The sequence below is a fragment of the Euleptes europaea genome, unplaced genomic scaffold, assembly GCF_029931775.1.
Source record: "Euleptes europaea isolate rEulEur1 unplaced genomic scaffold, rEulEur1.hap1 scaffold_85, whole genome shotgun sequence".
Lineage (NCBI taxonomy): Eukaryota > Metazoa > Chordata > Lepidosauria > Squamata > Sphaerodactylidae > Euleptes > Euleptes europaea.
Window position 1 is genome coordinate 1 of NW_026612605.1, and position 70,869 is coordinate 70,869.

The following is a 70,869-nucleotide window of genomic DNA, read 5'->3' on the forward strand; positions in this document are numbered from 1 at the left end:
GGAAGTGCCTAAAAGTACCAAGGGCCAGAGATTCATACTCCTTAAGGAGGGGTGAAGATAAAAGTTGGTTCTGCCTGGCTTCTGAAGTATGTCTTTGTTACCTTGATTCCAGCTATACTATTTGCCATGTGTTCCTCACATGAACTTGCTGTAGGATTTTTAAATATAATTTAAATATAGTTTAAAAATCTGTGGGTTGGATTTTCTGTCACCCTTTTGCTAAGTGAGAAGTTTTGCTCCATAGGAAAAGAGTCTTCACTTGCAGTTAGATCCTATGCATACAATTTTTCATTGTCTTAATTCTCTGAAGTTATGAAAGCAATTACTTTGTCAGATACAGAGTTTGTATACTCTTATCCCAATCACTTTTACTTAAATGCTGTTCCTTGATTCATCTAATCATGAAAAGGTGTGTCCCAGTTAATGGTCCAGATTTTGTGAGGGACTTTGACAGTAGTCTCCCATTCACCCATGCCTGTACACAGAAACATTTCCTGGAACAGTGTGAAGAAATTGCTTTGTTTTATTTCACTTTGTTTAAGTAACTTTTTATAACCATAAAGTTTTCGAGGTAGTGGTCCTGTCCAAAACTGCCCGAGAACTGGCCCATGGTGTGGTTGTTAAGGATTTAGCTGCCTATGAGAGAGCCATTATTGCTTTGGTCATAGTCAGGTCAACTAAGCTAACTTGCATGGGATAATTTTTCTACTAGAGAAACACTTTTTGCATTGTTCAAATTCTGTTTGATTGATTAAAGTCCCTTGTTTCTCTATTGCAGGCACCACCATTGCACTTCTTGTTCTAGCTTTGGGATTTTTGCTGTCAGCTCAGGTTTCACCACAAGTCACTCTTAATCCTGAAGGCCCTTCAGGACAGAACTCTAGCTGCACAAAATACAGGTGAGCGGCCATGATTTTCTCTTGAAAACTTCTTATTTTCCTCTGATTCTTCTAGGCCTGCGTACAGTAAACTTAGTCAAGTCCTTCTGGCCATTGCTGACTAGTTTTGTTTCAAGTTTGAACAGAGGAGACGCAGTTGGGATCATACTATTTTTAAGCAACAACTCTGGTCAACTGTACCTAGTACACATTAGAGATGTGCTGAAGATGGGTGGTAGTGGTATGCCAAATGCGTATATCATATGAAGCAACTAGGGCCAGAATAAGCTGAGTTGCTGTGGGTTTTGTGCTTGACCAGACTGGCTCTATAAATACTACCAGTATCTGAGCTAGTCAGTTTAACAACTATTCCTTCTATCTCTGTCATCTGCAGTTCATGGAAAGCCAGTAATTGTTGGTCTAGACCAGGGGTTATAAGGGCCGGATATGACATGAATGACAATTGGTGGGGCCAGGCCATGCCCCGCCAGCTCAGATTGAGAGTTGGGGGGGGGGGAAGTGGCTGCCTTGGCTGGCTCGCGGACCAGATGAGAGCTCTTAAGGGGCCAGATCCAGCCCTTGGGCCTGATGTTTGACATCCCTGGTCTAGATTTTAAAATATGAACTCAAATAATGTCATTATTGGTTGGATCCAGACTACATTGGCAGTTTTCACCTATTTCCCCCTTTGCGCTGCAGCTTCCCCTCATGTAAGTCCTTAGGGTTCCCTATCCCTGTGCCATGCAAAATAGTCTATCATGCCACCTTTTGGCATAAGTGTTGCAGTTGCCTGCCCCCTAGTATATTACCTTTGTGAGTATTAAACATATTTTGGGGTCATTCTCTAAGAGATACAGTGTAAAATGGACATTTTGTCACAAGTCTTGGTCAAGATCTAATTATTCCTCTCAAGGGGTCTACTGTGTATAAAGAAATATTACAGGATATACTTAATCAGTCATATTTTCAGGTGGGTAGCTATGTTAGTCTCCAGTACAACAGCAAGATTTGAGTCCAGTAGCACCTTAAATACCAACTAGATTTCCTGGGTATAAGCTTTTGAGAGGAGGGAGCTTTGACTCTCAAAAGCGTATACCCTGGAAATCTAGTTGGTCTTTAAGATGCTACTGGACTCAGATCTTGCTGTTTGGCCAATCATATTATTATAAACTGTAAAGATTCCTTCAACATACCCAAAGTTTGTGAATAATCCCAGTTATTGGTCTAATGGAAACACACAGGGCCTATGTCTGGAATGGCTTTGGCTAGAGTCTGGGAAATGATGTTCATGCACAAGGTTACTGTATGTCTTGACCTCAGAAGCTGAGACTGATGTAAGGTCAGTAAATTAAGAGAATTCAGTAAAAACATACCTAAACTGGTACCTATGTCCCATCTCTTGTCCCATAGATATTCTTGGAATCTTTCCTGTTCTATTCTAACCCACATTTTGCCAGTATGAAAGCAAAAAGAAAAATCAGTATCCATTTTAAATGTCTGTACCACCATAACCATTTTAAATGTCTGTACCACCATAACCACCATAACAGTAGACACTTTCCGGGAGGAATGAACTCTGCATGGCTACTATCTCAGTAAAACAGATTGGTTAAAGGTCTCATTCTTATGTAAGAACTTAAAAAGTGAAGTCTTAAAAGTCATTGGAAAATAAAACATTGTAGGGTTCTTGGTGAGTTCAGTTTGTGGCTACTCCAGAGTGCTGGTGGAGGGGGCCACTAATATTATTACACCTGTAAAGCTGGGATCTTGCAAAGCAATTCCGCTTGACTGCGCCTATCAAATATATAATTACTCAAAATATAGTAATGGCATATCAGAATAGTAACATACATTTCTCTATACATATGAACTATCAGAGAAAAGTAATACCACAGATACTGCCTCTTTATAAACAAGTTTCCATATTTGTCTGGGCGACTCAGTGAAGTTTCTCCAAAGTAGTTCAGTGTGACTTTCTCATTTCTGTGCTGATTGTGTGTTGATTGACTACATCTCCTTTCACCAGTACATGATTTCATCTCCATTACAGAGCAAGATTGAAAACAGGAGCAAAGCTAGATGATAACAGTGGAATTGCTTTCAGAGCTTACAAAAGCAATTTAAGTGCACATACATCTTTCTTCAAAGTGTAGGGTATTTGAGGGGCAAATAGCACACAATGGGAAAGTTCTGTTGAAATTCAGAAGAAATTAATATAGGACCTCTTTAAATATTATGAACATCAATTATGGTATATATCAGTGGAGAAACGACGTTAGCATATTGGCAGTAATTGAAATCATGACAACTTGTATATGCTTTCAGCACACCTTTTCTAATCACAAATGTTGTTGGGGGAAAAAGCAGAAACAGTTCATATCAGGTTGGCAACTCTCCACTGGATGGGATTAAGAGTACCCCATACCAGTACTATAATATGATTGTAATGGTATTCTACTACTGAGTTTAAAAGGTCTGTAGACACTAATAGAGCTGTTAAAAATACTTTGTTGGATTGTGTGTAATATTTATGCTGGTGTGCTGTCCAGCCTTAAGGTGCTACTCCTGGCATCCCACCTGCAGAGGTGAGAAGATCAGAGACTTGGGGGGCGGGGGTTTCCCAGTGGTGGTGCCCTGCTTGTAGGATGTCCTTCCCCTTGAAACTCACTTGATGCCTACATTACTGGCTTTTAGGCACTCAGCCAAAACATTTGTTCACCCAAGCTTTTTAAAATAATAATAATAATAATTTTTTATTTTTTATTAATTTGACACGTTAACATATAAAACAATTTCCAATACTAACAATACTAAAAAAAAACATTTAAAATTTCTAAATTAACCATAAATTGACTCCCCCCTCTCCCTGTTCCGTCCAAAAATAAACTGTATAAACTTTTGCTAACGGGGCTAATCCCTTTACTATTTTAATTGACATACTCTTATCCTATCTAACATCTTTAAATCAATGCTTAACCTAAAGTTAATAAAAGGTATAAGTAAGGGATTTCAAAAACCATTCTCAAAATGGTCCTATTGATAACAATTAAAGTTTTCAATAAAACTAAGAACAAATAGGAACCAATAAAAAGTATTTGTATATCGTCAAGAAAAAACTAAAGAAATTATTAACTTCCCCTACACCTCCCTCCTCATTAAAAAATTAATTGCTTTGTTAAATTTTCCATTTCACCCTAGCTTTTCGTTTCAGTAAATCATAATCATATATAATGCCGATTCCATTAAGGTCAATCGTTTTAAGCAGTTCATTTTGATCATGTCCACAAAAGGAATCAAACTTTTATAAATTCAAACATACTTCTGATACATCTATATCAAATGTTGTTATATTTCCGTTTAAACCAGTCCTTTTAATCAGTTCCTTTTAATCATATCAGCAAGAAAGACCAAACTCTTTTAAATTAGTCCCTTTGCCCGGAATTTCCAGCATCTCTTTCTTTTCTCCATTAGCAGTAAGCATCGGAAGTTATCCTTGGAGGTTGTTAATAAAGTCCCTTCTGCAAATAGATGTTCTTCATAGTAAATCCACTTTGCAGTTTGTTCCATCCCAACTTCAAAAAAGAGAATCCTTTCAACTCCAGTTTTCTTGTTCTTTAAATCCTCCAAGCAAACATTGAAAAGTTCATCATGCAGGTTGAAGAAACATAGATCAAAGCCACCCATATTCAAATCTCCTGTTGTTAGCTGGATTGTTGCACGTTGCTTGTTGAAATTTCCCAATTCCTCTACAGAGATCTTCTGTTCTTCATGTATCTTGTCATGTAGAGGCACCAGGTCTTTAAGGTCTTCCTCGTTCATTATTTGAGTAGTTGACTGGGTAAAGGTGTTCATCATATTCATCATCCGTTCCATCTGTTTTATCATCTGCTCCTGTTGTTTTAACAGCTGTTTATGCTGTCTTACTGATGTCTCACTTTGCTGAGCAAACAAATCTTGAAATATTTTTTCCATAATTGCTTGCGAGGGTTCAACAGGTTAAGGATGTTTTTGATGTTTAATTTCGGCGAATTTGTCAAGTCTTCAAAGGTATTTTTCCAAAATGTGGGTAGATTAGTAGTTCATGCTGAACTTAATCGCTTAAATATTCCCCTAAAAATCCTCAAAGAACAGCGGAAAAACAAGTTTTTAAATTTGAGGTACCATCGAGTTGTTTTAGACACTCTAGGTCGACAAGTACAGGAAGCAGGAAGCCGGCTGGAAACTGTGTAGCTGCGGACCTTCCGTCATCCCCTTTTTGTAGTTTTAGATAGAGAACCTTTTAGTTGGTGCACCAAGGGAATTCACTTCCTGTCCTGCGTGCTTCTGTACTTCTCCCCGTTGCCGGCAGACGTCCTGTAATACGATGTACTGTTTCCTAGAGGTCTTCCGGTACTTCAAAATGGATCTTAAGTGCATGGCTGGAGGACTTTGCCTGCCCAAGAAAGGTAGCATGACCAAGGGGAGGGAGGGTTTTATTTCTCCCTTCCCCTCAAATGTCACGGAATCTGATTGGTACTTACCACGTCTGTCAAAGAGTTTAGTTGTTTAGTCTACCCCCAGATCAACTTGATAGAGTCCTTGCCTCCTTAATTGATGTCTTATCTTAACAGAAACGTTTTTATAGAATGGGGGGGAGAGGTGCGGATTTCCCAGTTGATTCTGCCAATCAGTTCAACCTTCCCGGTAAGATCAAAAGAATTCTTGTTACTCACTTAGATTTCGGAGGGTGAGGTTTTTCTTCATTGAAATAGTTCATAAGATGGTTATAGGTAATGGAGGTCCAAGCCTAATGCCAAAGAAAATGCTTGCGGCGATGCAATCTCCTCTCAATGCCAGCGGGGACAAACATCCACACCTCCTGGGGGCTTAAAAAAGTTCCCTCGGAGAGTATGGGAGTCACACCGCTTTCTTCGGGCTGCAGAGCAATTCCTGCGTCCCAGTCCACTATTTAGGACCGGGTTGGTGTGTTAAAAGCACACCAATTCAAAGCGTATCTTGGATTCCCTTGGGAGCTCTCCCTAGGGACAACTGCTTGGGACTAGCTCGTTACCAGAAGTCTCTTCACCCAGGCTTTTGACTCAGATTATATCTCCTGTTCTTTTGCCATGTATGTTGTTTCCTTTCATGCTGATTTTATACTGCTGGTCACTTTTTAAAAAATATTGATGCTGGATTTTACAGTTGATGTTTTAGTATATTGAATTATTTCAGTTGCTATTTTTAAATTTTCAATTGTATTGTTTTTGTTTTGTGTTGGCTACCTTGTGAAGATTCTGGAGAGTGCAGGATATACATATTTTAAGCAAATGATTTGAATTGCCATGGAAATAACCTTAAGCAGTTGTATTGATCAGTTAGGTTTCATTCCTTAGCACACTCACTTACCTTGGAGTAAGTCCTGTTGAGCTCAGTAGAATTTACTTATTCATATTAATTTTATTTATAGGGTGGCTTTCTCACAGATTCAAGGCACCAAAATTAAAAATGAGCAATACAATAAATATAAGCAATAAAATTTTCATAGCCATTTAAACTGCAACAGTATTCCCTTTATAAAAATATCCCTCTTGAACAGTTATGTTTTGCACATTTCATGGAATTGTGGTGATACAAGCATTCTTGAACTGACCGGGCAAGCCATTACACCTGGTGGTACCTACAATAGAGAGTGATTGGGTGTGGGTAGCTATTGATCTTTCTTGTTTACAACACGGCACCTTCAGAAGGCCTTGCTCAAATGAGCAATGCTGTTCCATGTTAGGAGAGATGATCCTGCAGGTATGTTTGTCCCATGCCAGGAAGGATTTTATAGGTAATATCAAACACTTTAATTGAACTGACATGAATCAGATTACTTTGAAGCAACAAAATAAATTCAGAAGGTGCTTACTTCATATTAAGCTATAACTTCTGTAGATTGCTTTCTTTTTATAGATGCTACTTCAGTGTTGGTTTTTAGAGCTTTATTGAATTTTGAAACTACCATTATTCCATGAAAAGCAGAACAAGTGATAAAAAATTATTAGAAAAGCAATTAGAAACAATTACCCAGATTCTGTAAATGTCATTCTATATGATCTAAACAAGGATATTAATAAGTTATGAGTGCTGGGAGCTCTCTCAGTAATCCCCCCCCCAACAGAAACTTGCAAAATCTGTCATCTATATTTAAAACTGTTAATTTGATGGGGTCATAATGACTCTTATACTCTGTATTTTTTTTCTTATTCCAGTTAAGGTTCTTACACAGCCACCCATGTTGTATTGTTTTATTCATCACAAGCTGGGTGACAGCTCTTAATACACAGCCTTCCTCCAGCCACCTTCTTTTTAACATGCCATGTGGGCCAAATTAGGGCTTGAACATTGGTTATGCTGACCCCACTCCCCACATCGCATAGCTGGCCAAATGGAGGCAGACTGCAGAAAGCAGTGTGTTATCTACCTGGCAGAGTAAATGCTGGGCAAAATTGCCCAGGGTGTCCTCCTTTCCCCCCTTCCTCCACCCCACCACAAATAATTGGTCCACTTTACGGCTGTGAACTGATCTTTTAAGCTGGCTGACTTTTAGAATCCTGGTTTGTGTTTTTATGGGAGAGTTTCCCATGGCACTCACATTCAGAAGTCACAGCGAATTGGAGCTTTAACAAACTGGGGAGTTGTCAGTTAAGCACAAAAGGAGGAGGGAGGTGGTGGGAGATGCAGAACATGTGAGCATGACAAGAAGTTGTAGTCAAGCTCTGTTGCATTTAATTGCAGACTTTTTTGATCCTTAACAACAGCCCAAGCATGTAGCAGTTAAACCAATATCAAGGGGAGACCTTTAAGCCTATTTCCAAGGAGATTCAGGTGTAGGCCATAAACATGTGTTCCACCAGAGAGACTCCTGACAATTCGCTTACCCCCTAGGGCCGTGTTGGCGAACCTATGGCACGTGTGCTACTTCCGGTTGCCTCTTTTCCCCATTTTTTTTTTCAAATGACATCTTTTTATCCTGCTTGCATGGTTTCTCTGGCCCCTGAAATTCCTTCAAGCTCTGACCATGAGAACTAATGACACCTTTGAAGTAAAAAGAAACTTCTGGATAAATCTCTAGACTTGTATAAGACCAAAGTCTGTTCCATATTTAAAATTCCATTATTAAATTGAATTATTAAATTGTGTGATTGTCTTTCTGTTTAATTTTGGCCAGGAAAGGTATTTAAAGGAGTAAAAATACCCTGTATAAAGCCTGCTTTTTAAACCTGACAATCTGTGTGGGTAAAGCAGAATTTGGATCTCCTGTTATAGCTCTGTAATCCTTCAAAAATAAATTACCATATATGCTGATATAAATAACTCTACTTTGAATATATTTACAACTAGAAAACAAGTAACTGTGTTTTCAGCTACGAGTCATTGCCAGAGATTCTACTGTTCTTTAACTCTTACGATTTTTTATGTAAACATAAAATGTGGATTTGTGTTCATGAAATTATTTTCAGAATTTATTGATGAGCCAAAATAGATAATTCAGAAACTGTATTCTAGTTAGTATAGCTCTGATGCAGATCTTTGATGGAGTAGCATCTCTTAGCAGGTCCTTGTCCAGACAAACTTCTAATGCTGGCTGTGTACAAGTTCATGTGAGGTAATGAAGCCAGTCCGGTGCATCCAGCATGCATCCTTTGTGATGTTCACCAAGGACTGAGTCATCCTCACAACATTAAACTTGTAGACTTCATCATAACAGTACCCATTGCTGACTAAAATAAAGGCACTGATGCTTGGTAGTATTATGAACACATGAAACTGCCTTATACTGAATCAGACCCTTGATCCATCAGAGTCAGTATTGTCTACTCAGACCAGCAGCGGCTCTCCAGGGTCTCAGGCAGGGGTCTTTCACATCACCTCCTTGCCTAGTCCCTTTAACTAGAGATGTCGGGGACCGAACCTGGGACCTTATGCATGCCAAGCAGATGCTCTACCACTGAGCCATGGTCCCCTCTGTAATCAGTATTGTATCAGTAATGTTAAAAAGAAGAAGAGTTGGCTTTTATATGCCAATTTCTCTACCGCTTAAGGGAGTATCAAACCATCTTACAATCACATTCCCTTCCCCACCCCACAACAGACACCCTGTGAGGTAGGTAGGGCTGAGAGAGCTCTAAGAGAGCTGTGACTAGCCCAAGGTCACCCAGCCGGCTTCATGTGTATACAAGTGAGGAAACCAACCCTGTTAACCAGATTAGCGTCTTCTGCTCATGTGGAGGAGTGGGTAATCAAATCCAGTTCTCCAGATTAAAGTCCACCACTCCAAACCACTGCTGTTAACCACTACACCATGCTGGCTCTTCAGCTAAATAGATGGGAAAATATTAATTATTATGTATTGAGCAATGGAGTAGTATTTGTATATGGTGTTTGTAGTGAAATGTTAAATATGAAGGGATGTATTTCAATAAATATTTAAAGCCCTGTATTTAAATAATGTATAAACAAGTATTTATATTTACCTGCATTCCTGTCAGTGTTTTAGAACTCTTTCACTTGTGCAATTTCCTCTGATCTCTCCATCCATCTGGGCCGTTTTAAGCCATAGGATTATCTTTACCATTGACTTGCATGACTTCTGCTATCACAGAAGGCCAAGGCATTCATATGTCCAGCAGCTGCATTTTAAGTAGCTTGCAGAATTGAAATTACATAGTCCACTAGCAATTTTTTATTTAACTTAAGTATTGCCTAGAGGAAATGCTATTAGCTTTCAAATGAAACTTTACTGGTGATTTTAGCTGGTACAGTTAGGGTTTGCACTAAGTAAAATACTCTAAAGAAGGCATTGCTGGCTAATTCAGTTTCATACTTTAGATCAGGGCTTCCTAAACTTTTTCCAATCATGACCCCTTTTCACCTGAGAAAGTTTTACGTGACCCTGGGTATATAGGTATATAAAATAGGTATACAAATCAAAAATTTACTGATAATAAATCATAAAGAAATTTATTTTAAAACAATTCTTTGCTATACATACAATTTTACCATTTACTGTTTCCAAATTTTTCGTGACCCCCACATTCAGTTACACGACCCCATATGGGGTTACAACCCACAGTTTAAGAAGCTTTACTTTAGATCAGACTGACCTTTGTTTTTTTTGAGTGGGTTACTGTATTTTTTTGTTCTGTGGGCCACTGGATAATACAGTGCAAGTCTGCATATTCAGGCAATCTTAACCGTTAAAACCCAAGATTCACTTAGTTCACATCTTTGGAAGAATCTCAGCAATATCTAGGTGATGGTCCAGTGGTCCACTGTCTATTTGTTGTTGCTTTCAAGATAGGGTTGTCAGGCTGAGCCTGGCAACTGGTGGAGGGCTTGGGGGCAGAACATGGGCAGTGTGTTTAACGTTGGCTGTGTCCCTGTGCCACTTCTGGGGAAAACCCAGGAGTGGCATAGGGTAGTTAGAGTTTCCAGCGATTCCTAGAGCTACCCAATGTCACTTCCAGATTCTTCCCAGAAGTAACCTAGGGATGCAGACTACCTCACCTTTAAAAAAAAAAAAAATCTCCCCACCACATCTTCAAGCAGCAGCGGTCAAAGGAACCTAGAGGTTGGGAATCCCCCGCCCCAACTGAAGGTCTGGCAAGCCTGTCCCAAGAATAAACTGTATCTTTATTGGAGTGATTTTAAAAGTGATTACTCATTCCAATTTCTGTCCTTTAGAACATAATTTATATTTTGTTCAAATATTGAAGGGAAGTGTAACTGAAAAATTAGAATGGTAATTTCCATGCAAAATTCAGAAGAGCTGAATCCTACAGTGAAGTGCAGATGCATGTTCAGATCACTTTTTTTGAGCTCTAATCAAAATGTAATTAAAATTCTATTGCAAGCTCATGCTGTAGAGCTGAAGGATGACCTTATAATAAATCCTGAAATTGGCTAACTAATCAAAGCTGTTCTCAGGTGCTCGTATTTAACCTTTCTTCAGCATGTTCCTCTCTCTATCCAATGTCCTAATTTAATTTAAAAACCAGAGGGTAAATGGATATATTTCAGTATAAAAGTCCAATCGTCTGTCATTTTGGTAATACAACGTATAAGGCAAGAGATTTTATTTTTGTGCTTGGAATGTTATGTTTATAAAAGGATTAAAAATCAATGGTTTGTCTTAGATCACACAAAAGAATAGGTGATGAGGTACTAAAGGTGTGCCTGGTTCAAGTCTCCAAATTGCCATAGTGTTTGCAGTGGGTTCTAGAGAGAGGAGAAAGGTGATGAAGGGTCTTTCGCCAGCAGGTGAAGACTATTTTGTTTCGTGGTTACTGGCCCTCCTAGTGTTTTTATGTGTTTTAATTGAATTATACTATGAGTTTTAACTGTATCTTTAATTGCTTGAATGTTTTAATGTTTTTTTACGTTTGCTGCCTTGTAGACCCTGATAGGGTAGAAAGGTAGCATAAAAATCTTTTAAATAAAATAAACTAGGTTCTAACCAAAAGGATAGGATGTGATGGCAACAAAGTAGAGCCATGTTGGTTAGGCAGTACTTAGTAGGCTGATATACTCTTCCTGTGTGGAAACTTGAGCTTGCACATGAGAAGTAGTGTATCTAAGCATTTCCAGTCCACCCCCCCCCCCCACACACACTGCTATATTCTGGAATTCTGTGAAAGCTTTCTAGCATGCTATTCGTCCCCCATCAATCACATGTATTGTTCCTGTGTATAAAAGAGAATGCAAGTGACAGTAGTAAAGACGTGGTAGTGTAGTCTTCTGATGAGTCCTATTGATATACGATAATCTCTCTCTCTTTGTCTCATTATTTCACTGACAAGAATTTTAGCAATGTCCTTTCAGTCCGTTTTATCAGCTTGCATGGCGTATGGTTTTGAAACAGGTTCTGTTCTTCTGTTTATATTCTATACTTTTTAACCAGTGCAAGCTCTCAGGTGGCTTACAAGCCACAGATGTATACAATAAGCTTACAAATATACATTCAAAAATCAATGAATAATATCATCTTCAACTACCATGCAAATTCGCTGAAATTCCTGGGTATTCACCTAGTGAAGGAAGCTTAACAAATTCAGTACCAGGTGGGTAAATGAGGGGAGGAAATTCCATAATCTGGGTGCCAGGCCCAGTGTCTTGTTACTGGTCATCTCATCTCAGCTAGTGGAAGAAAACAGATCTTAATTGATAGGCAGATGTGGTACCATCTGGGTTCTCTTTAAGATGCCAGGCTAAAACATTCTCCCCCACCCCCTGGGCTTTTAGCTAGGCATTGGTCATTCAAATTGTTTTACAGTCTGCTCTAGCCTGTTTTATGAGATTCTTTCTAAGCTGTGTTTACCATCTAGCTTAATTTTTACTGCTAGTTTTTAGTGCTGTATTAATAGTTTGTTCATTTTTAACTAATTGTGACTGTTGGTGTTTATCATGTTTTATTTTCAAGCTGCTTAGAACAGATTTCCAAGATAATACAAAAATCTACAACCAACAAGTTAAAATCCATATGATACAACATATACATATGAATGGTATACTGTCCATAGCTTTTTTATTCCTGTATGCAATGAACAATTAACCACCTTTCAACAAATTTATCTACAAGCATTTTTGTCTGCAATAATACATTAATTTCATTAATAAAGCAATTTCTATAGTTGATTAAGCCACACTGTAAAAACTGGTATTTCTACTTCTGTTTGGCAGTGATAGACATTCTAGCTACAGTTAATAAAGTCACAAGGTTCTAAAACTGTTTGTTCTACTATGCCCCTTGGACAGTATAACAGAATTGTTTTTGGGTCATATGAAATTTCATAACCCAAAATTCCTCTGACAACTTTAACTACATGAGATTGAAGTGAATGAATTTTTGGAAAGGTCCAGAAAACATACAATATGCTTTTAGAGGAAGCTTAACTCTGCCAGCAGATATCCAGTAGATTTTAAGTATATATATGAGACACTTTGTGGGTGTAAAATGGCAAGAAAGATATAACTTTTTAAAAATACCTCTTTAAACTAGTGGAAATTATTCTTGACAAAGAATGAGATAATATCCAAGTCAGAACTTATAATTATATTATTGGTTCTACTTTATAACATATGCCAATTTGTTTTTTCCAAATCTGATAACGTATAAATAACAGAAATTACAACTTTGGACCACCTCTCAGAATCATTTCACAAGTTGTTTTTTATCCTAAGGGTACCATGATTTTCCAATAAGTAATTTTAAATAGTTCTTCTTTGAAAATATTGGAAAAGTAGAGGGGTTTCATTGTTGTTTTTACTAACTAGATTTACCAGTGGAAAAATCCTGGCTATTCTCTAAAAAACACTTCTATTGAATCCAAAGTGTGTTTTCTCCACAATTTAAAATCTGCAATAAATATTATATTTGAGTTTTTAAGTGGGAGTGCAAACATCACTGCTGAGTTCCCTTAAAGTATATACCCTAGATACTGCTGTGCCAAAAATTCTGTTCCCTCGTACTTATCAGTCATGACTAATTTGTTGCAGCCAGGTATGATACCTACCACATGCTTTCTTTCTTAATTCCAAAAATATACAAGAATACTTTGTGCTACAAGTTACTGTTCCTCAAGGTACACTGTTCTGGTTCCTAAAGTGCCTTTTCAGTAGCAGAAGTTTCCCAAGGCTCTTTTACTTCAGCTTTGCACATCACAGTTGGATGCCTGGGAGTTATCCCTGGAAGTGATTGACTGTGCAGCCCACTGTGCAGATTCTAGGCAAGAAAAGGATGTGAGCTGAATCACCCCGCTGCATGTGTTCTGCAAGAACGGACTGTTGAGCCCGACATGCTCTTAACAACTGAAACACCACCACCCCGCTTTCTGTGTTTACTTTTACAGTTTATCTTGCTACAAATGCTCATTTGTTGTAATGTACAGTAACATTTTGAAACAGTGGCAATAGTACGCACAGCCAAAGAATTCACTGCAAGAAGCTGCTTGTAACTCAGCCTTTTGCAAGGGGACTTGTCTCTCTGTTGTCATAAGACATTCCTCTTTTTATAAACACTCGGTACACCAAGGAATACACGATGTTCTGAGTTTCAATCATTTCTGCTGTTCTTGAAGTTCAATTGTAAATTACTTTTGAAAGGGCTGAAGTATTTTGCGAGTTTTTCTTTGGTAGACTGATCATAATTCTTAGAAGCATGATGAAATCCTAGTGGTTTATGGTAATTTCCACAAAAGGGAAAAAATGGATAATAATGAGCTGGAGGTTGGTTATGTGAAATCCCTTATCTTAGTTTGTGTGGAGTTTTTCCCCAGTTCAGAAATAGCTGCTTTGGATAGCAGAATGTTCAACTCTGTCACTGTTCTTTTACTTTTTTTACTGTAAATATCTGCCAAAGTCTGCCTTAATCACCCACTTCTTGACTTCCTTACACAATATAAAATTGTACAGATGGCTTGCAGTAGGTGAAGGAAAGGAAGAATGCCAGTAGTAAAAATCACTTCAAAGCCTTACTGGCTATGATGGTCTGAGGGCACGCCCCTAGCTAAATCTTAGTTTGATCTGTTTCTGTGACACACAAACTTTTCTGTGTGCTGTTTTGTACTAGATTACATAAAAGATTTTGATGCGCTGTGATGACAGACTTGGTTTTGCACCCTGAGCAGCATGTTCCAAGGGCTTGAAGGGCATATTTTGAATATGAACTTGTGTGTTGTTGTTTTTTAAGTATAAAAGCTTTTGGGTCAAACCCTATGACAGACATTACTGTTATGGTTTTAGCGTTAGGTTTTCAAGTGAGTTTTTAATCTTAAATCCGAATAGCGAAGTCGGCCAGATCTTTGGGTGATGGGAGCTGTGAATGGGCAAAACAGATCTTTCTACAAACTTGAAAAGGGCCCTAGGTTTGCAGGAAAATGTGAAATCTTACCCCCCCCCAAAAAAAAACCACATTGGGTTTTTTTTAAAAAATCCAAAAATGATAAAAGGAGCACCTGTAGCTTTAAGCAATGGATTCCCTCAGTGGCTGTTGCTAGGCAACCACTGCGTTCCAAGTCTTGGTTCTGTTAGTAAAAGCAAAGAGGAGGGGGCAAGGCCCTTTCCAGGCCTATTTTGAGGGAGGGGTACCCTGGGGCCAGGCCTGACAAGGGTTTAGGGTTGCAGTTCTGGGTTGGGCAATACCTGGAGATTTTTTTTTGGGGGGGGGGAGCCTGGACAGGGTGGGGTTTGGGGGGGAGGGACCTCAGGAGTGTATAATGCTGTAGAGCTCACCCTCCAAAGCAGCCATTTGCTCCAGGGGAACTCTACTAGGGTTGCCAGCTCCAGATTGGGAAATTCCTGGAGATTTTGTGGTGGAGTCTAAGGAGAGCAGGGATTGGGGGTGGAAGAGGCCTCAGTTGAATATAATGCCATAGAGTCTAACCTTAAACCAGTTACTTTCTCCAGGGAGATAGATCTCTATCATCTGGAGTTCAGTAGTAATTCTGCGAGATCTCAAGGTCCCACCTGGAGGTTGGCAATCCTAGGACTGGAAGCAACTGGGTGACTTGATACCACCCAACTTTCATGACTTGATTAGGCCTGGCTGCTCTCTACTGTTCAACAGCAGCCACCCTATGGAAGCCAGGGTAGTGTAGCCCTTAGAGCTTCAGAGTAGGATCTGGGAAACCCAGGTTTGATTTACCACATTACTGTGGAAACTCACTGGTGATTTTGGGCCTATCACATACTTTCAGCCTAACCTTCCTCACAGGGTTGTTGTGTGGATGGAAAGGAGAATAATGTAAATTGCTTTGGTCCCCATTGTGGAGAAAAGTGGTGTATAAATTAAGTAAATAAATAGTAAATATAGCTGAAGATGGGAGGTTGGTGAATGGCTGAGAAGAAGGAGAGAATGGGGAAAAGGGGAGAGGATATGGGGGTTACCAGGAAAGATAGAAGGAGGAAATACTATGGGGAGCAGAATACAAGGGAAAGTGAGGTGCCACCCTACATGTCCTCTGATGCGAGTGGGCCTGGCCTAATATCTGGCACCACACAACTGTGCCATAGTTTTCATAGGAAGAGGCTGCTGGTGGGAGTGAGAAGCTGAAGACAGAGGGGCAGATAAAGGTAGGTTGACTGTTGGGTGGGAAGGAGAGAGGGTTGCAACATCAGGTTAGGAAATACCTGGAGATTTGGGGGTGTAAAGCCTGGGGAGGGTGGGGTTTGAGGAGGGGAGGGACCTCACAGAGGTCATAGACTCCAAAGCAGCCATTTCCTCCAGGGGAACTAGGGTTGCCAACCTCCCAGAGGGATAATTCACAGTGGGTAGCCGTGTTAGTCTGTTTGCAGTAGTCAAAAAGGGCAAGAGTCCAGTAGCACCTTAAAGACTAACAAAAATATTTTCTGGTAGGGTATGAGCTTTCGTGAGCCACAGCTCACTTCTTCAGATACAGCTAGAATGTGAATCCATTGGTCTTTAAGTAGAGGAACAGTATGTAAATGTGAACAGCAGGCTTGATTGGATTAGGTGTGATATGCAAAAGAGTCTGTGATGTCCAGGGGAGAGATGGGTGTGGAGAAATCAGCATTGGTAATGGGCCGTGAATGCAAGGTCTTTATTCAGCCCAGGTAAATGCATTGACTTTAGTTTGAATATCAACTGTAATTCAGCAGTTTCTCTTTCCAATCTCCCTTTAAAATTCCTTTGTAAGAGAACTGCTACTCTTAAATCTGCAACAGAATGTCCTGGAAGGTTGAAATGTTCACCCACTGGTTTTTGAATATTGTGGTTTCTGATGTCAGACTTATGTCCATTTAATCTTTGTCTAAGAGACTGACCTGTTTGTCCAATGTAGATTGTGGAAGGGCATTACTGGCATGTGATGGCATAAATCACATTAGAAGATGAGCAGGAATATGAACCTGAGATAGTATGGCTGACATTGGTGGGTCCAGAGATGGTGTTCCTAGAATCTATATGAGGGCAAAGTTGGCACCTTGGTTTGTTGCAGGCCTTGGTGCCAGAGTCCATGTTCTTGTTAAGTAGTTTATCATCATGGGTGAGAAGTTGTTTTAGGTTAGCCGGCTGTCTGTAAGCAAGAAAGGGACATCCCCCCAGTGCTTCAGCGAGGGAAGTGTCACAATCCAGCATTGGTTGTAGGTCCTTAATAATACGTTGGACTGGTTTTAGTTGGGAGCTATAAGTCACTCACATTTACATACTGTTCCTCTACTTAAAGACCAATGGATTCACATTCTAGCTGTATCTGAAGAAGTGAGCTGTGGCTCACGAAAGCTCATACCCTACCAGAAAATATTTTTGTTAGTCTTTAAGGTGCTACTGGACTCTTGCCCTTTTTGACTCCCAGAGGGAGTTGAAGATCACCCAGAATTATAACTGCTCTCCAGATGGCAGAAATCAGTTCCCCTGGAGAAAATGGCTGCTTTGGAGGGTGGAATGTATGGCATTATACCATGCTGAGGTCGCTTCCCTTCACAAATCTCACCTTCCCAAGGCTCCACCCCCAAATCTCCAGGAATTTTCTAACCTGGAGCTGGCAGCCCTAAGGGGGAACTAATCTCTGTAGTTGGGAGAACTACTAATCCCTGTAGTGATTCCAGGAGATCTCCTGGCTCCACCTGGAGGTTGGCAACCCTATAAGGAGAGAAGGAAGCAGGAAAAAGGGAAAGGCCATGAGGATTTTCAGGAAAAGGAATGAGGAAATAGTAGGGGAGGGGGAAATGAGATTCCTCTCGCAAGTCCTTGGGGGTTCTCACTTGTGTTCGTCTAATTATGTCACAGAGTTTTGCAGTTGAATATGGTATAAAGAAAGCTAACACAAGTTTTGGATGTAAAACAGTCCACAACTTTATTAAGTACAAGGGATCTGCAGCAGGCAAATTAATTCACTATACAACAAATGCAGGGTGGGTGATAACTAAGCAGGGTGTGAAGGAGTCAGGCCTCCTGTATCAGCATTCCTGAACATCTAAGTGAGTCTACCCTGGCTCCAAACAATCTCCAGAACTGCTCTGACTCCTCCTTGCCATGAAGTTACAGGTGTTTGAGGAAAACAAGTCATATTTCCCTAGCCAAGAGATTTTTGGATCAAAGATCATGATTGCCCCAAGGAGTATCTGTCCCAGTTACCTCAGCCAAAGATGCCTTGAAATTCTGGTCTGAGTAATATCCCTTTCACCTTTGAATTAATGCTTTAGGGTGGTCCCCAAAGTACCCAGTGCTTTCAGAATAACTGAATTTCCCATTCTGTAACCACCATTTACGACCAAGGATTTCTACCAATACCATCCAATCCAATTAGGGCCCTAGCGAGTCCCCTCCCTGAACTGCAGTGATGTTGGTGGGGGGGGGGACGATCAAATTCCATAAGATTCATGAGGTAAAATAATCATGCATGGACCCAAAAGGTGACTGGCTCTAGCCCACTCAGTTAGGGAGGAAAGGTGGTTGCTACACAGTGTCTGGGAAAACAGCTAGAGGCAGGGCTATACAGGCTCCTCCAGATTTTCCCTATTGGCCAAAAATGAGGGTTGTTTTCTCCATGGGCCATCTTACGAAGTCTACCCCCACACCCAACCCTTTACAGGGAGGGGCAGGAGTGGAATTCAGTACTGCAAGCTTCAATACTACAACCTACCATAAAGAATAGCTCCTCCCCCTTTTGCAAATACAGACTTCAACAACTTTCTTTAAAATTCAGTGCATTATCATTAGAAAAAAGCTGTTGCTTTCTCCTGTTATATGGCCATGATGTTTATTCTAACAAAAAAGAAACTGGGTACATTCTTCTCCCTGTTGAACTGGGGTGAGTGAGCAGAAAGGGAGGCTGAATCAATTTCTTTAAATAATCTATGTAAACATGTCCATTTTAACAGTGTTGTCTTTAACTGTAACTTGTTTTTAGGAATAACTACTGTTTTTCTAATACAATACAAATTGATAGAAGTTTTGAAATCGCTGGTCCACTTACACATCGATAGCACATTAGAAGACAAACCATAACATTTGAGAGTGTTAGTGTTGCTTGCATTTGGGCCTCCATTGGAAAAAAAAATCAGCACAAGCTGCAAAATGTTTCCTACAACCAAATCTATGTGTGGAACATTTTATTCATCCTAGTTAGGATTAAATCCCAATGTTAGAGGATCTTGTATTTTGCATCTGTAGTAGTTTAGCTCAATAAGCACTTTTTAATCAAACCATATATCATATTTCAGATTATATTGGACATAAATCTTTTCCCATAAAAACTCGAATGAGTCTTTAATGTCAAGATTAAGTATCAGTGCATAAACTAGGGGGAAACATCTTTTTTCCTTTAATTATTGACAATAAAGATCTCCCAAGGTGAGAACTGCAAACTAAATTGAGAACCTAATTCTAGTTGTTGTTGTTGTTTTTTAAAGGATTGTAAGCTCCTTAGAGCAATGTCCTGTCATCTTGGATTCTAGAAAGTACCATTTGTATTAATAGTGTTGGAACAAAAATGGAATTCATTCTTTGAATGCATTTAGAAATGTATTTTTTTAACCAGAGAGATCTCCAGATATACTGTCTAAATTGAATTCAAGGATTTTTAGCACTAAATCTCGAGGAGAGATAGGTGAACTTGTTTCTGAATTTATCAAATTTAGGGACATAATTGGGGAAAGAAAATTACAGATACTAATAAGGTTTTTGGAAGCCGTACTGTTCTCTGGTGACTGGTAAGCATACTTTAACAGAATAGTAATTGTCTTGGATATTTATGAAGGTTACAGTTCATTTACAGCTAAATTAATATCAGTATTTTTTGCCAGTATTTGGTGCAGCCTTTGAGATACTTCTATATAGGTCAATTTAAGCAGGTTATGTATATTGGATTTATATTTCATTTGGAATCTTGTGCATATATAAACAGTTTTCACTGATGACCAAACCTGCCTTAATGACCATTGCTAAAACTTAATGAATCTCTAATGCAATTGTATCTTAATTCTTTCCTGTCTGTAATTGGTAATTGTAGGGATATTTTTATAATCAGTTTTCTCATGGGAAGATTGAAAGAGGAAATATTTACTGCTACTGGATGAGAACGTATCTTTCAAATTGGGATTTTGCCTGCCGTCATCTTGCATGTATGTAAGAGCTGGCCAGCTTTGGGGCAGAAAAATCATTGGCCAGGGCTGATCCTGTTATTAGAATTCATGACTGGAAAGCTATTCTGTGTATGTAAGGATCAGAAGAGAGGTTCAAATCATCTGGTTGTATCGTTGCCACTGTAGAAGGAGTCCAGTCATTTCCTGTCTCATGAAAATTCTTGTGGGATAGCTGTGCTAGTCTGTTGTAGGAAAACAAAACAGGCCAGTGGCACCTTAAAGACTAACAACATTTATTCTGGCATGAGCTTTTATGAGAGAGAGGTCACTTCTTCACATACCTTTGTTCTTGGATCATTTATTTTCAAGAAGGGGCACATCTCCTGAACCATCCAAAGCTGGTAAAATGTCCTGTTGTTCACTTGGCCAGGCAGGCGGCTGAGCTGGAGCTGTCTGCCAATTCAGAATCTAGAGAAAAAGACAGAGAGATCCAGAAGGAGGCATGCAAGGGACTGGAGAACTGGAAACTGTCTCAGCAGGGAGCTGTCCAACTTGATACACAGGTTGTTTTGTGGAAGGTGTTCAACCAGCAGTTATAATTCCTAACTGAGTCTTTATATGGAAAAATGATGATCCCACCCTTTCCTGAAGCCAAAGTAGGATCCCTGGTCCTCCAAAGATCTTGAGAGCCATTCTCTCCTTCTGAGCTGGACAGGAAAGTGGGATGCCTGGTCTACCAGGCAGGTGCTCCACTGCCCAGTCCAGGCTTTGACTCATGGCTCTCTTTCTCCTTTCCTGTGGAGTCCTAGGAGAGATGGGGGGATGATACAAGCAGATTGATGTATTCAGGCAGTTCCTGACCCCCTTGTTCCACCACATCTTGAATGGAACCCTGCTGTGATATAGTGGGCGGGGGATCTCCCCATGGAGATCCAAACACCATGGTGGGGGGACTCCTCTCCCCATTAGGGGTCTTCACATGAAGAGTTTTTCTTCCAACTCACGGCTGGACCAGGATAGATCCTGACATAAAACATGTTTGGGCATCACTCCCCAGGACATTGAAATCCAGCATTGTGTCCCACTGCTGTAACACAACGGCTGCAAACCTTGGTCTTAAGGGATAGAGTAAGTGTGGCAATAGTATGGGGCAACCTGCGTTTGACAATCAAAAGTATTACCATCGTGTCCCCATTAAGTTTCACTTGTTTGCTTTCATCCAGTCCATTTCAGATTCAGAATTTTTACTGCCTCTCCAGAAGCAGAAGAGAGAGCTTGGTAACATCTACATATCAATGCTGCTGTATTCCAAATCTTGGGCAATCTTCCCTAGTAGTTTTATGTAGATGTTAAACTGAGTGAGAGATGAGATGGAATCATGTTGTTCACTGTCAGTCAGATGTCATGGAACTGAAACACAGTCTTCCATCTTCCACCTAAACCTTACCAATTCTTAATTAATGTTTTGCTCCAAAAAGATTGCACTTACACTGCTGTGCTTTTTTTTATTCTTTCTTTCAGCTATTGTAATGGGTGCATGCTGGATCCAATTTGTGGCTTTTGTTACAAGCTAAACAAGTCAAGTGTTGTGGAGTCCTCCTGTGTTCCTGTTAATAAGAAATCTGCAATAGAGGCTGCTTGGGGCAGGTATGTTTCTTTTGCTGTTCCTTAATTTTATCAGAGTGACTCAGTAATTTAAATACTAGTTCCCCATGAGAGCCTATCGTTTATATTAAAAATTATGGCTGTTACATCAGTCTTCAAAATAGCATTTGTCATCATCATCATCATCATAACGTTCACCAGGGGTTTTCAATTGTCAAAAATTCTTTCCTTTGGCTTTTATTTTGCCCCCCCTGCCTCTCTAGGAAAATAAAATAAAAACACTCTTCAGTGGAATCAATTTTGTCTGCCCATTTAAAGGTCACATTACATCTCCCCACCCCCGAACATCAGTGGCAAAGAAAAAAAAACAAGTCTTAATAGCCACTGTGCCAAGACTCAGCCGTGACTTCTGAACAAATGTGGTGGTCATAAAGCTAGTGAAGTGACAGAAGGAGGCACAAGTAATGAGAATTAATAGAGAATGGCAAACGGTACACGCGTATACTTCTAATTCTAGGCCTGTGCTCATGCGAAGTGTTGAGAAAAGCCACCATGCACAGAGGAGGAGTGACTGCACTGGGTCCACCCCCACCTGTGTATATTCATCACACATGAGCATAATGCTGTGTACGTAGAGTTTGTACATGCTGTGTCTACGTGGGGACAACAGCCAGTGCATTTGCTTCCCCTATATGTGCATTGGCTCATCGCTAGATATAGATTGTGCATAATTTCCTGTTTACATATGGGAATGTGTGGCAAACTCAAAGCAACTGAAGGTGTGTTCCATTTTCTCCCCACTTCAGGTATGTACATCACAGAAGTAGTGTTGCATCTGAAATCTTTATTGTTTCTTTGAATAATGTTTTAAAACCATGACCCATAACATAAAGCTTATGTATTCATGGGCTCAGCTAAACAAGTCCAGAATGCTAGCAAGGTTGCTTGGGTAATATATATATATTTGCTTTCTAATTTTATCTTTGGCTAATGCTTGTAATAATAAAGCAGTACTTTTTGGCATATAATCAAGGTGGGCACACTCAAATGAACACAGAGCTGCTGGTGAAAAAGAACGCGACATGATTAAACAGGTCGCAGGGTTGTGGACCTACTTGGGCCGGCTGCAGGGAAAAGGGAGGCGGTCCTCCATCAACGAGCTGCCGAGCTCATGGTCGATCGGGTGGAGGCGCGGGAGAATGACATCGGAGCGGCCACCTGACCCGGGGCCCTCCCCACGCCTATTTAAGTCCGGAAACCATTCTGTTTGCATGCGGGACGGGGGTCTGATCCAAGATGGGAAGAGGTGCCTTTCCTTCCTGTTTGTGGGGACCCCCATAAGGGGTCTTGGGATGGAGTACAACAGTGTTGCCCAGCTCGGGGGCTTGGGTTGGGTGCTCCAATCCCAGGTGGCGCTGGCTCCACACAGAGATTCCCGTCCTGGTGGGCCACCTAAGAGCTACTCCGGTGCTGTCCCAACAGGCAGTTGGGCCGTTTATCGATGTTTTCGATACATCGGATGACAGGGTGGATCCGCCCTCATGGTTTTCCGCCAATGCTCCATTCTGTTGTGATCAATAAAAAGCTGTGGCCATTTATTTCCCAAAACGTACGGTGTATGTGTGTTTATTTGCTGTTTATCCCCCTTTCCCCCCCTTTTCCGTGGAACCGTTTGCCTATGGGACCACAATGACCTTCTGTAATGTCTTCTGTAATGTCTTGCTCAATGTACCCCTTTTCCTGCACAATAGAAATGGCTATCCAGTGTGAGGGCTCGTTCTTATTAATCTTTTTTATTTTGCTGTCAAGTCACAGATGACCTATGGCGACCCTTGGTGGGCTTTCAAGGCAAGAGACGTTCAGAAGTGGTTTGCCATTGCCTGCCTCTGTGTCACCCTTGTATTCTCCACTGAGGCAAGGGCATCCTGAGCTGTGGGTTGTTTTCCTCTCCATCCGGGTAGGCAGGACTAAAATTTCTGATTTCTTGTATCCCTTGGCTGGAAACAGCCTGAGGAAGCCAGTTTCCGTCCTGCCTATCCAGGTAGAGCAGGCAACCTCGCACAGCTCCATGCCAAAGGCTCTATTAGGATTAGTTAGAACTCTCCAATTCTTTTGTCGTCTGCGTATTGTGAGTCCTTTCTTTCCCTTCGTATTCCGATCCAAGCTTCAGCCCTCTCCTCCCTCCTCACTACCCACCTTTGTCTCCCTCCTCCGTGAAAGGGACCTAGGATAGGTTCTCTTCAAAATGGCCGATGCCATTTTAGTACGAGAAGGACTACCAAAGGGGGCTGGTGCAAACCGCTCCCAAGGGCTCCGGATCTCCCAACGGCCGTTCAGGCGGACCATTAGGGAGCTTATTAGAACCGGGAGAGACCCTGGCTGCCGAACCGCCCACGGTTCTAGTTAAGACCAAAAAGGCGTGAAAAGCCGCGCCGCCGCAACTGGGCGGTAGGAAGAGGAGGTGCGCCAGCAAGGTTGGCGCTGGGCTGAAAGCCGGGCGCAAAACACCCGACTCTTCACCGAAAGCCTCAACTTTAGCCTCTAGCGTACAGGCATTGTTGGAGGCGGCGGCAGCGGCGAATACATTCTTCCTCGCCGGGAACTGGCAACCCTGCGGCAATGGGAGGCGGGCGGCCATTTTCTATCTTGGCAAAACACCGACGAGCTAATTAACTATGCACTGCAGCGCCAATGGCAGGCTTTCCAATCCTTTCAGGTTCGTCTTCCCCCACCCATGGGATCGGGCCCCTATGGGACTCCCCCCAATCTTTCTAATCAAACCAGTACTACAGCTGAGGAGGACTCCGGTCCTAGTTCTTCCACTAACCTGAGACATAATGCATGGCCCACAAAAGCAGCCATGAAGGCTAAGTTTCCTGAGTCAAGAGAAGCTCACACTGAGAACTCAAAATCTCCTAACTCCTCTGTAGAATATGAAGAGGAGGAAAAAGAGGAGGGTGAATTTGTTTCGGATGATGAGCCACCTCAGGAGACAGACCAACATAATAGGCTGTTCTCTGGGGAGGATTATCAGGCTCTCTTGGCCAAGGCTATACTTGCTCTTGACCTTAATGAGGAAACAGACCAATCTGATGAACCTAAGTCTAAATGGAAAAAGGGAGTCAAGGAATGTTTTCCTAGACCAAAATCCCTCACTAATTCAGTTCCATTCCCAGAGTTCTTCATCAATGCGGTTAGAGAGGAGTGGGAACATCCAGTCCCTAATAGACAACTTCCCATTAACATCAGGAAATTATACAATCTGGCACCGAATGCCATGGCAATGCTCAAGGTTCCCCTGGTAGACGCCCCAGTTTTGGACCTACAGTCGCCGGGATTGGTCCCAGAGGATGGAGTCGGTTCCTTGAGGGACCAACTCGACAGAAACGCAGACTACCTAGCTAGAAAGGCGCATGAGGCTTTGGCCATGGCTATTCAGGCCAGCGCCACTACCTCTATTTTTGCTAGGGCCTCCTACTTATGGATAAAAAAGATTATTCAATTGGTACCTGAGGACAATCTCAGGGTCATAGGGGGACTCAAGAGAGTTCAAAGTGCCATAACCTTAATGGCTGATGCCTCTCTTGATACCATGTCTTCAGTGGCAAGGTCAATGGCGTCGGTCACCTCCATCAGAAGGGGACTCTGGCTTAGGGCTTGGCCAGCCGACTTGAAGGCCAAAACCACCCTGTTAAGGAGCGTCATTTATTCGGTGAGAAGCTGGACAGCATAGTGATAGAAACAAAAGATAAAAAAACAGGTCCTCCCTATGCAAATTAAAAAGGACCATCGCCCTTCCTCATATCCTTCCTTTCGTCCCCCAAAGTTCTCACCCAGATTCAGAACCGAATATAGGAGAGGCTCCTGGGGATCAACCAGAGGATCCTGGGGCAACACCAGATCCTTTCACAGGGTGGGGGGGAGGTTCTCCAGACCACAAGGGTTCCAGCCCAGATCGGAAAAAGGAGACCGTTTCACAAAAAATAACCCTCAGTGACGCCAGTCACATTCAAGTGGGGGGACGGTTGCAGGAGTTCTCGGCAAGGTGGGCCCTGTCCAAACCGGACAATTGGGTCTCACAGATCCTAACAAACGGTTACCTCCTGGACTTTGCTTCCTAACCACGGGACCGTTTCCTACATTCCCCAATATCGTTCAAGAAAGGAAAACATTCCAGAACCCTAGCAGCTATTCAGCATCTGGCCCACATCAAGGCTATCGAGCCAGTACCCAACCAACAGAAGGGCCGGGGAGTGTACTCCATTTTCTTCACCGTCACAAAGAAAAACGGGGACTGGAGGGCCATCCTCGACTTAAAGTACATCAACAAGAGGATGGCCCACAGACATTTCCGTATGGAAACAGTCAAGTCAGTCGTGGAGTCGCTACTCCCTGGCACCTTCATGACGGCGGTGGACCTCACAGAGGCCTACCTCCATGTTCCTATCCACCCCCTGCACAGACCCTTCCTAAGATTTGCTTATGGACAAAACCTTGTCTTTCTCAATGTACCCCTTTTCCTGCACAATTGAAATGGCTATCCAGTGTGAGGGCTCATTCTTATTAATCTTTTTTATTTTGCTGTCAAGTCATAGATGACTTATGGCAACCCTTGGTGGGCTTTCAAGGCAAGAGACGTTCAGAAGTGGTTTGCCATTGCCTGCCTCTGTGTCACCCTTGTATTCCTTGGAGGTCTGCCATCCAAATACTTGCCAGGGTTGAGGCTGAGAGTCTGTGGCTGGCCCAAGGTCACCCAGCAGGTTTCCATGGCAGAGTGGGGATTCAAACCTGGGTCTCCCAGATTCTAGTCCGACACTTAACCACTAAACCACACTGGCTCTCTATGAATACTTTATTCTAGTTTTATTTTAAAAGTGTGTTGCTGATAACAATGTTTAGGAATCACACCTAAACAGGTCCCAGGAAAGTGTTTTTAGGATTGCAGTCTTAGCCAGGCAGTGTAAAGCCTTTGTTTCACATTCTTTTTTTAAAAAAAGATGGTATATGTTGATCGTGGATGAGTAAAGGTAGTATCCAGATATATGAATCTATGTGGATTTTTTTGTCAGTTCTGGTTTCTTTTATACAATCGCAACAGATTCCCCACTGGAAGCTTTTTGCCATCAGTTCAAGCAGAAATAAATATATTTTGATCTGTCAAGAATGGTGTTTCATCTTTCTATGAGAGATCCTAGATTTCCATTTCTCAGCTGCAATACTACATGTCAGGTGAATAATTCCAATTCAGAATTTGACAGCATTTTCCAAATTGCAGTTGTCAGTTACAGTAGAGGGAATAGGGGAGATGTCATTACCTTATGGTTACCAAGATGGCTGTTTGCGTTATAGAGGCTGCTGTGGAAAACTAAAAGAACAAGCGTGTGTCAAAATGATGGGGAGCAAAGTTTACAGGAGCAGTGCCGTTGTCTCTTCATTTCATTGTAAAGGAACGTGTGGCAGGAGGAGCAGGGAGGATGTGCCACAAGGAGTATCTAAAAATAATAAAAGAAAGCACTGTTTAAGTTGCTCTCTTAAGAAAGGTTTAGCCAAGATGACTGATTCAGGTCAAAGCAGTATTTTATCTACCACTTCTGGCTAGGACCCAGCAGAATCTGTCTCTGAGCATGACAGAAATTATGTTTTAAAATGCACTGAAGTTGTGGATCCTCCCCCCTCCCCGCATAAGTATTGTTAAAGAAAAAGTCAGGCTTACATGAACTCCAAGAATCTACATATCTCATGCCTCCATCCCCCCTCTACTTTTTCCTCCCCCCCCGCAGTTCTTGCAGCCTCTCCTCTTCTCTCCTACCCACCTACCTATCTGCCCTTTCCTGTTTCTCCTCACAGCCTCTGTTCCCACTCAAGGAAGCACTATTTTCTGTTCCTCTCCCCCATATTTACCTTTTCTTTTTTACCTTTTCTGCTCTTAATCTCTCCAGCTTTGCCTTCCCTGCCTTTTATCTCCCTCCCCCCCCCCCGTTTAAATCTCGCTCCTGTTTAAATCCCTTCCCTTGCATCTTTCAGTGTAATTTCAGTGGCAAATATTTCTTAAGGAAGCAGACATTGCTTCTATCCTTTTAAAACCCCAAATGCATTTTTGTTTATACTGCATATTTTTTGCAAATCTGGTGTTTTCCCCAAGGTTGTAGAATATCCTGTCTGTCCCTGGCTTCATTGTGTGTTTAATTTCAGCTCTATGGCCTGAGTCAGAATTAGATATAATGATATGGGGAAGCCCTGGCTGTCATCACCACAACATAACGCTAAATTCTAACCCCAACCAAACTTTCCCCCAATCTCTCATAATTCCATTATTTCTTTTCAGAGATTTATTTAATTGGATATTGAAATCAATATAGAAAGCAATTGGTTAAGAAATGACTTTATCCACCACTAATCAATTGTGTAAAATTAAGTTTACATATGAACAAGAAGTGACAAGAACTTCATGCACAGTTACCTTTATCATACAGCAAAATGTTTTGGAGCAAAAAAATAAGCTTTGTACTTCCGTTGAGAGTTGCCAAGAGACATTACAATGAAATTAGCTTAGTTTCTACTTCCAGAGAGGTTAACTAGGCGTAATAAACTGTCATTTCTACAAGTAGACCTTAAAATTTTTTTGTAACAGATAAGGAATCAGCCCCTCCCCCCCCCAAAAAAAACCTTATTTACTAAACTGAAGCTGTTTTTAAATTGATGGTTGCATTTTCATAACGTGAATCATAAGTACAGTTTGTAAGAGAGGTCAAATGACATAATTATTTTTCCGTGTTGATTAACAATGAAAGCAGAACTTAAAAATTGCATATCCACATTTGTTACATTTAAACAGGACTAGCTTTAAGCCATTTAAAGCTCTGGTTAAGAAGCCAGACGTTGCAAAAGACCTTTTCTCTGCCTGAGTTGTGGCCCTTCGGCCAGCCGGAAAAGGCAATACTGATCTAAGTGGACCATGATTTATGCATGGGAGTTTTACCCACACTTGGACCCATACTTTCCTGTTAAGAATCTATACACCAGCAGTCTCCAAAACTCAAATCAAGTCCCTCCCCTTTAAATGCTGCTTTGTAATTGGCTTACTTTGCGGTGCTCACTGTGAGAGAAAATCCTCCCCCCCAAAACCCAATTATCACATAAAAAAGCATTTTAAGAACAAAAAATGGAAAAATCTGAAGGGGGGGGGGGAAATCCAAGCCTCAGTTTTAAAAACCCTTTCTTTTGCTCAGAAAGAGCTCAGAGGAAGCAGGAAGCATTTGAATGCCTTTCTCTTTACATGCTGCTTTGTGATCGGCTGTGAGAGTGCTTTGCCTTCTGCAAATAGGTTTCAGCTGGGTAGAGGGAAGAATTGGGTTAACAGAGGAATGGGAAGACCTGGACATTGCGAGGGCTGGCAGCAAGGTTATTTCTAATGGTTGGAAAACTCATGCAGAACTCCAAGGAACAACCGAGTCAGACGGGGTGAACGTGAGTCCAAGTATCCATGCGTAAATGACCCAAGAGTATGAAGTTGTGTTTATTAGGGATCCTTGGGTTCATTTCTCTGATTGCATGCTGGTTTGCAGAAACCTTGAAAACATAACTTGTCTAGTCACGCCTGCCTTGTATGAGAAGCAAAGCCCATATCTGCCAGCAGAAGTACTCAAATTACATCTTACTAACAAAAGATGAGAAAGGTGGAAGGAAATCAGTGCGGAGTGCAACACATCAGCAAATGTTGCCTTGGAGTAATAAAAGGCTACAGTAATTTATATGCAAAGTATTTCACGTTAATTGAATACGGTATGAACCATATGTTCGATTTTGTCATGTATTTGCATTTTCTTCCCAGACTCAGTTTTCCCATGTGGGTTGTGATGTTTTACGTCCCAAAAACTTTTTAATTTTTAATTTGCTCTGCTGCTGAGACATTAAGAGGAAATAAAACTACAAAGAGTAACCTCTGTGGAGCACATGTTCACAGTTGCATATCAAATACAGAATTGCTGTATTAGCTTTTCCTCAATACCTCCAAAATTACGTATAGCGACAATTGGCTCATAGGGATGTGGAAAGCCAATATATAGTCTCCCTTGCCCCTGCTGTCAGCAGATAACGAGTGTATTTGAGCACATGAAATATCAACATAATAGATGTTCAGTATGTAAGCTTTAATTGTGATGAATTTATTAATAACCATGAATGCTGGTTCATTAAATATGCAAATAGACTTCGTCTTTGACTCTTCTAACCACTGTCCTAAATGTCAAAGGCTGGATGGGTGTAAATTTGTTTGACCACTAACATTAGGCAATATACTGGGGGCTTCAACTTTATAGAGCTTCAGTTTAGAGTGCTCCTTTCTATACTAGGGTTGTGAACTGCCAGACGGAGCCTAGATATCTCCCAGAATTACAGCTATCTTCCAGACTACAGAGATTAGTTCCCCTGAAGAAAATAGCTCCTTTGGAAGGTAGACTTGATAGAATTATACCCCTTAGGGAGGTGCTTCCCTTTCCTAAACCCCCACCCTCAAATATCCAGGAATTTCCAAACTGGCAACCCTAACTGCCTCCCTTTCTCTGCACCCCTGGGGGGGTGTCCATTTCTGACTATGAACAAATGTTCTCTGTAAAAATATTAAAATATCCAGATGATCATTTCCTAATTTACCCAATATAACTTGTTGCGGTATTAGGCATTGAAATGGTTACTGATGCAGTGGCTCAAAAAGGAAAGGAGAAAATAAGGTGTGGGTAAGTTGTAAGTTTTTTTTAATTTTACAAACTTTTAAATAAAGACGTATTGTGTTAGTAGATATCTCTTCCACACACCCCAAACACCCCAAGTATATGATTTGGTTTTTCCCCTCCTACTTTCTAATTTGCTGTTCTTGCTATTTTGTTTCTAGAATGGACTTGGGATTTTAACTGTTTTATATATATTGCATTTACCTACTTTGGTGTGAACCACCTTGGGTGTGAATGTAAAGAGGCCACACATAAATATTTTAAAACAAATAAGTTGAAGAAAATATCCACTGAATTTCAGAGAGCAACTAGCGTATCCCAATATAAATATTTGTGCTGTCTTGTCACTCTTGCACTACAGTCCTATGTAGAAATATATAAGATAGCTGAAACCAATGGCTTACTGTAGCCCCTGCAATAGGATTGCATTGTTACAGCTCCACATGTCCCCTAAAGACTTCTAATCTATTGTTGTTGTTATGTATGCTTCAATATTTATTTAAAATTGTTTTACAAAGTGAAATATCCGCTCATATAAGTTTAAAATATAATATATAACACATTACTGTATGTATATCCTACTGACAATCAGATAGGCCACATACTTTTAATATTTCTGTGTAAGGCAAATTGCACAGCTGTCAGAATGACTGACTTAAGCTATGGTTGGGATGGTGGAAATATCACTGGAGTTCAGACAAATCTAGTCACAGTTGTCAGAAGTAATGGGCTGTTCATTAGTGAGTGCCACACTCTTTTCACACTGTTTCACATAAATTAGTCCCTTTTTAATGTGTACACATCAGTATTTATTAAAGTTGCTAAATTGGTGCTCACAGAAATAGAACACTTTTGTTTATCTCTTCCCAGAAAAAAACACCTCAAACCTCAGAATCCCTCATCTAATCAGTGTGCATCATTTCTGAGTTCAAACAAAAATTGAGAATTTGGCCTTTTTTGATTTGAGTGTGTCTGCTGCTCATCAACAGACAGTGGTCTTTTCCCACTCGATTTGTTTTTCTCATTCAAGGGGCAAGGAAGCCGAAGAAGTTAGTAAACACCTGAGAAAGCTAATCTACTACGATTTTGTATGCAAATTATTTTTAGTTGTTTTCATGAAAAGCCTTGATTTGCTGAGCTATATCCTTTTTTATTTATGAATTAGTCCCAGTTTTTAATTTTACATCTGGAAATAACTAAAGGGACTTTATGACAATCATGCAATTTAATTCAGTCTGTGGATTAATTCTAATAATCTCAATAGAAGTAGAGCATTAGTGCAGTTGTGGGGTAAAGATTAGCTGCTTAAACTAAAAGTCATAGCTTAATTTAGTTAATGAAAGATACTGGAAAAACTGCAGCTTTACAGAGAATTGTACTGGGGTAAGAAGATACTAACCAAACATGTGTATTGGGTATCCTGTGCTATGAGCCATACCAGTGAATTGTAGAGTCTTTTCATATATTCATTCAGGATCATAGTTCCATTGTGCTGGTAGTCCACACAATGGGAAGGGGAAAAAAACTGTTTCTGTCATGTGCCAGCTTCACATTCACCTTTCAGCTCTAAAACAGCAGAAATATTTCAAGACAAAAATCAACGTCAAGTGTGATTAATGTAATCATTGTTCTTCTGACAAACATGTCTCTGTGCTTTGCTATTCTTGTGCTGTTGATTACAGCTGTTATAATTGTGCTTAATGATGGCTAATGACTGAAATAAAGTTTCAGAATAATAGAACATTAAAACAAGAATGCGTGCAATACATTTCTGTCTGTCAAGGAAACCTTTTCACAGTGATGAGAGAGTGTAAAGACTCGCCAACTGCGGCTGCTTGCGAGTAAAAAAAGATGCCTTCTCTCTGGTTCTTAAGCAGCAGTCTGAAAGAAGAATAAGCACTATGCAAGAATAAAGGGATATTCATGGCTAATAATTTGGAGGAACTGAGAATAATATATAAAGTTGAAAAGGCAATGTGAGGCCCACTGCAGTTATGCGTATTGTATAAGGAACAAATTGAAATCTGCAAGGCTGGATCTGACTGCATTAGAGACTAAGCTTCAGCGTTCAGTCCCATCAAAACAGTGTCAATGTTCATAAAATTCACCCTAAAGCTACTTGGCATTAATGACTTTGCAACCTAATTAACTGTGCCTTGCATCTGTGACAAGAGTTACTCACTTGTCAACAGCCTGCTTTTCAGCTTTCATTTTTGGCACTTCAGAAAGCTGTATACCCCCTCCCTTTGTTTTTGTTCCCCTCCCCCCCAGTCTACTTTGGATTTAGTTTGGCCGTGGCATGTTGTAGTATATTCAAATTTACCATTCTCTAACGAGCAATTCAATTAATGTCATTAATTTCAAGCTTTTACTGTGGAAGATACATTCAGAGTGCGGAGAGGGTACTTCTGGATGTCCATCCCTCTTAATGTCTTGGGACATGCTGTGATATTTTCCTCGTTTCTGAGTCTGCTGGCAATTCATGAACACTCTCTACACCGCTGTCAGGATGATTGGGGAGAGAGCTCCTGAAGGCTGCAGCACATGGCTCCTGGCGTGTTAGTCTAGCGCCAACTTTCTAGCATGCATGCAGTAGCAATCTCATTGCCAGGGTGAAACTGATGAAAATTACACTGTTACGCCCTCAGCTGTAGTTCAACTGTCCTCGTCATTTGCTTAGTGTCATAATAGATTGTATGGAAGCTAGAGATAGTTAAGCAGGCTTTCTTCCTCCTCTTCTCCTGTGAATGCAGCTGCGTGCTTTCTAGAGCCTTCCTAAGCACAGCCAACTAATAGAGATACCAGTAGAGTTGTTAGACGCGATCGGTGATTACAAAACATCTTTTTATACCTGAAAGCCATGATTACATAATGGATTCTGTCCATTGTACTATCAGACTAGTAGACTAGGTTGGTACAATGTTAATGTACAAACCTAAGGCAGATTCATCGCTTGTAACTGGCAACATACAAATAAACTGCTGGTTTTAATGGATGAACAGACCCTAACCTTTGCACATCCCATGGCGCTAAAGTAACCCATTGGCAAAACCAGTATATGGAGTAGGAACTTGCATAATAATGGCAGTTTTCCCGGCTTCCTTTAAGAACGTAAGTGTTGTTGCGCTGGGCCCTACCAAAGTCCATCTAATCAACCTGGTTTCCAGCAGTGGTTAGCTATTAATTGGAGGCAGAACATGAACCTTCATTTTTCCAGAACTAATAGCCTTTGATAGATGTATTCTCAATGAATTTGCCTCCTTAAAGCAATCTAGGTGACATGACACCAAATGCTTGTTTCAGTTTCTAGGCTGAAAATAGTGATGGCTGAAATGGTTCCTGAGAGAACCCCCTTGATTATAAATACTTGCAAGTAACTTGCCCATTTTCGATCTGTTGAGTGCCTGTTTCTTTCATTTGCTGTTCCTGTGGAAGTATTCATTGCTACTTGTGACAGGAACAGGTCACAGTGGGAATGCACTTACCGGGGGCCAGGAGGTGCTTCTCATGAGGAAAGCCCTGAGGCATGGCTGGTAGCAAAAGGGCTGCTCTGAGAAGCCTGCTCAGAAAAGGCAAGACAACCCCCACTGGAGACCAGCCAAGCCAGCAGCCGTTAGCAGCAGGTGGGGCAGCAGGTCAGCCAAGCCAGGGTGCTTGTTAAGGCAAGGCTTAAAAACAGCAGGGAGAGGCTTGCTGGGGGAATGATGGATAGAGTACCCAGGGGAACTTGTGAGCCATGAGGCAGGAAGGATGCTACAAACTATTTCCTTGAACTGTATGTCTGAAGAACTGAACTCTGAACTGAACTGGAGGGTCTTGCATGTGCTTGGGGAAATGGGACCAATGGACTTGAGACCCCTTCCAAGCTGGCTACTGGCTGCTGCACTACACGTCACCTGGGAGACACCCAGTCCTGCCACACTGCTGCTTTATACTTCCAGGGTTAGTCACATGGAAATGCTAGCCAATTGGATGGGACAGGATGATTTGCTCTGCCCTGTGAAGCAAACAAAATGTAGCTGAAAAACTAACCAGTCAGGGAGAACAATAGAGGAAGATATAAATGAATAAACAAATATTTTTACAGGCACCGTTAATAATAATTTAAAGAGAGCTACTCTACTCATCATTTTATACATATGTCATGGTTCATCTTAGTCAACCAAGTTGTAACCATGGAATTGCACCTCATACAATGCATGGTTTTGTTCAATGCACAGATATGAGAGGCTGATTGTAATATATGAATCATCCCTTTGGTGGGTTCTTTTGGAGATGTCTTGCATTCCCAGACATACATTTTAGGAAGAACAAACTAAAGCTAGCAGCAGTGTGGCCTATTTGAAGAGGTCCACAATTTGTAGCTACAGTTGATAGCCAATAGGATTGCATGTTGATTTAGAAGTAAGACCCATTGTGTTGAATGGGGCTTACTCCCAAATAAGTGTGTACAGGATTTCACTCTTATGCACATTTATCTGAGAGTAAGCCCAAACTCAAACACTGTAGAATGCTGCATTTTGAGATTTCCCCTTCTCCTGTCTCTCTCTCTCCAGACTACAGAGACTGAAAATAATCTCCTGCTGCATTCAGGTAGTCACACAATAAAGCATCCTCTGGACCCAGAGGATTTACTTGCCCAGATGAAAAATATCACCACCACTAGTCTGTTGGCCAGTGCTTTCACAGAAGGCAATCTATTGCCATTCTGTGCTTATAATTGTTGCACTTGTCAGGTGTTTCATAATTATGAGCATCTTGTATCAAAAAAGTGTTTAGAAATAAGAATAGTCTTAAACCACAGTGAACATTACATCATATTCTTCCATTTATTGTGGGTGTTTCATCTACATTTGTTTGAACATTTCCTTTTGTTGATGTTTGTGGAAAGAATATGAAACAAATAAGTTGCATTTAAAAGTTGTAGCTACATGACTTATTTCCACTTTAACAATAATTTGGGGGGAATAATGTGATATGGCCTTATCATTTACAGCTCCCAGTAATGATCTGACACATTCTTGTTTACAAATTCTTTGGCGGTGATGTGAATAATTTTTTTGCAAGCTACGTTGCTATGAATGTTCTTCATATATTTGCATTCCCATTAAGCTGAGTTACTTGGAAAAAAAGTCTCTTGACAATTGCTGCACACCGGAACCAAATAAAGCATTTGGTGTTTGTTGCATGTTGTGCTGTCCTGGGTTATTAAAGAGGTTTTTGAGGAAAAAGACACAAATGGCAGTGTGATGACCACATAGTTACAGTATTTCACATAGCGAATACATACCTCTTTACGCCTTGCAAATCCTTCCTTTTCATATTTGTAGAAGTCTGAAGCTCAAACTAGATATTATAGAATGCCATATTTTTAAAAAATCAAAAACAGGACAGAAATGCCATGAATGGAAGAACAGTGTGCAAAAGGAGACTTTTGCAGCTTGAAACAAGCTGCAATTCCACCCGTGGGAATAAAGATACAGTGTCCATGTATTTTCCTGGTTTCATTTCTTGCAAGCTTGGATAGGAGAACTTTGAACTGAAAAATGTCATCCATCCCCTTGCCTCCACTGTTCGTCTACACCAGGGGTCTCAGAACTGCGGCTCCAGAGCCTCATGCGGCTCTTTGGCCCGTTGAGTGCGGCTCTCCGAACTTGGTTCGGAGCCCCTGCTCTTGCGCCCGCTCATGCCGGCAGCCGGGCTGCGGAGCCGGCACGCCTGAGAGAGCGAGCGGGCGCGCTGTCTCCCCCCACACACACTGTGGAGAATGGCCGGGTCCCCCTTTCCCTTTCCCTCAATGGTTGGGAGGCTAAAGCCTCCCCTCCCCTCTAGCCGCGCGATTGCTGGGCAGGCGGCTCGGTGGTTCCTGCCCCCCCGCCTATCAGCTGTTGGGCGGGGCGGGCTTCCTTTGGTAGACCTGGCCTCCGGCTGAGTCCCATTGGGAGGCCATGTCTACCCACTGGCTTTCTTGGCAGTACACCTGGACTCCGAGGAGGGGAAAAAGTCCCCCTTCAGAGGCCAGGTCTACCAATTGGCTTCTATGGGTCTCCGGAGGCCAGGTCTGCTGCCAAGAAAGCCAATGGGGTAGACCTGGCCTCCCAATGGGACTCAGCCGGAGGCCAGGTCTACCAATAGGCTTTTATGGCGGTAGACCAGGCCTCCAGATGAGGACTCCGGACGGGGAGGGGGAAATGGCAGGGACTTACAATTTAATTTTTATCAATAAATAAGATCACTGTTCAGTATGATATCAAGTTTTATTCAGTGTACCTATAGTTTAATTAAGACTTAAAACTTTAATTAAAGTTTATTAAGTTAATAAACAGTGTACCTACCTATATAGTTTAAGTTTAAGAAATTTGGCTCTCAAAAGAAATCTCAATCGTTGTACTGTTGATATTTGGCTCTTTTGACTAATGAGTTCGCCGACCCCTGGTCTACACTATGTGCCCAGCCTTTAGTTTAGGAACACACAAAAAGAAGCAGAGAGATATAACCTAGCTTGTGCCTTAGCCTTCATCAGCATCCTGCATATCTCCTTCCTTTTCTCTGCATGGTGGATGAATAAAATGTGAAGGAGAATATTGCTGCGGCTGGTAGCTGAACATTCCTTTGTTGGGTTAGTGATTCAGAACAGTTGGCCAGTATTTATTCAATGTTAATTGTTAGGGTCTCATGATAGCTTTGGGGAGAGAAGGCAGCATGGTATAGCCTGATCTCATCAGATCTTGGAAGCTAAGCAGGATGGGTTCTTGGAAGGGAAACCACCAAGGAAGACTCTGCAGAGGAAGGCAATGGCAAACCACCTCTGCTTCTCACTTACCATGAAAGCCCCTTGCTGGGGTTGCCATAATTCAGTTGCAACTTGAGAGCACTTTGCACATACACATCATGGCTTCATCATGTACATACGAACTTGGCAACAGCTGATTGTGCTGTCTGATCTTCTGTTACAAGTTGTTTGTGTTGACTGTGAACAGCCTCTAAGTGTGATGGATCCTCAAGACTGCCCCTGCGCTGCTGGTGGTTCTTGTAACTGCTGGTTCCTGCAAATACAAAAATTGCAAATACACTTCTTGCCAAAAAAATTGCTGTTCTTGTTTCCCAGCTGGCTGCAGCAACTGTGCCAAGGGCTGCATCTGCAAAGAGCCACTGTTGAGTAAATGCAGATGTTGCAACTGAAAATGCACTGTTCTGTTCTTTGTGTAACCTTGCCCAGCTAGTCAGGAGGTTTGAGCTGGGATGTCATCAATATGTGGATGACACTCAGCTGCATCAGTTGGTGCACAGCCAGCCAGATGCTGACCCAGAAAATCTGACTGTGTGCTTGGAGGCTGTGGTGAGGTCCTTACAGGAACCCCATGGAGAGCACGTGTACAGCCAGTGGTCCGCCAGCTGTTCTGGCTCCAGATTGAATACCAGATCAGGGCCCTGTCGCCACTCCCCACACCACAGTGGCCACTGCCATTCCTCTCCTCTACTCTGGTGTAGCAGCGCCCGTGTTAAAATTTTTTTTTTTTTAATCCCTCCATTTCACTGCTGGGCACTGTGTAACTCTCCCCTTAGGGAGTGGCTTAGCTACGCCGGCCTTCAGGATTGCCCTGAGAGTCAGATATGGCTGTGAGTTGACTGAAGCTCCTTGCAGTGCACACTCAGCCTCTCTGTCTGTCTGTCTCTGACTCATGTGAGGTAGCAGACCTGCTGCTCTGTGGGATTACCTCCTTGCCTCTACCTGGGCACTGTGTGTAAATAAAGAACTCCCAAGAATTCTCCCTCAAAGGAAACCATCTTTTACTTTTAGTACTTTTAGTAAGCTTATGTTGCTTTCGTTAGACAGTAACTTGAGCTCAATCCAGGTCATGGTTTCTGAGGTTTCTCCAAAGCAGATCTCTGGCATCCTTATGAAGGGCCCTTAATTGCCTACTTTCTTTAAAGAAAAACTGTCTGTGTCTGACTTGGGGGGGTGTCTCTAAAGTACAATTACTGCAGTAATTTCAGCCTTGTATCATTTGTATAGTGTCTGAACCTGCAGATCATCAATGTGTGCTTTTCCTGTCTGGGCTGGCCTAGCCTCTACATCTGATGTTTAGAATCCTTTTGTGGTAACCCCTTTCAGTTGAAGTTGGAGAAGAATGTTGTACAAAGAGACAATGCCCATTTTTTCCTGTTCCCCAAAGTAGCTATTTTGAAAGATGTCTGCACCTTAATGATGTATCTCTGTTGATGCCTGGAATCATTTGTTAATTTTTTCAACAGCAGCTACACCTGATTTAAAGCCCAAATATCATGCTATTTATGCTTCTCAAGCAGTTTTCTAGAAAATGTCTGGGAGAAACACACACACACACACACACAAAATACATGGTAGTGGGGGAATTCCAAAAACTCAAGACTTGCCTGCACTGTCAGTACTAATGAGCATGCCCAGAAACAATGAACTCTGGGGAAATCTGAAGTAACCATGGCAACAGAAGAACACAGAGTAGCTAATTAAATGTGGCAGTTGGGAAAATAAACTGCCAGAGAACTTGGCTTTCTTATTTTGTGTGACAAGAAAAAGGAGAGCTGTTGGAATCAAGATCAGCAGAACAATTGTAAACTATAACATCAAGGTGGTTTGTATTAACAGTGGCACTTGATGTGGGAAGAGGAAGGCCTTTTCATTCCATCAGCTGTACGGAAACTGCCTTTGGTTACTTTGGCACAGGTGTGAAGACAGGCAGGATAGCATAGATAAATTCTTTTTTTATTCTAAAAAAAAAAAGTCTAGCTTGGCCTGAAACAGATGGCAACCTGGGGCACAGGTAAGAAAGGGATCCACTCCAGGAGCAAGCTTGTACCTCCACCCCAGTGGTCTCTCTGAGTGTTACCATGGTAAATTTTAATTTGGGGGAGATCAACATCCAAATCCCCTCAGTTTGGATAGTCTGCTGGATTTGAGCCTGTTGCTTAAGAGTGGTTTCCCCTGCTAGCCACATCCTTCCCCATTTACTAAGGTATGAAATACCACTATGATGAGTCCAGGGCAGGGGGGGCTGACTAGAGCTTTTCTTTTCCAGAAATGTATCTCCTGTTCTAACTATCCTTTTGTACTGGGCAGCATGGGATATTTTTTTTCAGCCTGCTCTGTCAGGGAAGAGGTTGTGTGCATATATTTGAATTTATCTATTCCATGTTTATTTTAAAGAAAGATTTCCTATCAGAGTTCTTAAAAAGATTTCAAGGAGAGCTACCCATCACTGTACATAATAGAAAAATGAAACACTTGAGGACCTAGTAATACAAAGGGCAAATCCTTTTTTCCTGCAACAGGAGACAGGAAAAGATTACAAATCCCATTCTGCCCAGCACAGAATAATACAATTCTCAGGGCCAGAGTGTCGGATCCGATCATTGCTGACACCTTAAAGCAGTCCTCCCCTGCTTAAGTTTATATTGCACTGAGTACAAACCTGTCTTCTGGCACCAACGTTTCATCGCCCTCCCCCAGTATAGGGATTTTTAGTTGGTACAGTGTGCTCCCATGTACAGAGGGTAAAGGCATGCACTGCGTTTCCCAGGGGATTGAGGGGATGCGAGTCCTCCCTTCTCCTTTTACACCCTACCTAATGATGGTCCCTTTGCTAGTTAAGACTGTAAGCCACACTGTAATCAGCAGGTTGTTTCATAGTGGCTAACAAGGAAGGATGATAAACTGACTAGAGCCTTTGTGTAGCTTGAGATGCATTCATAACAAGACATTGGACTTGACTTTAATGGGCAGCTGCAGTGTTGCCTGAAAGGAATCTACTAAACCAATTACAGTATTGTTTGCTTCAAGACACTTCGACATGAATAATCAACCAGTATTCATCACTCTGCACCTGCAAAAGATACTAAGAGCAACACTGAAATGAGATGATATGATGCAGTGAAGCTGTTTAGTGTATTGTCTCTCATTTAAAAGCCAACGTGAATGCAAAAATCTGCCTGTGTAAGGTGGGTCTCAGAAGGAAATAAACTTGAGTCTGCTTATTTAGCATGGTAGGAACCAAAAGAATCATGGCTTCAACACAAAGACAAGCATTGCGCACACATGGTTTACTTGCTACTCTAGCCAGCTTTGGGGGGGAAAACAGAAAACTGTGTAAAAACTTGCTGAAAGGGGACTGAAAGATTACTTTTATCAAGTCATCACACTTGTGCAAAATGATTATGGACGAGACAAGGGAAAAGAGATTGCAATGGAGGGTGGTGACATCTTGTGTTTGAGTTAGCCTTTGGTGAATTCCTTTTGACTCAGCTTAGGATCTGCTTACTATAGGTTTTCCTGGGTGGGTGGGAAAATTCACCTTTCCCAAGATTTCTCTACTAGGAAAAAATGTTGACGTTTTGTATGCCTTATCCTGTTGTTTCTAACTGACCATCAAACATTCACCTTTCTATTGTCGAAGGCTTTCACGGTCAGAGTTCATTGGTTCTTGTAGGTTATCCGGGCTGTGTAACCGTGGTCTTGGAATTTTCTTTCCTGACGTTTCGCCAGCAACTGTGGCAGGCATCTTCAGAGTAGTAACACTGAAGGACAGTGTCTCTCAGTGTCAAGGGTGTAGGAAGAGTAATATATAGTCAGAAAGGGGTTGGGTTTGAGCTGAGTATTGTCCTGCAAAAGTATTGTCCTGTAAGTATCAAGATAATGTGCTAATGAGGGTATGGTATGTTAATATGGAACCATTGTATCCTGAAGTGATCTGTTAATGTGTGTAATCCAAAGCTAATCTGTATGGCTATTGTTGAATGTTGTCTTTGTCTGGAGGTTTTTCAGGGCAGGAAGCCAAGCCTTATTCATTCTTAAACTCTCCTCTTTTCTGTTAAAGTTGTGCTGATGTTTATGAATTTCAATGGCTTCTCTGTGCAATCTGACAAAATAGTTGGTAGAATTGTCCAGTCTTTCAGTGTCTTGGAATAACAGGACACAGGGTCTTATTCCAAGACACTGAAAGACTGGACAATTCTACCAACTATTTTGTCAGATTGCACAGAGAAGCCATTGAAATTCATAAACATCAGCACAACTTTAACAGAAAAGAGGAGAGTTTAAGAATGAATAAGGCTTGGCTTCCTGCCCTGAAAAACCTCCAGACAAAGACAACATTCAACAATAGCCATACAGATTAGCTTTGGATTACACACATTAACAGATCACTTCAGGATACAATGGTTCCATATTAACATACCATACCCTCATTAGCACATTATCTTGATACTTACAGGACAATACTTTTGCAGGACAATACTCAGCTCAAACCCAACCCCTTTCTGACTATATATTACTCTTCCTACACCCTTGACACTGAGAGACACTGTCCTTCAGTGTTACTACTCTGAAGATGCCTGCCACAGTTGCTGGCGAAACGTCAGGAAAGAAAATTCCAAGACCACGGTTACACAGCCCGGATAACCTACAAGAACCAATTCACCTTTCTGTTTCTTTTTTGCCCAAATTGTGGGTAATAATTACAGCTCAAGCACAGTTGAGCCCATTTTCAGGCTTCAGGGAACTGTACAGTCACTGAACTGCTGGCCCACAAGATACGGTTCAAAGAAGCTTGAGAGCAATGGAGCTGTAAATCCCTTGTCTACAAAGCTCAGATAAGCTTCCTGACCCAAAACTAAAGATTAGGAAGCGTCCCATTCCCATATTTTTCATAAATTCTCACCATCCTATGTTTGTTTGTGTAGATAGCTGTGCCCCTCTTTTCTCCCCAGTGGGGACACAAAGCAGTTTAAAGCGTTGTTTGCTCCTGCATTTTATCATCACAACACCAACCCCGTCTGAGGTGGTGGTGTGAGGATAAAATGGAGAATTGTGTAAGCCACTTTGGGTCCCCGCTGGGACAAAGGCAGGGTATAAATGAAGTAAATAAATCCATAACTATTGCGTTAATCTGATTGGTAGCCACATTGTAGTTTTTGGGTAACCAAAGGCAGGAATAGTTTAAATAATTTAGCAAAGGAATAAGCAGCCTTGGAATATTATAGGATTGATTTCTTCCTCTAAAGGTTTTTTTTTTTAATTATGTAATCTGCATTTAGGTAGAAATTGTCGTGATTCAGCACAGGAGTTGGATTTTATGGTCCACTGGATCTTAGTCTGTTGAAAATCACATGGTTTCTTTTTTTGGTTCAGGTATTGATTTAAACTTCATTTTATATGGTATTTGTCTTTCAGATGCTCAAATGAGACCAGACTCAAAACGGGGGACACGTTTTGGGCTTACAATTTCTGCCCTACACCTTACTCTTGGACAGTGCTCCTGGGACTTATTTTATACCTGATTTTCTTTGCACCAGGTAAAAAGATTGGTTATAAGGCAAAAGAAATTCAGGTGTTTGGTTTTCTGTTACATCTAGGAAGAATTTTGAACCTGGCATGAATTTTAGACAAGTTCAGTGCCCTTCCAAGTGAGGAATAAATGATGAGTTACCTGGGTGTACCACATTTGTATGAAAACATTCTCCTTGGCCACACAGTCAAAACCCTAAGAGATATATTATATTCATATAATTGGTACAACCCATGAGAAATCCCCAGGAGAGGAAAAGGTACACATCTTGGATGAAAAATTGTCCCAGAACATAACCATTGTGTTGAATATTCACAGAACATATTACCTTGCTAGTCACTCATTGTCCTACTAATTTCTTTTTAATTTTTAAAGATTTTTACTATGTGGTTACAACAACTTACCCTCTTTTTTCATTCTCTGTTCTGCCTTCCTTTATTCTATTATTTCCAAACAAAACAATGAAAAATCCAAGGACAATAGGGATTCATGCTACTTTCCCCTGTCATTTTGCGCAGCTTTACTGCTTTATTCTTTGGTTTATTATGTCTCCCAAAGCTCCCATTACTAACCTCCCCTTGTTATTCTCAATGTCCTGTCACTGTATGCAACAGACACACTTACTAATAAGATTTGAGCCAGTCTTGGAAGAAAGAATCACAGATAACCAATATTTTTTGGCCCACAGGTAGATTTTCAAGGTTCAGGATAATGTCCATGTGGTGGGTTTGAGGCTTCCTTGTGTGTTTTCTAAAAAAAAAAAAAAAAGTTTTACTTGTCCCATCCCTTGGCCACAATTCTACTGTAAGCATAATGGTTTCTGTTTATTAGTCTGTTTTTTACTGGCATCGTTTACCATTAAAAGTAAAACATGCCTTTTATTTATAGCCTGGTAGCTTAGTTTATATTAGGTATAAGATAGACAGACACTAAGGAGTAACAAGAATCAAATATTTAAAAGTGTATTTAAGAATTAAATATTTAAAAGAATTGTATGAATATTTAACGACTTTTATTATGCAGGCTCACCTTCTTACTGTATTCCTTAGGATTACTTTAAGTGAGGTAGCAATCCCTATGTTACTTCTCCCATTTCTCTAGTCTATGCCCCTAAGTCAGCACCTCGATAGTTTTACTAGTGTTGTTCTGAAGTCTGTCTTCTTGTCAGGCGGTTTCTTGGCTTATGCTAAATCTTGAAGCTCATTAATTTTCTCTGGTCAGGACCGCTCACTGAAGATACTGGAGTAAAGTGTTGCACCTGGAAGCTTCCCCCTCCTCTTCCTCGGCTGAGCCTCTTTTTCCAGCCTCTTCCATATTCTCAGTCCCCCTCCTTCCTTCAGATAACTCTTCTTCTGCTCTTCTTTTTGTTACCTCTATCAGCAATAGCTGAATCTTCACACACCTTGACTAAACTCACTGTGACTGCCCATTTCTTCTCTCCCATCAAACCCTTCAACCAATTAAAAGTTCACTATGACTCAGCCCCTCCTCTCATGGGTTCTAAGGTGAAGTCCAATGAAAATTATTGAATGTCTGCTTACTGACCAATCATAAACCTGACCAATCAGAAGTTATGCATTTTGAATCCTTCTTTCTTTTATCAGTGTAACATAAATGAGAAAAACGCTCCCTTGGAAACAGGAATTATGCTTCAGCTCTCAAACTTGACAGTTGTTTTTTTTTAATTCCAGAAAATTACCCCATAAGTCTTTATAACAAAAAACAAACAAAAAACTTGTCTGTCCAAATAGTATAGCTACATTGTCAGAATTCCATACTCTCACAAATTATATTTTGTCCACAATATTCTTATAATAAGTCCCATTCCCTTTTCATATACTATCTGTCAAAATGTCCATTTCTAGTATTTTCAGTATTTTTAATAACATCTGTTTGAGAAATAAGGGTAGCTTTTTTCCAGTGCCAAGCCCAAATTGCCTTTGCTGTAGCTACCATATTTAATATATTCTGACAACCTACCCTGATCTGACTGAGGATAAATGTAGCTATATCAAAATCCAATTGTCACCGTTAGAATAACATTCACAATTTGACCCCCGCTGTGATTGTGCATCTCTGCAGTCCCACCACATATGCTCATCATTTTCATTTTTTAAACATTTCTAACACCTATAAACTTCAGTGTTACAAATTTTAATTTATCCTCTGTGGGGTTCAATGCCATTGATTAAGGTCATACATTGTGCTTCTGTCAAAGATAAATATACAGAAAATCCATTTCTAGATTTAAACATTTTTCCTATGCTTTGTTAGAAATATTTCTGCCTGATGGCTCTGGCCCACAATGATGTATAAGAAATCCTTTAGTCATTCACACTTGATATAACTTTATGCAGCCTTGCTAACAGAACTTCCTTTAAGTCTGAATTAAGTATTGACTTCATTTATCTCCCAGTACACCCCCCCCCCGAAGGACATTGTGTTCATCAGATGCTAATCTACTGGTGGTCCCCAGCCCTAATAGTGTGCGGCTCGCAGTGGCGTAGCGTGGGGGGTGCAGGGGGGGCCAGCCGCACCGGGCGCAACATCTGGGGGGGCGCACTCGCACTCGCAGCTCTCTGCCCCTGCCTGGCTCACTCACTCACTCTCTCTCACTGCAGTGAGGGCTGTGCGAATCCGATCCGAGCCGCCGGGTCGCCGCCCACTGTGGAGGGGGGGGTGCGTGCCAGGCGTGCGGTGCGGTGCGGAGAGAGCGAGGGAGGGACTATCTGGGGGAGGGACAGTGAAGCAGCCGCCCAGCGCAGCGCTGAGCGCGGGAGAGAACCAGCATGCAATTGGCTGAGCTGCCGAGCAGGAGGCGGGAGGACTCGAGGAGACGTGGGGAACTGAGTAGAAGCCGCCGCTGCAGGTAAGTTTGGTTGGTTCAACAGTGACTAACAGTAATAATGAAGATCTAGGGAGAGCGTCCCAGTCTTCGCTTGCTCCTGACCGGTTTTTTGCTTTGCAAGACAGAATCTTCTCTTTGGCCCACTGGCTCCATCTTGTGGAGGGTCGCGGGCTGCACTGTGGGAAATGGGCCCATGCCCGTCCCCCTGATCCCACCTGGGTTTTTACTTTTCGGAGCAGAGTGGTCCGTCCCTTTGGCCTGGCTTTCCCCTCTCTCAGCCTCGAGGCCACATTTGCTTGAAGCTGGTAATGCCCTTCGGTCTCTCCCTTGCATGTAGACGGAGACGGGCAAATCTCTGTACGGTGTCCTGTGCTCTTGCAGTGGGGAAAGTGGAAGAGGAATTCCTGCTGGACAGCGTCCCATAAGGGGAGAGACCTGGCTGTCTCCCTCCCAGCCACCCTTAAAAGCTCCCAGAATGATTGCCCTCCTCAACTCCCCTTTTGGTATATTTCCGCCTCTGGCTGCGTATTTTCCCATGGTATAGCCTAGCCAGGATTTTCAGAATCTCAGTTTTAGGATCGGGGCCCTTGAGGAGGTGTAGACCCCTCTGCTAATCCTCCGCCTCAGACCCTTGCCAACACCAACCGGCCTTCCGCCTGCTTGGGTGGGTGAGTGATCGGAGGTAGCCAGTGGCCCCAGCTGCCTGGCTGCTAAGCTAGAAGGGGGAAAATCACATTGGAGGGGTCCCCGAAGCTGCAAGCTGGCTCCAGTGGCGCGCTGTTGCATTCAGGACCTTTGAATGGGAATGGTGGGGGAGAGGAATGCTGCCTGTGGCTGCCTCCTTCCCCCAGCGTGGTGTAGTGGCTGAGAACAGTGGACTCTAAATCTGGAGAAACGGGTTTGATCCCCTGCTCCTCCACATGAGCGGTGGACCCTACTCTGGTGAACTGGGTTGGTTTCCCCACTCCTCCACATGAAGCCTGCTGGGTGACCTTGGGCTAGTCCCAGTTCTCTCCGAACTCTCTCAAGCCCCACCTACCTCACAAGGTGTCTGTAGTGGGGAAAGGAAGGGACTGTGATTATAACCCACTTTGAGACTTCTTAAGGTTGAGAAAAGCAGGTTGTAAAAACCATCTCTCTCTCTCACACACACACACACACTAGCCTAAAGTGCACCTCAGTAATGCTATAGGTTCATTCTGGGAACAGGACGCAAGTAAATATTATTAGAAAATCTGTGTCCTTCCTAAGCCTTTTTTAATTAAAGCATAAATATTGCATTCTTAACATAGACTAAATCCACAAAGCATTACACCATCCTCCCATCATAGTTACATAGATAATTAAAGGAGAGCAATTACATGAGTCCATAAAAGTTTCTTACCCCCCAAAGTAAATAGGTCATAGGCAAGAAGCCCCTTCTGAGAAGAAGAGCTTGGTCAATACAGCTTCCCGTATTTACAGGATTTTAAAATCATCTCCTAACAATAGCGAACAATCCCACTTGATAAGGGTCCACATTCTTGGCTAACCCATTATCTCATAACTTCAAACACCAAAGAAGGTTATCTATTCTTTAAATATCTTCTTAGAATATTTATAAATGTTAGCCCATTCTTGCTAGTTTTTATCTTAACAAAGTCGCTTTAAAAATAATAATTACAAGTTTCTCATACATGTGAGTATCTTCTGGCCTTCAACCAATACTTCCATCCTTGACCCGTATCTTCACTTCTGTGAAGTTGGACATTCTTGCGATTCTCAGACTGTTCTGCACCTGGGCCTAAACAAATTGTTTCCATTGTTAATGGGTTGAATGGCTTCTAATCTACACAAGGTCGTGTAATTATATTAGCACGTTGTTAGGGGGCGCAAATTACTTGCCTTGCCCCGGGTGCTGACAACCCACGCTACGCCACTGTGCGGCTGTCCTTGACAAGAGCCAGGTCCTAAAGCAGGGGTGGGGAACCTCAGGCCTGGTGGAATGCTCTTCCTGGTAATATCGGCCCTGTGGGACTTGAAAGAGTTCTGCAGGGCCTGCAAAACAGAGCTATTCCACCAGGCCTTGAATTGCTCTCACAGAGTCAACAAACAGTCACTAATCTTGTCGAAGGCTTTCACGGTCAGAGTTCATTGGTTCTTGTAGGTTATCCGGGCTGTGTAACTGTGGCCTTGGTATTTTCTTTCCTGACGTTTCGCCAGCAGCTGTGGCAGGCATCTTCAGAGGAGTAACTTCAGTAAGGAGTAACTTACTCATCTTCAGATGAATAAGGCTTGGCTTCCTGTCCTGAAAACCTCCAGACTAACAAAGACTACAGTCAACAATAGCCATGCAGATTAGCTTTGGACTTCACACATTAACAGATCACTTCAGGATACAATGGTTCCATATTAACATACCACACCCTCATTAGCACATTATCTTGATACTTACAGGACAATGATTAGCACATTACCTTTGATACTTTTTACAGGACAATGATTCCGCTCAACCCAACCCCTTTCTGACTATATATTACTCTTCCTACACACTTGACACTGAGAGACACTGTCCTTCAGTGTTACTCCTCTGAAGATGCCTGCCACAGCTGCTGGCGAAATGTCAGGAAAGAAAATACCAAGACCACGGTTACACAGTCCGGATAACCTACAAGAACCAAAGTCACTAATCTGTTTTTAAACCTGAAAAAAGTCCTCTATATTCTTCATGATTAAACCCTTTATCTTATTATCATGGGGTCAGATCACCAACTTCCCTTTTATCTTGACCCTATCTACAGATTAATAATATTGGCATGTGATCATGGTTTAGAATGTTTCCATTTTAGAAACCTGTGCTCCTTAAAATCTCAGGAGAAACAAAGAAACAGATTAACCTAGAGTATGTGTTATTTCTATTAAGAAATTGTTTCCTAATTGTGTTGTTATAGAATTATTTCCTAATAATTATTATTTCTATCACCCCAAATGGAATTGTTTTCCCCAAAAGGATGATAGACTATCCAACAGTCTTCTAGGCTCCAGTCTCTCGATCATTTCTAAAAATGTATCAGGATCACATTATGCTAAATCTGTCAATCTAATTGAGGAGCGATATTAAATTCCCCAGCTACAATTATTTCCCCTTCCTTAAGTTTTGTATGCATCTTTCATTAAGGTTTTAAAAATACTCCTGACTTGGGGTATGTACATTCACCAAAGTGAATTCAATAATCTTTCTTTAACCAATAAATAATGGCCTTCTGATATACACTCTCTATATTTCCTACAGTCCTTCTTACATATTCTCCCTAACACACATTTCAGTTGGATGAGCTTCCTGAATAAAATCTGCCTCTGCTTGTTGCCTTTTAACTAAATGGTTACTTTCTCTTAACAAGATAGTTTAGCCCATTAACATTTAAAGGCAGAAATTGTACATTTTCATATTCCGACGTCCACAGATATCTCCCTCAAACAAAGAAGGAGAAATGAATACACCCACAGAACCCCAGTTGGGTTTATTCACAATCTTTTATTACCTTGATCTGAGTTAAAGTTTGCTTCTATGTTTGAAGAAGCTCTACTCCCAAATGCTCCTACAGCCATCTCTTTTCTTTTGTTGATCTAACTGAGATGTAGTCTCCTTTTAAATTAACCAGTAACTTTAATGGAAGGCCACACTTATATTGCATTTTTAAATGGAGAGTGTATTAAGAAGTAGAAAAGAGCAAGAGTCCAGTAGCACCTTAAAGACTAACAAAAATATTTTCTGGCAGGGTATCTGAAGAAGTGAGCTGAGGCTCACAAAAGCTCATACCCTGCCAGAAAATATTTTTGTTAGTCTTTAAGGTGCTACTGGACTCTTGCTCTTTTCTACTATTGCAGACAGACTAACACGGCTACCCACAGTGTATTAAGAAGTTACATTCCCTATGTTTTGCTAACACAATTGGATGTATAACAATCAATTTCTGCAGAAATAATTAACTTTCAATAATTAATCCCCACACACAATTTCTTGTCCAGTCATTACACTGATAAATTTAACCAGTGCATTTCAAAGATTGATCTTTACATAAACACATTCTCTGTTCCTAACTTCAAAAACTCCTTCTAACTGTAAGCATTTTACTAAAGCTGCAATGCTGAAGGGGGAGGTGAAACTCCTTAGGAACCAGTGTGACCCTGCGCCAGTGTAAGCACCCCTTTAACCCAGGATAAGGGACACTTACGCCATCCCAGGTCAAACACGCCAGCATCGGGGAGCTGTGGAGCTGTGCCGGCGCCTGCCCCTAGCACAGCCATCCCAGCAGGGAATTCTCAGAAGGGAAAGCCCGCACCAGCATGGGGGGGGGGCATTCCCAGGGTGTTCCAGGGGGAAGATTTACCTTTAGGCTGCTTCCTAACCCCTTTCACCCCGGGAACTCCCCCTTGCGCTGCATCGTTGCTATGCCACCTTTTTTGTTGGTGTAGCCTCACTGTTTTCAATGGGGGCATTTTCCTTCTTTTATATTTTAAATTCTCTTTATTTTATTTTCAGTGGCCAGGAAGCCTCTGTGGAGGTGGTGTGGCTACACCGCTCCTGGCCACTGCCTGAATGTCCCCCTTCAGGAATGGCCTGTTCATGTCCTTCATGGTATTCAGGTGTACTTCCCTACTCTACTCCCTCTGTAAGTGCTCTATATTTCAGTTTCCCCTTACTTTATTCAGAATACTTTTAAAAATATCTTTCATTTTCAGTTCAGCTTCTGTTTCCCTATTTTTGTTTTTAATTCACCTGAGAAATATTCTGATTCTTGAAAGCCTCTCTGTTTCAGTTGGTTCTGTTTCCTGAATTTCGGGAGGTGGGTGGGTTCTAACATACCTAACCTTTCCTTACATTTCTCAATAACTGCATTTAGTTTTTTTTCTCTAATTTCCTAATTGTGATATCATTTTACCTTCCCACTCTAACATTTTTAATTCAAAGTAATCACATATTCTACCATTGTCTGTTTGTATTTAAATCCTGTGTCTGGATGTTCTGTAAAATTTAATTATTTTGGTTTTTTGTGTGTTTGTTTTTTGTTTGTTTGTTTAGGAATGGGACCAATGCCTTGGACAGTAAATTCTGAAATATATCCCCTTTGGGCTAGAAGTACAGGAAATGCATGTTCTTCTGGCGTCAACTGGATTTTCAATGTACTGGTGTCACTAACATTTTTGCACACCGCTGAGTATCTTACATACTATGGTAAGAAGTATTTTCTATCTAAATTGGTTCCCAAATGAACTATATTTCAGATAGTTGAAATGTTCGCTTTCCATCTGCAAAGAGCTAGTCTGATAGTATACCTTCTCTCCTTAAAGGCCTCCAGAAAGCTAATTTATATTTATGAAAATTTTCTCAGCACATTCTTGCTGGTATGAGAAATACTTAACACAGTGTGTCAGAGATTCTCCATAATTTAACTAGATCGGGTTATAGTCCTGTTAAAATGGTCACAAAGGTGCGTTAAAGTTCTAGCAAATATTAAACATATTTTTGATGTAAGAAAATCATCAGCCTATCATTCCTAACTGTATTCCAAGAACTACTTTTCTGTTTTAATGCTCTTGGTAGTACATAAATAGTTAAATTCCAAAACAGTAGATTTGGACATATTTTGCATTGGGTACCCATTGTTGGAGATCAACCTGCAGAAAAGTCAATGAGGGTGGGAAACCTTGATTTTGCCTATTATTTGTAGGATCCCCTATATGATGCCAAGCATCCATAATTGGAAAGATGGTTCCTGTAATGTAAAGAAAGTAAAACTTGCATTTTTAATACTCCCTTGAATAACAAATATATAATTAGTAGGAAAGTAACCAGAAACCTTCATTTTAACTCTGGTACTCCGATATCTGTCCCCTTGGTACCTAATAAATAAAAGAATCTGCTCTCCAGATTACAGGCATCAGTTCCCCTGGAGAAAATGGCTGCTTTGGAGGGTGGACTCTGTGGCATTATACCCTGCTGAGGTCACTTCCTTCCCCAAACCTCGCCCTCCCAAGGCTCCACCCCCAGATCTCCAGGAATTTCCCAACCTGGAGCTGGCAACCTTAAGGAGAGGAAAAAAACAGGAAAAGGGAAGAGTCTATGGGGGCTTTCAGGAAAGAGGAAAATAGTGGGGGAGATGCCTCCTGCAAGTTCTTTCAGGTTCCCACTTGTTTATCAATATTTTCACAAATCTATTCTGGAAGAGAAGGAAATAATCCTATGTCTGTGTGTGGGTTTTGTTTTTTCTTTTGTGTTGCAGGAGCATTCTTCCTGTATGCAGGATTTGCTTTTGTGGGACTCATTTTCATCTATGGCTGCCTTCCTGAGACAAAAGGGAAGAAGCTAGAGGAAATCGAATGCTTGTTTGAGAACTCGCTGTGTACATGTGGTATTTCAGATACTGATGATGGGAGGTATATTGAATATATCCGGGTAAAGGGAAGTAATTATCATCTTTCTGACAATGATGCTTCTGATGTGGAGTGATTTCCAGCTGCTGGTGTATTTAATCATTTAAAAGCCTTGGGTGTGGGGATGAAGGAGCTGCTCTTGATGCCCTCACTGCCCTGCTTCTGGTCTGATTCTTCTTTTCTTCTCATGTTCTCAACCATGTTGTTTTGAAAAAATAATAATAATAAAGTGAAATACAGTATTAGCCAAAAGTGACGGCTTGCAAAGGGGATAAGTTATCCTGTGACAATATAAGCATTCCTATAGCATGCACTGCTGTTTTCCTAATGTCCTCAAAACTGTGATACCAAATGCAAATGATGGAATACTAAGCTTAGTTGTCAGTCTTGCAAAAATATGTGAAAAAGAACAGCTAGCCAGAAACCAGATGAATCATAAAAGTATGGTTACCTGGCAACCAGGATTTGGTATATTCAGTACAAAAGTGCTCAGCCTGTTATGAACTAAGCAGGAAAGAAAAAATCCACTGCCTGCTGTGGAAACCATTATTTATTTATTTATTCCTTAAAAAGCAAATGAATTTAATATGTATGGAGAAGGTGGGGTTTTGCAGTATTCCTGTTGTCTCTCTTTTTATTTTTATTTTTAACATGCCCACCTTTTACAAGCACAAATCTTTTTTAACTGTCATTGCTTCACTTGAGGGATACTTTGCAATACCACAAAAGAACTCTGTTGGAAATCCTCCATTAGAAATCCAGCTGTGAATCATGGTGTAGATGGTCAGCCGCTTGAAACCAGGCTTGTGGAGGGATGGTCCTCTGTGTGTAGGCTCTCTCCCCACAATTGTAGCTCATTGAAGCATGTTGCCCTCAGTAGCACAACAACAATCCTTTCCTTTTCGTGTGTTCCAGCCCCATGCACCAAGCCCCTTAATGCAAAACATTAAACAAGCTTATAGAAATGCCCTGTTGGTTCCACACTGGTCCAAGCTTATCACTGTATCTAATAGTAAAGTGGCCAGGCCCCTTGCAAATCACAAAAATAGCAAAACCAGACTACCTGCAGACAAAGTGGGGCCATTGCTACATACTTTGTATCTCCAGATTTGCAAATAAAATTACTCCCCCTGCCCTGACAACTGAAAACACTTCAGGAGACACAGAATGCTGAGAAAAGCTGAGAGTTAAAGAAAGAAGGAAAATTGGCCTGTCTGGCAGAGCGATCTTAAGGGGGGGTGCTGGAGCCACCTGGGAGCTGGTGTGACCCCTACATTGGCATCCGTGCCACTTGCGCTGTGCAAAGTGGCACGGACACCGGCATAGGCCGACTTTCCTGGAAGCAATGGCTCACGCGGGCATCAGGGGGTCATTCCTATGGCGTTCCCAAACCCTTTGTGCTATGTTCACCGGGAGAATTCTACCATGAGATACTTCCTTTGCATCCTCCAGTGGTTCACTCTCCAGAAGGATGTATCTAAACATATCACCTGTGGGGAAAGGCAGGATTTAGCCTTGGAGTGGTGCTAGTATAGTGGCTGACAGTACAGTTCTGTACATAGTTACTGTGAAGTAAATCCCACTGTATTTTATAATGCTTACTCCCAGGTGAATGTGGTTAATATTGCAGCTTGAATCAAAAAGTCTGCAGTTCAAATCTTCCTTTTGCCACAAACTCACTAGGTAGGCTACTCTCTTTTTAGCCCCCCCCCAATATGGAAATAACATATCACAGGGTAGTTATAAGTACTGTAAAACATAAGTAATTGTAATGGATATGTCTGATTTTAGTAGTTTTAAATGTTTGTAGCGCTGCACTAATCAAAATAATTAATATGCCCCCAGTGTTTTAGATTTTCTCATATTTCTTCTTCCAACTCTACTTCCTTTGAAAGTTTGACTCATATGTCTTTTGAGAATCAAAAAAAGTAAGACTTGTCGACCTTCATATATTCTTCATAGTCTCCTCCTAAATAATGAGGCTGTCTCTATACTAGGCAAAAAAAATCAATGCATCTTCTCTTGTGATGAAAAAGTAACATTTCATCCATCTGCAAATATGACTTTTCTTCAGCAGAAGTATTTTTAAAAGTCAAATGAATTGTCCTTTAACTTAGAAGGATAAAGTAGTCCACCTTTAAAAATTAAAATACCTTTTCAAACCTTGTAACTTTGTGGAGTAAAATAAAATAAAAAAATCCTGACATAACAGGAGATCACTCCAGTTCTGAACAGTGTAAATTTTCTTTCCTGGGTCACAAGCCATTGCTTCAGGCTCTCAGTTCATATCTTAGAATAACTTGTAAAGAGATAGCATACTCTCCAATAGTTCTCAAATGAAAACAGAGACACTGTCATAAACTGTTCACCCCTATAATGTTTTTGCACCAAGGATCACTGAGCACCTTTCCTTTTTCAGTTCTATCCATCGCTTGGAGGTTCTTCTCCACTCACCATTGATGTGGTGTATTCATGTATTGTGACAGTCGGTCCGTAGAGGGTGGGAAATCCCTTGTTATGTGCTGCCTGTAACGCTCGGTTTAAAGTGCCACCTGGGAAATTTGGCATAAGAGCTCCAAAAAGTTCCCCTGGGACATGGACACTGTCTTACTTTCCCACCCTTCCTTTTTTCCTCTTTGATAAACTGTTCCACCAAATATATAAGCAGCTTTTTAAACTTTAGTTTAAAATTAGGAAGCTGCTGAAAAGGAAGCTCTCCAACAGTGATGCAAATACCTCTGGATCCGCTTTCCAACCCAGCTGTGTTCGTTGGCAGAGGACTTTTTACTTTCTTAATAGTCTCGTTCCATTTACCTATTCAAGGTTCCACCAGAATAAGTATATTTGCCTTCTATCTGTGTCTACCTTCAAGAAAGCAAGGAAACAAAACCTGCTGCTTTTATGGCCCAACTGGTTTCTGCCTGGTCCTAAACATCCTCTGATTTTAGATCCAAAAGTTCCTATCATAGTTGTCAGGCCAATGAAAGACAATGACAACTGAGCCTGTGCCAAAATGCTGCCTTTAATATGGATGACCCCTAAATATGCCTTCACAAGATTAACCTGCCTTAATCCGGGAAAAAAAGCCTCCAAAATATGTGTTGAGGTTAAACACATGGGGAGAGTTGAAATTGGTCTCAGTATTTTGCAGGGCTTGGTCTTAAAGCCAAGTAGAATCCAGCTGGTTACTTAGTGGTCCATCCTTATGCTGCTGCATTAGTTTGTCTGCTGTGAGACAGCAAGGATTGCTTATGGCTTGCTTGATATAATCACGGGATGGCTGTTAGTGACAAAGTTCTCAGGCAGCTTTGCAAATAACGTTCCAATTTATATTAACCTTCTTATTTTTCAGGCTGTGCTGAGGCCTTTATCAATGGAAGGACATTAACCAGAATCCTAGTTCCTTGACATTCTCTTAATTGACTTTCAGCCATGCACCATTCTCAGCTGTTTTTCTGAAGCTTACTTTCATCTTCTCGTAGAGTATGTTCTGAAGACAGGCCTGACATTTCCCTGGTTTCCACCTGTTAGAGACCGAAAGGCAAGCATTTCAACTCACTAACGAGCACACACAAAGAGAGAGAGAGAGAGAGAGAGAGAGAGAGAGAGAGAGAGTGCCACCTTTCCTGCCTCTTATTTTTTCCTCATGGACATGCTGGCTCAAGATATAATTTCAACGTTGCTTGTGTGGTAATGTTGAAAACATTTTATAGCTCATGTCCACATTAATCACAGCACCAAAATTTATTTATTGTAGAAGTAAAATTGTATCAGTACTTGAAATCGGTTCTTAGAAATTGAGGGTTTTATTTTTCGAATCTGTGAATGTTTATAGTTAATGTTTATTTTGCAACAGATTTTCTAAAAGAAACGTATTTTGCATATATTAAGTTTAAGGAGACTTTGTTAAAGGGGATCTAGACCCAACATCCCAGAAACAAGTATTCAATTACAGGTTAATTTCCTGTAGCAGGATCTTGATTTTTAACGATATACGAATAACATGCCTAAGCACAAGATTTCTATTAAAACTTTCTAATAACTTAACTTTTACTAGGAGGATGGCTTAATTTAGTAATTTCTAGTGGTGTGGCATCTTAAACACCTCTTCTTCTAGTCACTTAGCTCAGTTTGGCAAAAATTTAACTGCAGGCAGAAGCCGGCTTCTGTGCAAAGATCCATTTGGTGGGTCAGATTCTCCTCCCAAACCATGCAGCATAGGTTAAAACGCCAGTGACTGTGGGCACCATGGTCTGTGCAGGACTGGCTTTTAGGAGCATGTCTTTGAAGATGAAGATCACAGGTTGGGAGGGAAGAGGAGTGGATCACAACCTCCATCCTCCCAGTAAGGGATTGATGCGGTCAAAGCTCATTGTGCTGACCATCTATTTGATCATCATGCATACCTAAATGTTCCCATGGAACCCATTCTGGATCACTGTTTCTTAACTTTGCCTCTTTTCCCACCCAGTTGATCAAAACCCTCCCATTTTATCATGGGTGTGGGTAGATTTAGAATGGTTTCCTGTGCTTATTTGTTGTTTTACCTCAATTAATATGTGAAGCATCATTAAATGGGGGCAAGTCCTTCAGGATCTTTAGAAGATTTACAGCCTTATGTGTGACATGTGCTCAGTCTTGGTGAATTATAGTGGAGTCCCTTATGGAAATACATTGAGAACAGGATGATTCACATAGAATATACGTTCAAAGAAATTCACACTACTGTTGGAAGCAACTTTTTATACTTGATGCCCACCATTAATAAAGATGAGAAGCTGTCATTCATTCTATAACTATTAACTACAACTAGGCAGGTTGGAAATGTATTTAGAAAATATATCAGAATGGTAGACCCTGCAATATAGAAGATTCTTTGGCAAGCCATAGACTGACTATAAAACTAAACAAGCATGTGCCATTTCTCAGGCTAGGAACAGCCCTCCAGTGTAGAAAAAAGGAAGGTGGGTCACTGTGATTTCAAAGAATGAAACTTAGGTACAAATATTTGCAGAGTACATGTCGGTGAGTATGCCCAGCAGTGTGTGTGTAGGTCACCTTTTAAATAAATATTTTTGTTCAAATGACGGATGGCATTGAATTTCATGACTGGGTGGATCTGGAAACTAAGCATCCTGGTTTAGAAAACCCGTGCCAGTTAATAATTGAGCCAAATCTCCACCAAAGCTTGGCTTTTAATCAGCTTGCCTCAGCGCCAACAGTCCCCAGACCTCTCTGCTGTTAGTTTCCTTCTGCTTCCCTAAACTTAAATTGCAGGTGGGATGAGCAAAGGCTGAGCCAAAGGATCCATCTTTTGATTCCTAGTGTTTCCTGAAACAAATTGAGGTTTCGAGGTGGGAAGGGACTGGCCATTTAACTTTCAGGGGAAGTTCCCAGTGGGCTACCACCTTGGAAGGCTGCTGGCAGCCCTGGAACAAACAAAGCTATGGACCAGTAACATTGCTAGCGCTGCAGGGTTCACTTGGCTCAGACCTGGGCGGTATGTGGGGAGGGGCAACAGGGGAGCCAACACCCACTGTTTGTGCTGCAGCCCAGATCTGGCCTGAGTGGCCCCTTCTTGTGTCCGGCCCAACTCTAGTTTCATGCACGTTTGAGAGTTTCTGTTGCTGGGAACACTGTTGTTTTATGTATTTATTATATTTATTAATTATGTTGAGCCAGGAGAAATTAATTAATTATGTTGAGCCAGGAGAAAGCGACAGAACTCCTTGCAACTATGGCAGTTATTCCACATGCTCCAAAGTCTCCCATTTTGTTGCCAGACATTCTGGGAACTTTAAGATGGATGCCCCACTCTCAAGGGGCCTGGAGAAGACCAGCAGGGATCTTCCTCTGTTGCTGTCTGTCCAAATTTTCAGAGAACTCATTGGGGAAATCCTGACCCCTCTCCAAATGTTCTCTGACAAAACTCATAAAAACCAGAGCTGTTCATAATCAAAATGGATAGGTGACATTTGCCCAGTGCTCGTCCAAACTGGATGATCCAAAAGCCACTGTGTCTCCTTACTAGAATGAGCTTTGGGTATATTCCATAAATCAGATCTGTATGCTCTTGCACTTTTTCCATTCATTTTGATGGGACTTGTGCAGGAGAAGTTCCCAGTGTGTTTATGGTTGTTCATAAACTATTATGAGATTTTCTGTGATTTTTTAAAAATAAATTATTGTTATGCGAGAGAAAATTTGGATGAAATCAGTGTTTCCTAGATTAGAAACTATGTATTATAAGAATATTTTAATCTGCAGGCTAAAAGGCATGACAAGCACATTACAAGCAAATTTATTTGTGCACTTTTCTTTTGGATTGCCTCCTATCCAGAATTCTTCATCAGGCCAGAAGCAGAGAGACTACAATACATGCTTTATCGTTTTTAAAAATATATATAGTGTGTTATTGCGGGTAACTTTTACAGCTTAAATGTAGCTACTGACAATGAAATGATACTGAGATACAAGTCACATTTTTGGAGGGGAGATTATTATTTTCTATAAATCTTCATAGCCTTGTGTACAGTTACCATTTGGCATAAACTACAGAATAGTGTGGATTATGGCCATGTTTAAAAGAAGAGAAGTCAGCAAAGTATATTCGTCTCAGTTAAAAATGTTTTGGTATTGGACAACTGAATACTTTAAAGGCAATTATGTAGATTTTAAAAATCAGGAAAAAATTGGGCAATTATCTATTTTGTGTATTTTCACATAGAGAAGGATTTTTAATGTTCCAATAATCATCACTGTGCTGTTTTGTAACAAAGTGCTAATGGTGTTCAGAAGTACTGTATATGAAAATATTTTAGCCACAAGATTTATTAATAAATATCAAACACATTTCCTAATCTGACTTGCATCTCTTGGAGTCAAGGCAGTTAAATTAGTGTAAGAAACTAGTTTCTAAAAAAAACTTTTTTGTATGTAGTAAATATGAACTGTATTACATTCAACAACTGGGCATGTGTAATTATATAAAGCTTTATATGTGTATATATATAAATACATAAAGTTGCAGTACATATTGGCTTTAGATACATTTATCAAAATTGGTTTTGACATTTTAATTCATTTTATGTAACCTACCAAAGGAGGTGAGAACATTGCACAAATCTGCCAGTCCTGCCTCATTAGCACTCAAAACTGTTAGAAGCCCTCTGCTTTTACGGATCACAGCAACACATACAAAAGAATAAGTTTATGCTAAAGCCCTAAGGAGCAATCCTAGTCTACTTGGAAGCAAATCCCATGTTTTTCATTGGGGCTGATTTCCAGGACAATGACTTTAGGATTGCAGCCATATTCTTTAAAAGTATCTAAGTGCATGATCGGTACTTAAATCTAATTTTAAAAGCTACCTGCGGTAAGCGTTGGGTGAATAGTTATTTGTTTTCCATTCAAGCATGCATTTTCTCTTAATTGCTTTTCTTCCTTACTCCTAGTAGTCTTAAGTAGGGCTCTTCAAAAGTAGTTTTCCTAGATCATGAACAGTTTATCTAGACTGGTGTTAGAACTCCTATGGTGATTTCTTTTTTCTCTATGGTGGCTTTAGACAGACTTGCCTATATCATACTGAGGCTCAGCCAAGACAGAGTCTCTGTTGGTCTTTAAAACCTCAGTTATAGCCACATATGGTCCCAGTTTGAACTGAGAAGGGGAAGGGTATTTTGCCTTTGCAAGCCCCTCCCATACACTGATTTCAACCCTTTGAAGGAAAAAAGGGGTCTGTGTGTGAGTTGGAAGGGTTGAACCCCCTTCCCCACACCTTTAAGAGGTTTTAAAGAAGCATGGAGATCCACAATTTTGTCTCCTTTGAGCTTGAGGTACTAAAGTAACTTGTGAAGAATACTGCCTCCCACTTCAGCAATGTATGTGTGAACCAGTCCTAGTCAGCTTGTTTTTACAATTTTAGCACATCCTGTTTTGTTTCTCAACCAGCCAAGCCTATAATGTAAAAAAGTGGTGTATATTTTATTAAAACAGTGATATAAAGTTATATGTTTTTATGTTCCAGTTGCTTTACTGGAAGTTCAGTCTGTACGTAAAAATAAATATCTTTAAAAAATTGTCTGACAATTGTAAATGAATGAATAAAAGTGAGAGTTGATTACAGACCTGTTTTAGGGGTTTATTTGTTCTGTCTGTTTATTTAAAATATGTATATCTTACTTTTCTCCCAGTCAATGAAACCAGAATGTTCTATATTATATGTTATTTGGTGAAGATGCTATGAGAAAATAGAAAATGCAATGTCAACAAAAAGTGAAGAGTTAAAAAAACACATACATTACATAATAATAGTAACAATGATAATAATAATAATTTATCTCTATTCCGCTCTCCCCCACCAAAGTGAGCTTGGGACAGATCACAACAAAAATACTTTGATAATATTATGCATAGTAAAAATAAAGACACATTAAATTAAAACATACAACTTTAAAATAACAATAGCACCTAAACTACCACTCCCTAGTACTAGACATAACTAGTTTATATTATAAAAATAATGTACACGGAGGTAAGACACATATATGGTATACTTAAAACAAAATGGGGTGGGGGTAATTCAAACAAATAGGAAGCAATCCATTAAAACTCTCTTGGAAATCTGAGTGCATTTGAATTAACACATATTTTCATAAGTCTTTGACGGATTTCCAAAACATGATGCATGCTTTTTCCATATCTTTCTAGTAATGCAGGAAACATTTGTAAATTATATTTGTTTACAGTTTCACAAGAACATAAAAGAAACCAAAACAAAAAGAAAGAGCTGAAGTTTGTCTTGTATTGACTGAATGAATACTTGAGCGCTGGTTACTGGTTCAGTATTCCAGCTTAAACAGTCTATGACATACAAATGTTAAGTACTATTGCCTAGTGCTGGTTAATTTGCTATAAACCAGGGTGCTAAAATCAGAAAGTCATCTAAAACATTTCTTCAAATAAAAACGTTTCTCTTCAACAAATATATGAGGGCCATTGTTTAATCAAAATTCCTAAAGCTGGAAGTGCAATTGCTTGTTGGGGGGACCAAGTCTTGCCTGAGATGAAGGGAGGGAATGAGGGAGAAAAGGTCATCTTTGAAATACCTTTTGATTTTATGACAATTTATAAATAGAAAAATGTCAGATGAATCAGCTAAAATTTACAATATAAAGTAATCTGCAGGAGTTTAACTGGTTAGTTGTTAAATTTGACCTATGAAAGGCTGCCTTTTATACCACAGGAATTCTTCCAAAAGTTAATGTTTGATTGTACTAAAGCAAATGTATCCATAGATCCTCTCTGTGCATGTATCTCTGTGAGAGAGAAATGTATTCTACTTATAGATACATATGCTAATGTTTTTGGCAATCACCTTAAGAGATTTTTTTTCTACTTAGAGCAGCAGGCAGTATTTAATAATAATGTAAATAGGTATTTAAAACAAAGTTTAGAAAAAGCTTAGCATGCTGTGTTTGAAAAAGAATTAAGGTAATGTCTTCTATAATCCTCACTTCCCATCCCCCATCTTCATGCCTCTTGCAAGCATACCTCTCTAGAATAATAAAATATTGGGCGTTTTCTGTTTTCAGGATGTGTTTTGGCTTTGTAGATTAATACAACCAGAAAGAAAGTGAACAAACAGAAGATATTACAGTGAAGTGAAGGTCACTTAGGGCTAAAATGGAGTAAGTCTCTTTAAGTATATCTGAGGGCTTCGGACGTCCTGAAAAATTTCTGACCTTTTCCCCTTGGCAACCTGACATAAAGTCCTGCCATTCAAACACTCTGTTTCACCGTATGGCATGGATGCTGCCGTTTGAAGAGCACGGGCAAATGTAGTGATGGCCTCTGGTTTACTTGGCTTTGAAAGGGGATTATACACATTTGTGGAGGGGTTAGCCCACCAATTATCTAGCCACCATGATTAGATGGAAACTCTGTGTTCAGAAGCAGTCAGCACTCTGAAGGTGGGATGTTTGGAGTGGGGGGAGGGAGCAACATGTCAGAGAGGCTTTGGCCTCTGCGACGGGCTTGTAGGCCTTGCAGCATCTGATTTTCCATAGTGGCAAATGGGATGTTAGACCTAGATGGACCATTAGTCTGATCTACCATGGCTATTATTACGTCCTTTGAGGGCCAGAGCTATCCACAGAGTTCTTTGACATCATCTTTTATACCTTGATTTAAAAACTAACAAACATAGTATGCCAGATCATTGTTCCTATTGCTTGTGTGCCCAAGATTCAGTAATATATTTAAGCCTCCTTTTGTATGTGAGTTGATTCCCTTCCCTCTGCTCTTTCCTGATGCTTGCTATGCAATTGTGGTTAATGAATTTGTAGGGTCAGGGAGGAGAGGAAATTGTGCTCTGTGTAGAGCATCAAAACAAAGTCACCAAGTCACCTGCTGCTTGCTTATCACTGGGAAAAGACTGAATGGTCAAAGACAGCCTCAAAGTAACCACAACAGTGTGAGCAATTCTCTTATAAGCTAGGAAAGGAAATGGCCTGTGCTCCCTGCCTGACAGCTTTTACAGAAAACTAGCTGTGTTTCAGAAATCATAACCACGTATCAGCTTCACTGGGAAAATGTGAACACTTAAGACTGTGAGACAGAGGTCTGTAATGATACCCTTCCCTTAGGGAAATTATATACCTCACAGCCACACTTCGCTGAAACAGGAGAGGATTATTTGCCATCTTTTTTAATAGGAGAGAAGGATTGGGCATCAATTATTTGCTGGAGAGCCTGCATGGTGTAATGATTAAAGTGTTAGACTAGGATCTGGGAAACAGGTTTGAATCCCCATTCTGCCATGGAAGCTTGCTGGGTGATCTTGGTCCAATCACACGTTTGCAACCTAACCTACCTCAGAGGTTTGTTGCGAGGATAAAATGGAGGACAGGAGAACTATGTAAACCACTTTGGAACCCCACTGGGGAGAAAGGCAAGATATAAATTAAATAAAAAATGCTGCTTAACAGCGCTGAAGCTACCACAGATGATACCAGTTTGCCTCTCTCAAATTGTTTGCATGGGCATACCATGTGAGAGAGCATGCAGGAAACATCGACTAGAGCCTGTAAAGCAGGCAATGGAAAATCTACTGGTTGGGATAGCGCATGGAATAGAGGGCAGTGTGTGGCTCTTTCATGCTCCTCTAAGCACCAGCGAGGCTTGTGAGAGGCTAAAAAAAGCTGCACTTCTCTGCCTCTCCAGGTGAGCAGTGGGAGTAGAGTATGGAGCTTATTGTTTCTGGTAGCCCTGCTGGTACCAACAGGGCTTAGAGGGGGTATGAATGAGTCAGCATAACGCACACCCCCAGAGTGTTACAGGGACCTCCAGGGCAAGCTTCGTTACTATGGAAGGAATGGCAGGGGAGCACAGCTCTTTTGTGCCCTGCTGCCATCAGTGGAGGAAGCAGCTGGGAGAGGTGCCTTAGAAGGGAGTGACTGAGTTCTGCTCTGATACCTGCTCTTAAAGTTACATTGCTTTACCATGGGCCCTGGAGGCTAAATCTGTACCATCGTATGTTAAAAGGATCAGAGGGAAATTTGGCTCCCTGACAGATGTATATATAATATGGTCAATACACATTTAGTTGTGTGGGGTGTTGTTGTTTTTTTAGTACAGTTTCTTACAAGTGCATTTAAAAAGCATTTTCCTGTTTAATGTTTTCTTCAATGATGTGGTGTTTTTGAATAATGCAATTGTAAGAGCAAGATTGCTGATCAGAGCATGCCGGAGGGAGCAGGCTGCGCTGGTGTCTGTTTCATCAGTTCCAAGTATATTTCTGGGTCCAGCAGAAAATGCTAGCTTTGACATTTATAACTATAAATGGTTTGAGTTCAGGATGTTTTTTTTAAATATAAAGAGCTAAAAATCACAAATTTTCAAAAAGATGAATGCATCATAGCTGAAGAACTGCCTTGCCTTGTGTGAATCTACCCACTCGCATCTCATTCTCTGATGTGCTAAGAGTGGCTAGGTGAGACAGGGCCTTCTCAGAATTGGCTCCTAGATTATGGAATTATTTCCAATGGGGGGCTGTATAGCTACATCACTAATGGGGCTAAGATGGTAAATGAGGACTCTTCTATGTTTGAGAACATTTGGGATAGCATGTTCTTATGCTGCTCTGTCTTATTGCTACTGGTACTATAATAGTATGTTTTTATAATTATTTTGTATGTTTTGGTTTTATCTATCTTGCAGGTTTAACTATTCAGGCTGGTTATAGCTATTTTAAATAAGTAAATGTGGTGGGTCCATGCCCTAAGGAGCTTGCACTGTGAATGTAAGATGCAACCTGTCAGCTCCACAGAGCCAGGGGCCACTCCCCATCGGGATATCTCTCATCTCTCGCACAGACAATCCAGTGACCAGGAATTTTTGTGATGTGATGAGAAGTCAATTTATGCCATTAATAGCCCTACATCTGCCAGAAGGTCCATTCTCTTAATTATCTCCTCCACTTACTTCAACCCAAGTCCAAGGTCGGCTTCAGGCATGGGGTCTTCCCAAGGTCCTTTTAGTTGTGACCTTAGATTGCCGCACCCTTCCTGCAGGGTTACTCCTTGAGGTAACTAGATTATCAGTGTCCCAGGAGGTGGTACCTGCTGTGTTCCTGGGCAGGTTACTCCCAGGTTTCAGGGAGTATCTCTTTCCTCCCAGATGCAATGAGTCCCAGCCTTGCTGGCTTCTCCTTCGCAGCTTCCTGCCTGTGTCAGCCACCTTCCTTCTTGCTTCCTCCTGCTGGGGCCCTTTGTCCCCCTTCTCCTGGTCACTCCAATTCCTGCCTCCATTGACCGACTCTTGAGAAGGGCCTTTCTCCCAAGGAGGCCTCTGTACCAGAGGAGACCTTTCCTCTACAGGGAGCTAGTGCTGGCTGAAAGCCCTCTTGTCTGTTCCTCAGCTATCCCTGCAGACCTGCCTAACACTCCCCTCTCTCCTGCAGGTGTTCCTCTGCCTCCCTTAGGGCTGTAGTCCTGCTCTCCCCCTTCTCCTCTGGGGTTAGGGTACTCCTGGACATACCAGACACACTACTACTCTTCTCCCTTGGGGTCAGGGTACACCAGGTTTGGACACAACTTTATGTTTGCTAAGCACTCTACAATCAGTAAATGTAATTATTGCTGTCTTTTTCCAAACTAGAAGTTGAAGCTGAGTGCATCCTTTGTACTGCTGCATCTGAGCCTTAGGCTATTCAGTGAGTCTACTGTAGACTTTGAACATATGTCTACTGTGTTTGAGTTCAACTTTCTATACTTTGGCATCAAACACTTGAAACTGCTGGAAATACCACACCCATGGATCATTAGGATAGCACGTTGAATTTAGAAGACTGTTTGATACATATGCTACCATCACAGTGAACAGGCTTTGCAGAGGACAGAGCTCTCCTTAGACAAATAAGCATCTGGGCCAATTCATATGTTAAAACATTATTCTGCAAGAACCATTGAGTTGAAGAACTAATATGGTTGCTTCCTACCCTAATGCCACTTAAAAGGTAAAGGTCCCCTGTGCAAGCACCGGGTCATTCCTGACCCATGGGGTGACGTCACATTCCGACGTTTCCTAGGCAGACTTTGTTTACAGGGTGGTTTGCCAGTGCTTTCCCCAGACATCTTTCCTTTACCCCCAGCAAGCTGGGTACTCATTTTACCGACCTTGGAAGAATGGAAGGCTGAGTCAACCTTGAGCCGGCTACCTGAAACCGACTTCCGTAGGGATCAAACTCAGGTCGTGAGCAGAACTTGGACTGCAGTACTGCAGCTTACCACTCTGTGCCACGGGGCTCCAGGATATTAACTAGCAGAGAAGTCATCACATTAGTTCCAAAATCCAAGTTATTCCTTTAACAGATATTATCAGAGTTGCATGGAATCCTGCTGCAGGGGGAGGGCAGAAATCTCAGATAAAAAGTCAGGATCTAGGAAACCCGGGTTAAAATCCATATTCCGCTATGGATGTTCTTGGGCCAGTCAGCCTAACCTACTTTGCAGGATTGCTGCGGAGATAAAAGAGATAGTGAGAACCAAGTGCACTGTGTTGAGCTCCTTGCAGCAAGGACAGGATTAAATGAGAGAGAGAGTCCCTAGGAATGGAACTTGCATTAATAAGAATAGCATAGTCGAGTCCTTGCTGGCCACTATATTACTTAAAGATGCAGGTGCAGAGGGAACTTCCACCATTATTTTTTATTTGTTTGTCTCCGTTTAGACAAATTGGCTTTTCAGGGAGAATGCTAGGCTAGAAATCCTGCTCCCTTTCTGGGGAGGCATACTAACTATGCATGGGCAGAGACCTTTTTTTAAAAAAAGCTATTGCGATATGAAAAAAAACCAACCCTTTGGCCATGTCATTTATGATTGAATACATGAAGCTGCTTTATAATGAGGCAGACCATTTGCCCATCTAGGACAGTACCAGCTGCAGTGGCTCTCCAGATCATCAAACACAGAGAAGTCTTTCCCAGCCCCTGCCCCTGAGCTCCTTCAATGGGAAGCCAGGACTCTACATGCAGCACACATTTTGCTACTGAGGAATGGCCTCTCCCTGGAATTTTCCTGGATACACTGCTGGAAAAGTAAAAGATTAAAGGCTTGTGTTCAGGTTCAGGGCAACTGAAGACATATTGACAGGATGGGACCTTGGTTTATCTTCACCTGTTTTACTTTAGGGGAAATTTCTAAAAATATCCCTAATTTATTTAGGTTGACAGACCACTTTTCCAGCTGAAGGTGCACAATTCAAATCAAACAATATAATACTTCTGTTGACCAAAATGTCAAAAATCATCTGAATCAGCACAGGAGTAAAATAATAAACAGGTTATAGGTACCATCCCTTCCCAAATCCTGCTAAATGCCTTCCAGTCTAAAAGGCCTGTGGGGACAGAGGCTGTGGAAGGAAGTTCCAGTCTGGGGAAGGGAGTCAAACAAGTCATGCTGTACCCCAGTTAAGTCTGGTTCCTGTAGGTCATGGATCTCAGAGCTTGGGCCAGTTGATAAGGGAAATTATTAATAGTGCTGGGACTGGCTGATTTTTGGACAGAGTCTGAAGGCCCTCTTTGAGGTGAGTGATGAAGCTGACAAAGACACTTGTGTGAAATGTACCCTTTAAATCGAGTAATCTTGCAAGCAAATTGCTTTTCAGAAATGTTTGTTTAATCAGATGGCTTCTTGCTGGAGAATCGCTGCATGTATACACAACTGGACCACACTAACCACCCCCGATCTTGTAGCTGACCCAGCGCACCTTCTCGCCTGATTGTAATTTTGATTCTCCTATTAAGAATTACACTCTTGGGAATATTGAGGAAGTCAAATAATGAGCATTGCCTACCTGCCTGGGAGGTTAATGTTTGCATGAGCAGGAGTGAGTGTCACTGTGACATTGTCCCGAGTAATCTCTGTGTGTGACATTCTCTAGCACTCCATTTTAATAGCCAGAGATGTAGAAATATAATGATTGCTGTTGCCTGTGCACAACAGACTGCTATGTGGCTGTCTTGTCTGAAAAACATCTAGGTGTCTGATTCTGAGAACTGTGTTAAATTGGAAAAAAAAACAGTTGATGCCCCTTCGACACTTTTATATTCTTCTGAGTTAGTAGCAGAGTGTTATGTCCCTGTTTTCATATCCAGACTTGTGATGTTGTGTTTCTTATTAAATATTGTCAGGGATCCTACCCTACCAGGCAAGCTTGACATATTGAGTCTCTTGAGAATTTCAGAATACCTTAAATGTGATTCACATAGCTGTGTGTGTTTTTTTTTTTTGTATGGTGATCAACATTGAGCTTCCAAGGAAGAAGATAACTACAGAGATGCTTGTGCTCTTTGCAGCAACAGACAGATATCAAGGTGAACAATATACATTCCTCTTGTTCAGGACTACCAGATAGCTACCAAAAATATTGCTTTGTTCCTATGGTAATGTCCATCTGGGAGGTCTGGTGTTGACTTTCTGTGTACAAGGTAGGGAGGGGTTTGCTTTAATAATGCAATTTATTATAAGAATATCTACCCCGCCATCATCCAATGGTTGTACAAGGCCATGTGCTACAAAATGTGGCTAATTCACAGGGACTTGGTTAGGGTCCTCTGGGCCCTGCCTCTTGCTACCTCCTTTGATAGTGCATGAGATTTGACTGAAGATCCAGACAAGCATAGAATAATAATAATAAGTAGGGATGGTATTCAATTGAAAAAGTAACTGGTTTATATAAGAAAATATTTAAAATATTGTATTTTTGATTATGCGACACAACTGTGACCATGCACAGGGAATTTCCAAGCTTAGTTGTATTGCAAAGTTGGTTTAGAGGCAGAAAGGCAGCTTGATAAGTCTGCTTTACTGCATAGGAAACTAGCTCTCAGGCTCCTGGTAACCATGGCTACAACAGTGCAGCCAAAATGCAAATTAAATCACATGATTAGGATCCCCCTTTCTTTTGTGTCCTGCCCTCTGATACCCAGCTTCTGGATATCTCTGTTCCATTGGGAGATGTAACCCATGAATACATCAGCACATGTCAATTCAAGAATCACTACCTGCTTGAGCTCCTATGGGCTAATCTGCTTCAAGGGCTTTTAGTGTTACTCCTTAGTCAGGAGTGAGAGATGGGAAACCTCTCCCACAGGGAACTTGTCTTCAAGCTTATCCAACGGGTAGGATCCATGCAGAGTAATATGTTTACTAACCCCTAATCTGCAGGGACTTTGAAATTGGGTCTAAAAGTAATTTATACGTGCAAGTTTCATTTTCTAGCATCATGAAATAGGTGGACTCGGGATCGACATATCCTGGCATATTAACATGCAAAACTATAGCAATTTATAAGGGCATGTTCTCCATGCTTCTTGTTCAGGAAGTAGAAGTTTCAAATGGTTATGATCATTTTCTTTCAGAATGGGAGAGATGTTGGGGCCATGTTAGCTCACCAGCTTTTTCATCTATGCAGTGAATGCCAGCTGTCACTACAAGGAGGTACATTCATAAAAATTTTGCATGATAAACTCCCTAACTTGTGACAAATTAACTTTCAGGAACTGGGCATTGGGGAGAACAATCTGTTGAAATGTACGTGTAGGCTGAGAAGAGAATGTGTGAGAAACAGCAGTCATCACAGATAGCGGTACTCCAGGGCAACTTCAAAGCAATCCCCAGCCCTCATATGCATCATCAGAGAAAGGCTTCTAGTTCCCACATCTTTTTTTTTTTTTGTTCCTCCATTTAATGCTACTTTAGAATAGGGCCACTTTTAAAGAAAAAGGCTTTCCAATTACATGACAGGAAGAGAGTTTGAAGGCGCAACATTTTCCTGACACTTTATCTACATGGTAACAGAGTTGTAGAAAGGGAGGGAGCAAACTATTTCCTCATCCCTTAAGGCAGAGGGCCCCCCGTGAATTGGTTGATTTTACTGAAGATTAGTGAACAAACAAGGTTGTGCTCCTCTCACCTTCTACCTTTGTTCTTTAAGGCATGGGCATTCAAGGTTATTAATTAGTTTATCTTAATTAAACTACATATTACACTACATATTTAATATGTTAACATTGTATGTACTTAAATATGCTATGTTATCTACTGTTGTGGGGATGCAGGAGAAGGACCTCAAGACTCTGTTTCCCCTCCATGCTCCCGGTTACCTCTGTGTGACCATGCTGGATGAAGCATCCAAAATCTGTTCCCTCCACCCTCATGTACCCTTTAAAGGTACAAGACTTCAGTAGGTAAATAAAAATAATCCTAATTCGAGACATATCCAATCTCTCTTAGTGCCTTTGGCCCAAGAAATCTTTGCATTCCACATGGTTCACCAGCCAAAATAGTATATGGATAAAAGCTTGACTTGATCTGTTATGGATTCCACTCTTGAGTTACTGGTCACTATAAAAGGAAGAGTAGTTCAGTTATGGCAAACTTAATCTTACTGTGATATATTTGAGGTTTTATCCATAATAGCATCTGAATTATGAATAGTCCTCTCCCATCCTTTTCTTTGGTGCTGAAGCTTTTGGACACCAGGTTAGGATTTTCATTTTTCCTGGCAATTGTTTATTTTATTGATGGTGGTTTGGTTGATTTTGCTGCCTTCCTACATCCTTATTGATAGTCAACTCAATTATTTTTGTTATGTGCTTTTAGTGCTTTCTGCCTATAGTAAGATGTTTTGGGGGAAAAAACCTGTTATTAATGCTTTTATAATTTGTGTTATTTATTAATCTGTTTTAGCTCCCTTGTAAAACTGTTTGTTGTGTAGGGTACCAAATAGGGCAAAGAGTGCAGGATATATAGGAAATAAATAAATAACACTGTTATTGTATTATTGATAAGTCAGATATAAAATACTTCCAGCCAACATTTGCTTTGGAAACCATCTTGTTTACTATAAATACTACCATTTAACTGTATTCTTCTGGCTTCTGAGACCAAAATGTTAGTTTAGGCACCCCCCAAAAAACCAATTGACTTTCCTATATTGATTGGAAACAGTGGTATATATCCTGAATTTGAAAACCTTTCTTTAGCAAAAAACAAAACAAACAAAAGTGGCTCTGATCTTGGGTTTCCTGGTTTTTTAAATTTTGCCATCAGGATGATGTAGATCATACATAATTTTTCTAAATTTCCTCAAATCTAGGGATCAAAGCAGCTTATAGCACTTAAAGGTATTGTGGAATGTCCAACTATGACTAAACTCCATCAGTCTGTGAGCGCATTTCTGGGGGGGGAGGGAGTCGATTGGAGGCAGCATGACCATGCACCAGCGTAAGTGCTCACTTATCACAGGATAAGGGGCACTTATGCTGGTGCGGGGGGGTGTCCGTTCTGTCTGCTAGAACATGGCTTGACGAACACTATTCCAACAGGACAGAGACAGTTTTATGCACTTCTGATCATTCCAGGAAGAACTAAGTGTTTCATATGGATTTCCCTTTACTGCCAAAACAATGGCTGTATATTCTTCAACTGAACTTTCACTTCTTT

The 70,869-nt window shown here is 41.1% G+C and overlaps 1 protein-coding gene across 1 annotated transcript; it reads left to right on the forward strand.

Annotated features, from left to right (window-relative positions):
* Positions 1 to 757: 757 nt before the first annotated feature.
* LOC130493176 (proton myo-inositol cotransporter-like) lies at positions 758 to 52,015 on the forward strand (the record flags this gene model as incomplete). The annotated part of the gene is made up of 5 exons (XM_056866879.1): positions 758 to 899; positions 21,465 to 21,590; positions 42,486 to 42,607; positions 50,511 to 50,663; positions 51,712 to 52,015. Coding segments are annotated over 5 exons (770 nt in total), but the record flags the coding sequence as incomplete, so codon positions are not given.
* Positions 52,016 to 70,869: the final 18,854 nt, after the last annotated feature.